The 71,932-nt window shown below is 42.0% G+C and overlaps 1 protein-coding gene and 2 long non-coding RNA genes across 3 annotated transcripts in view; 2 read left to right on the plus strand and 1 right to left on the minus strand.

Annotated features, from left to right (window-relative positions):
• Positions 1-661: 661 nt before the first annotated feature.
• LOC128148079 (uncharacterized) lies at positions 662-26,727 on the plus strand. Its single transcript, XR_008237180.1, has 3 exons — positions 662-1,234; positions 3,285-3,429; positions 26,584-26,727. It is a non-coding gene; the product is annotated as an uncharacterized LOC128148079 (long non-coding RNA).
• A 36,984-nt stretch (positions 26,728-63,711) lies between these two features.
• Positions 63,712-71,638, minus strand: PTGS2 (prostaglandin-endoperoxide synthase 2). Its single transcript, XM_052802160.1, has 10 exons — positions 71,399-71,638; positions 70,809-70,925; positions 70,554-70,697; positions 69,944-70,087; positions 69,382-69,563; positions 68,462-68,545; positions 68,035-68,281; positions 66,779-67,065; positions 66,480-66,627; positions 63,712-66,329 (listed from the first exon to the last, which is right to left on the minus strand). Exons 1-10 carry the CDS (start codon positions 71,448-71,450, stop codon positions 65,923-65,925), a joined length of 1,812 nt encoding a protein of 603 aa, XP_052658120.1. The 5' UTR covers positions 71,451-71,638; the 3' UTR covers positions 63,712-65,922.
• Positions 71,446-71,932, plus strand: part of LOC128148385 (uncharacterized) — an 11,878-nt gene continuing 11,391 nt past the window's right edge. The window contains exon 1 of the long non-coding RNA XR_008237278.1: positions 71,446-71,533. This is a non-coding gene — a long non-coding RNA (uncharacterized LOC128148385). The remainder of the gene's footprint in view (positions 71,534-71,932) is intronic.

Below are 71,932 nucleotides of genomic sequence, written 5' to 3' on the forward strand. Positions count from 1 at the left end.
CTATTTGAAACAATTCACACTAATTTAATAGAATACTTCCAAACAAATAATTAACTGCCAAGACTAACCTTTGATTACCCTTTACCAAAGGCTAAGGTAATATGTCTGAAACCAAACGAAACAGTAATTCTTCACTGCTGCTGGGGTTTCTGTACCTGATTTAGAAAACATTATGCAGGCATAGTTTTAACCCTATTCTAGATTCCATCTTTCAGTTGTGAGGCTGAAAGATCCCCAAATTACACGAACTGTCAATCCATCTTGGTATCAGTAGATGGGTGATGTGCAAATGTCCTGTGGGTGTACTGCTGCCTCCTCCTGCGTGCAGGGCAAGGGAATCTGATAACATGGTAGCATCTTCAGGGGTCTTCTATAGGTAGCTCTGCATCAGCTTTCTGGATCATATTGGCCCCCTGATGTTTTACTCAAGGTGAGTAAGCTGGCGGGGCAGTGTTTCTGATCTGAGCGGCCCATGCTTGGAAATCCCTGCACTGCAGTCCTGGTTGAATGGGTCCTACTCACATGGGAAACCTGGATTTAATCACTCTTTTTTCCACAATGTCTCAAATTCTAAGAATTTGAGACTACAGGTTGAATTTTCTAACATGTCAGTCAGAGGGTTGTTTGCTATTATGAAAACAAGATGAAGATAAATCTCTTTTTCCTAATAATTTCAGTCTGCATCAGATTTCATTTCTTGAAATTCTTCTAATCTCCACTCAGCTTCGCACAAGAGAACTAGTAAAATAGCCTTCTTGCTGGTTTTAAGGTTGGTTCTCAGTCTAAACTTCAGCCACTTTAACAAATTTAGTTTTAATTGTTCTTAAAATACTGATGCAACTTTGGTAACTGTGATGAGTGAGTTTTTTAGGTGTCTGTACAGATGTCTTGAACAACACCCATAAAAAGGAAAATTCCTGTTCTGACTAGCCTGTTGCAACTGAATAGTAACAAAGAGAAATAATGCAAGATTATAGGAATTTGCACTAATTGCTTGCATAAGTTTATGTGATTTTGAACAATCCTTCTCATTTTAATCCTTGTTTAAAGACAGAACATGCCCTGCCAAAGCACGTTTTGGTGGGTTTTTTTCTTTTCCTCATCCTGTGATCGAATTGTTCCATAATTGCAGCTATTTGTCTCTGAAACTCAAATTAGAAGACCTAGAAAGAGAAGAAATGTGGGAGAAGACATGAATAAAGCAGTGTGATGTATTCAGTGTTCAAGTCCCTGTGTAAGTTAGGATTTATACTCTAAACCCTTCCCTGAAATGTAGCAAATCCCATTTTAGTATGAGACCAAAGGACTCCAATTATATTTTTCAGTAAGGAAAGATTGCACAGTGCATTTATGCTACTCTGGCTGTAAATCTGTTTCCCCAAATATTTATTTTAATGTCTATCTTACTATAGATATTTAACATCGTAGTCACAAATCTTTTTTCAGGTGTTAGAGAGCTGCTGTCCGCAACTGATGTTACTCTGCTGCTGTTTGCAGTAGGTATTTTGTTTGTAGGTGTTTGGGACACCTGTACCTGTTGGGTTCCCTTTGTAGAGCCAGCAAATCTGCCATGTCCTTAAGATCTGGCGACCTGTAGATACCAGCTTACCTGAGCAGGAACCTCCTCTTGTCATAATCCATATATATTTAATCTTGTCTCAGTTTCCTGGCAATGTAACCTAAAATGAACCTCCCTACCCTGTATTTCATCAGCCGTTGCTCCATGACTCTTTTCCTTCTTTATGGCCTGTGTACATATATATATGGTAAAGATCTCACAGGCCTGAAGCAGCTGCTTAATGAGGCCAGCTTGAGCATCTTTTCTTTTTCTAGAAACACCACTGAGAAAACAACATTAAGAAGTATTCGTGTTTGTTTTGATAATTTCCTGATAAAATTTCAGAGGGAGATTATTAATGTCCTCCCTACAGACATGCAGAAATTGATTTTGAAGGAAGTCTAGAGAGAAATGAGGAGATGATTTTCTTCTCAAAATTCTGACCCAGGGCCATCCCCGGGCATCACCGAGAGCAGCAGTTTCACTACAGCTGCCTTTATTCCTCCTTTGGTTTCAGTGTGAATTCTTTAATGCCAAATATCATTCAGACTTGTAAAGCATAGAGAACTGGGATCAAATTTTGATTCACTTGCCACTAATCTATTTGTTGTTGTCTTAAATTAAAGAACATTTTTAACAGTAGATTTTTTTTTTACATATGTTTCTGCCATTGCTGTCTGATGTCTATATAGGGTATCAATAACATCTTGAACATATAGCAAGTAAAATTTTCCAATTTTCTTCTTTGGTAGAGCATTTCTTGTCTGCTTCATTGAAACTGATGGAAATCTGTTGGAAGTACTTACTTGAAGGCTGGATAGTTATTAGCAGCTTCACTATTAAGACAGATTGGAGTTCTTTAACAGAAGAAATTAAGAATCAACTTCCTTTACCAATAATCATTCTAAAATTGTCTAAAGGACTATTGTTATGATTCAATATGGCATTTCTTAACACAATCTGCTGAAACAAGTCTTTTGTTTCATTGTTTTACCTGGTAAGAGAAGAGAACAATGTTTTCTTTTTTAACTCTCCTAAGTTACAATCTTTTCTCTTGAATCAACCTTCTGGCAAGTTTTCCATGGTAGGGATCCCACTGGGCTGAATATGTGTGAATTCACATAGTGAGTATGCATTCACGCACATGAGCATGAATTATACTCAACAGTAAGCAGAAATGAACATAGTCTCTTGATTTTTATTTTGTATTTTGCCTTTGGTTGCTGAAGTACTTTGGATGGACTCACTCTGACCTTATTCATCAGAGGAGGTTAATCCTGACCAAGTGCTGCTGGAGCACTGTGCTGTGGTTATGCTGATTCTGCTCCATAGTTAAGGCAGTTCTTTGTGGGAAATAGAGATGAGATAACCTAATTTTCTTTAAGTGAGATAGTGTATTGTGATCAAAATTACAGCATTTCGTCTTTCAGAGTTTATTCAGTTTTCCACATGTTCATAGGAAAGCCCATTTTTCTTTGTTCAAACTTATTAAAAAGAAAGTGCTTTGTGAAATTCAGTTACTGGTATCAAGCCAATTTTTTCGGTGCAGTAATGAAGATACTGTTCAAATTTCCTGTCCAATTTATGGCAATCCTTTGCCTAACTTAAGTTTTAAAACATTATTAAAATTATGATTTTCTAGCCATAATTCTTCATAAACCAAAACCTCTTTTCTGTAATCTGTAAAATTCTCAGAGAGGTTTTCTTCCTCATGTCTTGTTCCCAGGAAGGGTGAAGTCTGTACACCAAAACAACCCAAAGCTGCATTGGAAGGATACTGTAAGAGGGGAAAATGTGGAAAAATACTTCGTATATGTCTATGAGATTTGGGACTGAGGTTTTGTGCCTCAAACACAGGCATGATTATAATTGTGAGTACATATATTCTTTTTTTATGCCTTACCATGTGTGAATTTTGTGTTAAAATGGACTTTAAATTTCTTTGTTTCTTTATAATAAAGAAATTTTATTTATTTATTTATTTTAGCTAGTTAGTTTATATTTCTTTATTTGATTTTGCTTACTTTTGGGGTAACATCTTTCACACAAAGTTATACCGTTGGAATATCCGCCTTAACTCCATTTCAACTTAATTTTTATCTGTTGTGAAAAGTTTTATATTTCATGACTTTCTCTTTTCATTTGTGCAGTTATATTTCTGTTATGCATTTCTAGCTAGTATTTACAGCTGCAAACAGTTCTGCTTTGTTAACAATCTATTGGTATATTGATTCCAAGTTGGTTGGAAATCTCTTAATAAAAAGGAAAAGAAAAATAAAGTCTTTATTGGAAAAGGCTGGGTTTTTTAGGAGAATTCCAAGAAAAGTATATATAAAAGTAGAAAAATAAAATAATAAACTGAATAAGCAATCATGTAATTGCCACACATAAAAGAAATGGATTAGGAAAAAAAAGAAACTCTTGAGAAGTATGAAAAAAAATTAGACTCTTTAAAACAAAATATTTGTGTGGGCGCCTTCATTCTCCACTAATAAAACAATTTTCATTAGCTTATAAATTTGGAAATGGTTGGAAGAGCTAAATGCATACAGAAAAATTAAAAGATATGGCGATAAAGCTTGAACAGTGGTGTCCTTGTGCTAACTGAATGTCTAAAAATGATGATATTAATAAATAGCTTGACTGCATAAATTCTAAGAATTTTAATTACAAATCTGTTTCTTATTGGCTCCTTGCCTATAAACAGAAGGGGGTTAGAGCAGAGGAATTTTGTGTGCTGAATAAAAATCTGAAGCTGTTTATACTTCAGAGGCAATACTTGCCCCAAAGGTTTTTAGTTTTGCTATTTTTAGCTGCTTGCAGTTCATTTCAGGAGACAGACATTGCATTACAAAAACAGTATTAATAGAAATATTCCTTCATTTCTTAATTAATGTGTGGTTTGAGCTAGCATCAATTATAACAATTTTATGAGTTTTTTCTCATGAAACAGAAGTAATTGTAATAGAGGAAGATTAAATCTTGGGCAGGTCATTTTGCAAAGGAGAAGTTACTTTGAGTAGTTTCCCCTGAAGAACTTCTAATTTCCATTGGGATGAACTTCTGCTTTGAAAATGCAAAACAGAAGTTGTTTGATAGTGATGAAATTAAGTCAATAAGTCAAAGGCAGAATGCTGCTTCCAGGTGGATATTTGGAGGATAAATATAATGTAAGACCTTTCAGAGGACAACTTTATTTGAATGGCAATAGGAGCTGGTACTCTTGAAGTGTCTCCAAGGAGAAAGAGCTAGAAATACTACAAAATTATGTCAGGATATGTCTGTATGTCAGCTTTGACGTTCTTTCCACGGTGTGGCCTCTGCTGCCCTCCAGGATAATGGATCGCTGTGACAAGAAGGCATCAAAGAGTCTGGTGCTCTCCCGTACACCTCAGGAGCAAGATACAAGTGTCATGTGTGGAAATGGGTATTCTAGAAAGAGATTAAGAAAATCTATAGAATCATAGAATCATAGAATGGTTTGATTTGGAGGGGACCTTTAAAGGTCATCTAGTCCAACCCCCCTGCAATGAACAGGAACATCTTCAACTAGATTGGGTTGCTCAGAGCCCTGTCCAATCTGACCTTGAATGTTTCCAGGGATGGGGTGTCTACCACCTCTATATGAAGCCTGGATCTAATTTGCTTTACCAAGTGTTCCTAACCAACTGCAACCAGGGCTTCCTTTTTTCTTCAAGTAGTTTAGTTTATCTGGTATAAGAGCTAGGCAATCTCTAGACTATCAGTTTATAAGGTACCTGATTTTATTATTAGAACTCCAATTCATACTGAAAATTAACATGGTCAACATCATCTCTGGGTAATGGACACCACAACTGAGGTACAATTGGTGTGCAGCCTGACTTTGATCTTTTTTCTGTACTTGTAAATAATAAATGCAGCTTTAATCCATAAAATACAATCTTAGTGGAACAGTTCTTTTTAAAACAGCCTGTCATAACTAGTCCATGACTATGTCAGTCTGTATGTCTCCCTTGCTCCCCTGAGACCAATTGTCCTGCTGTTTTCTTAGTGAAGTCCAGGGAAATGACCTGCTGGTTTTCTGTGGAGCTTAGTTTTGTTCACATCCACTGCTCCATCCTTGGGTGAACTGCTTGACATCTTTGAAAAATGTCTTAGGGGTAAAAGATATTTATTTCTCAGAAGTTTTCCGATGCTTAATACAAGTACATTGTGGTCACTGAACAGAATGGACTGCTGAAGTGCTTGGATCATTGAATCAGTATGGTGGCACTGGACTTCTACAATTTCTACCTAGTTGTCTTAACTCTTCTGTTTTGTCACTTTTGGACTTTGGGAAAATCTTAAAATACCTCTTATGCTTCTGTTCCCTGTTTTCCACCTTTATAAAATAGGAGTAAAATATTTTTTTTTACTTTTTACAAAGGCATGTAGTGATAGGATGTGGGGTAATGGCTTTAAAATGAAAGAGGGTAGATTCAGATTAGATATAAGGAAGAACTCCACTGTGAGGGTGGTGAGACACTGGAAGAGGTTGCCCAGAGAGGTTATGGATGCCCCATCCCTTGAAGTGTTCAAGGTCAGGTTGGATGGGGCTTTGAGCAACTTGGTCTAGTGGAAGGTGTTTCTTTTTCATAGATTCATTAAAATTTCTGTTTCATCTGAAAAAAAAATAAATATCCAAGCAAGCAAACATACTTGAAGCTAACTCAAGGTTCCATTTAACTTCTTATAAATACCTCAAATAAACGTTTTTCCTGATTTCACCAGGTGAAGAACCAGAAAGAAAGTCTACATTTTTCCCTAATTCCCTCCAGGAGCCACTTCTGCTCAGCACGGTAGCTGCCTTTTCCTTTCTGTACATTGATGAATGTTTCTTGTTCTACTCATCTACATTTGTGTTCCCTTTACATGTAAAATCTGGGCATGTATAATTTCAGACATATGTTTGCTTAGGAGCATCATCTTTGGCTGTAAATACCCAACCAAAAGCCATCCTTTCCTCTCTTTTCTCCCTCAAACCAAACCACAATTCTCATGATTTTGTTTGATGGTAAAAGTTTTGATCAATTTCAAGAATTACAGATAGTCGCTGAGATGATCATGTATTCCTTCACTATGAGTTCTTCCATTATTGGCATTTATGGCGGCTGTTAAATTTCACTTAAATAACACCTCTTACACCAATAGATGGGGCTGGAAGTTCATTGTGTTTCACCAAAAACAAACAGGTGTTTGCATGCCTATTAAATACAGCCCAATTTGTAATCAGTAGCATATGCTCTGTGCCAATGCATGACTAAAGGTAAAAGATATTTCATGGTAAAATAAGGACCATAAAGAAACTGTCAATTGTATGGGATAATGAATTACACAGGAAAGGCTGCAGAGTGGGAGAGAGTCCCTGGGTGCAAACATGGTGTTCATTAGCAAATTGAGCTATGACCTGAGGTGGAAACACTAAGTTTTTGTTCTCTCAGGCTTGTCATTTGTGTATGTTGTATTTCAGATGGAGGAGATAACTGAATCTATAGTTGTCTGTGTCTGGTCATAAAGATTCAGTGGAGAGGTATCCATTTTCCCATCTCTTGCAAATTTTTGCATTTGAAAAATTTCATCCTCCATCTAGGGATGCAACAAACATTTTTGGAGCTTTCCCATGTTATGTAGGCATGGACTTGAATGTCAAATCTCTGTACTCTAAACATGTGCTCTAGCTTTTGGGTCATTTCTACTTCTAATGTGGGTCTGTCTGTGGTGAAGTGGCTGGATTAAAGAAAAGCTGAGTGCACAGCCCATTGGTTACAGTCCTTACATGGAATACAGAAAGTATAAATTCTTGCTTCACAGAATGCTTAATTATTGAAACATCTTGGAACAGCTCCTACAGAAAGCTTGGGATAGACTGACAGGAGAATACCTAAGAGCTGGCTGCTGCTAGCTGGTGGGGAAGTTTTTTACCATAAATGCTAAGTTAGAACTGATTTTTTTTTTTCCCCAAGATTTGCACATTTTGGTGAAAAGACTGCTTTTGATAAGCTGCTTTTCTGTTGGAACTGCTGGGAAATTTTAAACATGTTCCAATTATTTGTATGTTCATATTAATGAATTTTTGTTGGACCTTCTGTCAAATTCATATGATGATTACAGTTGAAGATTAAGTTGTGTATGGCAGCAAGGGTGTAAGAGACTGTAAGCAGTCTTCTCTTCTTTACACTTTTGCACCAAATCTGGAAAATTTAAAAGTGTTGTGGTGCTATAGCACTGTCCATCCTCCCTGCCACACTTCCTGGCTTGAGGTCAATATATTGAAATAAAAAGTGAACTTGACGTGAACTTGAATTTTCAGACCGAGGAAAGGAACTTCAAAAGGCAGAAGAGAAACCAGAGAAGGGATGTATTTCTAAGACCTGCTAAAAAATTTCACAGGAAGTTTTCTCGTTGTTGCTGAGGAGCTGGTGACAGCCTGGTTCGTCATGCTGCTCTGTCATGGGTCCTGCGAAATGAAAGAGGGTTGTGACAAGTTGGGGTGCAAAATTATGGGTTTCTTCAGGTGGACAGTTGTCTACAAAAGGTACCATGTGTGAAGAACTGTTACTCCTGGCATCCATGAATTAGGCACGCCCTCATCCACATTTTCCCTTCCAAAGGTTTGGGAACCCGTTCCTAGTTGCTGAGAAAAAGCTCTGGTAATGCCTCCAAAATGAGAAAAAACCCCCAAAATCAAACACCAAAGAAAGCAGAAAGCAACCCCCCTCCCTCAGCCACTTTTCCCAGCATTATTGCCTAAATACGTGTGATAAATCAGCCAGCCGAGAGGCAGCAAGATAAGGTTGGGTTTCCTGTGTTACAACAGCTAATATCTACTTAATCTCAATTAATATCTTTTAATCTTTTGTGCTCCTTCTTCCTCCAAAAATTCCATTGACACAAGTTGCTTGCTGGAGGGAAACTGGTAAAAATTATTCCTCCAGCTGCATTTTGAATGTCTGGGGACTAAAGTAATTTTTTTTTCCTAAAAAGCTCCTTTCTTGCCTTTAAAGGAAACAGAAATGTTGGAAAATTCCAAGGCTTTTTATGTTGTGACTTTGGTGCATTGTCAAAAAGTGAGAGAAAGAGGCCGGTGAAGACTCCTGCCTCTGGTGTGAGGAAAGGTTTCCTCATCAAACTCCTAACACTTAATTACAGTGATTTTCTGCCAGGGGAACCAAAGAACCCACAAACCATTCAAGTATGGTCAGAAATGGGGAGTTGTGGCTGGGAGCCATTCTCTTCTCCTGACCTCGCTTTGTTGACGCGGAAGTCACGGACACTGCACACAATCAATATGATCAAGCAGATGCCACTTTATTGCCAAGATAGCTCGGTTTATATGTTCATTCTAGTTACTGTTCACGCATAAACAAATTAGAGATTGGTTAGCATGAGCTGTCCACGCGCCTAGTTACACCTAATGATTGGTTATATCAACACTGTACACGCACATAAACATAAGGCATAATTGGTTGTATTAACTAAAACATGCGAAACTTGTCTCAGTCTGATTGGTCAAGATAAGCTGCCGAATTGAGGTTCTTTGTGCCAAGTTCCCTTTATCGTGGAATGCGCACCTGTGTTCTTCTAATTGGTATCTTTCTTTTTTTTGTCTTCTTGTTTATTCTGTTCAAGGCCTTCTAAAGGCGTCTGGAATGCTCTTACGACCGTTAGCTAAATATGTGTCCACAAGCAAAGCGTCCTTGAAGCCTGCTGCCTACAAAACATCCTTGGCTCACAAATTGATCAATTCCATCGAGTCTGGATTGTTCACTGTGTGCCCATTACTTTCCAAGTATCCCACAAATCCTTCTTTTTGTTTTTGAACAATCCAGACTTTAGCCATTGCATTCTGTACCATCCTTCCTAAACAACTGAGTATACAAGGGATAATTAATAACAAGACTACCAATACTAACAAAACAATTCCCAACATTTTTAACAGATCTCTTATCCATCCCATAATTCCCCAATGGGTAAACATCCTGTCTAACCATCCTAAACCATCACTAACATGCAGTTTTTGAACTTGGTCCTTCATTATTTGTATAGCTTTATGGATCGATTCAGAGTGATCAGATAAATTCATACAACACATTCCATCTAAATCTTCACAACCATGACCATGTGCTAGCAATAGAAAATCAATAGCAGCTTGATTCTGCAACATTGCATGCCGTCTTGCACCGCAAACTCAGCCCAGCAATCGGTAGGTGCCAGCTTTACATGGGCATCCCCATGGAGGCAACGATGGCCTTGCCGTACACCAGCCCAATGCTCTTCGGAAAATCCCGGTATTTATACATTTGCAGAGGAACGGATTTCAGCACACATGGCCAGCGGGTGCCAAAATCTGCCTCGGTTGCAACATGGGGAGCCTATGACACATGCGCTCGCTGGCCAGGCGCGCTGCAGGAGTCATAGCCATCCTGTCTACTGGTTCATGGGTTTTGTGATGCGGTTGCAATGCACAAAGAATCTTGACCTGTCATGTTGATCAAGGTAACCTACAAGATCTATGAACACAATTAATTAAACACAGTAAAAGCAACATTATACCTAATAAAATATACAAGAATAAAAGAAACCCCGATTTTTAACAAAGATACAAACCAACTCCTAAGTCCCCATCCCGCAGCTAAATGCTCTAAGCCGAAATGACAGCTTTCTTAATTGCGTTAAAGCTCTTGCAGCTCCTTCTTGCCTCTGCAGTTCTGTTATCTTGTTTATTAATTGCTCCACTGTCCAAGTTCCTCATGTCCGTTGTTTTTCTGGTGGTTCAAAGTCCGTTTATACTGCAGCTGTCACGTACTCCGGCCCACTCATGCTAACTGCGGCCTACTTATGCTAACTCTAAATAATCAGGCTCAAAAAAATTCCCCCATTTTCCATGAAATCTCCCACAATTCCCCCTTTTTGTTTTTGTGTAAGACAAGTTACATGAAATGTTTTTGCAATCATACGTTCAACTATTTCTAGAATATATGGTACAATCATTGCAACTGCTAATATTACAATTAAAATAACTAAGCCATGTATAAGCAAATCTTTCAACCATCTCGTAATTCTTAAACTCGTTAGTCATCTACTTAACCCTGTGTTAGTTATCATGAGTCTTTTACTGGGAATCATATTGATATCGGGTGTTAGTAACGTAAGTTGTCCGAGGCTACATGGCCTCCCGTTGAGTTTCGATGGAATTCCCTCATGCTGTATCCCCACAAATTAAAAACATCTCCGTAGGTAAAGCAGCTGGAATAGAAAAAAAAGAGCATGATATTCTGGAATAGATATAGTTACACCAAGCTGTAGCATTTCTGTATACAGGCAAAATAGCATTTACATTCTGACCCTTTCGAGTGGTGTTATAGGTGTAATTAAACATCACACAGGCATTCATGATGACTGATCCTAACAACTCTAACTCTTGAGGTTCTTGCATTACTTGAGGCAGGTGTGCATACACACCGTCCCAATTATCGACACAGGATTGTGGGTTAGTACAAAGGGAAAATTTAGGCATTGGATCTGGCCAGGTGTCTAGAGGTAACCCCACCAAAGAGGTAGAAAAAGGGTTTTCAGGGGTAGCGACAGAAAGATATATAGTTTCTTGATGCGTTATGTTCATCAAAGTTACCCATACATTCTGTTTTGGTTGTTGGATCATCCATTCTTCACTTATGTGTGTCACCCATAACAGGTCAAATGTAACAAGGAGGAGGAAAGCGGGGGGGAGGGGAAGGGGGGTGCATCAAAGGATACGGTTGGCGGTTTTTCTCGCTTCACAGCAGCCTCCTGCTTCTGTAGGGTTTCCTTTAAGCATACGGTTAGGGAGGCTTGGGAACTGTCAGATGGCTGATTAATATCGGCAGTCCCAGGGAGTGGAGCAGAAGTCAAGGGCACAGGAGCAGGCGGACAAGCTCCAGGGAAGCCAAAAGTCTCTCTCGCTGCATTATGTTTTTCTCTCCGCATTTTTCCTTCGCTTGCGGTGGGAGAGAGAGCAGCAAAAGCAGACGCAGACACTTTACGATCTGCTTTCATTAATTTCCATAAAGTTGTAAGATCTTTAACTTCTTTAGACCCGTCACTAATTTCATCCCATAGGGAGGTTCTGATAGCTTCCCAGGTACTAAGCTCAAAAGCTGTACCCACACTAATTAAAAGGTTTCTGTTCAATGCTTTAAAAGCTAAATCTTGACTGAGTTGTAAAACTTCTATGGCAAATTGTGCCTGCCATCCTGATCTGGCATAAGGACCTGCCCCCAATAACATTTGAGCTTGCACTCCAAACAAAGGATCCCCTTTCTGTCGTGGGATAGTGGCTGCATTTTCACAGGTCGCTTGCCAGCTTTGATAAAATTGAATCTGCTGGGATGGAAGCAGTAACATTTGCACAATCATTTTAACATCGTATGGTGTCAATAAATGTGCAGAAAATACATGTTGAATAATAGATTGACTGTATGGTGATTTTAACCCATATTGAGTGACTGCTGCCTTAGCTTCTTTTAAAACTTTCCAGTCTAACGCTTCCCAAACAGAACCCCCATGCGCCCCTGCCACAACTGGAAATGCAGATGGAATAATTTCACCTTCAATCAAAGCATCTCTGATTACCCCCTTCCATCCTTTTACCGGATCTCCCACGCCACTCCCTGTTAATAAGGTCGCCGGAGGTGGCTGTGGCAAAGGAACCACGGCACCGATCTCACCCGATATGTCCTGGGAAACACAAGGATTCATTGGAGGTGGTCACGGGAACGATGAAAATCCTGTGTTGAAGGGTGGTGGAGGTGCAGGAAAAGTTGAAGATGCCGGCTCGGACTTCACCGACGGCTCCAGGCGGGCTTCGAGAGCCTCCAGCCTTTGTAACAGTTCCTTTAGTTGTGGATCCCCCGAACCTATTGCCCGTTCCTCCTTTCCCTCGAGCGGGGATGGGGGAGTGGATGGTGGCAGTGGTGGATACAGGGATGAGGCAACTGGTTTAGGTGATGAAGGACGAGAATTAGAGACTAAGTTGTTTGCCGTCTCTTCTGCTGGTAGTGGTGGAAATTCTGCCAGGCTGTCGGCTTTTTCCAAGGGCTGATCTCTGGGCTCTGGATCTGCTACCGCAGATTTCCTGACTGCACTAGCCCCTGCGCCGGATACACGGGCTGGAACAGCGGCTGGAATTTGTGGTGGCGCAAAGGTGAAGCTTGCTGGGGATGGCATCCCTTGTGGCCCTTCGGGCTGCAGTGCGGCAAAAGCAGAAGCTACTGCCGAACGTTCAGCTTTCATATCTTTTAAAGCTTCTATAATTAACTTCCACATGGTGGAATATCTGCTCGCCTCTTTTGAACCCGAACTTATGTTATGCCATAATTCTTGCCCTATCTTTTCCCAAGTAGGAATGGCAAAAGCATCTCCAAAAGTAGGGAGTAAGCTTTTTTCTCTCACCCATAGTAGCAGGGCTTTCAGGGTAGACGAGTCATAACTTAATCCTCTCGTAGAGAGCATATGTTGGAGGAGCTTAACCACTGCTGCCTCTTCCTTGGACATAGTGGACCCCGTCTCCTCCCCGGCCACTCGCCTGATCAGCACGAGATTCCCACCACAGTACCGTTGTTTTTTTTCCCGAGTGCCGGGGTAGCACTCGCCTACGGCCAGCTTCCGCACCCTCTCTCCGTCGGCTCCTGTCATAGAATTCAACACCGATCCGAGGGTCCCTGTTCGGGCGCCACTTGTTGACACGGAATTCACGGACACTGCACACAATCAATATGATCAAGCAGATGCCACTTTATTGCCAAGTCGCTTCTCAAAGTAAAAGGGCCTGATTGATGCCAGGGACTGAAAAAAACCTGTCATTTAGTTGAAAAGGGACTCTCTAAGCAAGATGAAATGGGAAATGACCATTCTTCCTGGGGGCTGGTCACACGGCCCAGCGTGGGGGGCGTAGGTGGGCAAAGGTCTGCAGGAGATGGGGAATATTTTGGAAACTTCAGTGTAGGCAGCCCATGCCATTTCTGTCCCCCGAAGAGCTGGGGAACATGAGGCTGAGCTCCATCATGATCCCAACAAGACCCAGATGTTGTAGGAATTGTGGTGGGGTCTTACCACCATTTCTGTTATCTAGTCCAAGGCCAGTTTTTATTCAATTTATGGACAATAAAACATGGTCTGAGATAGATCTTAACTTTCATGCATTTTAATGGCTTGGACCAAGGGTTTTAATGGCTTGGACCAAGGCTTTTAATGGAGAAGTGCTTTCTGGGCTAGCCGGACGGGGTGACTCCATATCTTAACTTGCTACAGGCGAAAAGTGAAGATGATGATGATGAACATTTTGCACAGTGATGAAAGCCTTGTGGAGAAGTATATCCAAATATTTTTTTTTTAGTCACATTGAAAGGCAAATTGCATTTTCCAAATTGAAATTTTGAACTGTTTTAGCAAATTACTGTTGCCATTTTCACTGTTTAAATTCAAGGCTTTAAATTTTTTAATATTAAACATCAAATTTTTTCAGCTAGCTTGTGAGGCCATACACATAGCCTGCAGTCTTTGTGTTTCTTGCTGTAGTTGTATAGGTATTAAAATACCAGGGAAGTCTGTTTTCAAGTGGTTCTAGAAAATTTGCTCTTCATGTTGCTTTTTAAAGTCAGTACATCACAAGTGCTTCATTTGACTTTGTTATGAGTTACAGGCTTCAGTAGGGTGGTTGGGTTGTAGAGGACATCACGGGAGATCTAGAGGACTTCTCCTATGATTGCTTAATATGAGAAGGAGGAAATCCGTAGCTTTAAGGAAGATTATGTGAGTTGCAGAAATATGGTTCTTCTGCATAGAACTAAGTTCCCATTTTATTGAGTTTTCTGACATCCCATGTGGATACACAGTCCCACGCTGTGTAGTACTGTGTAGTACTTGGTGATCATTTTTGTGGGAAACTATAAACACTAGCTTTGGCATAATAGATGGGTGGGCTGTATTTCAAGGGTGGCATGCCAGACTGTATTTTTCCTTTCCCAAATTAGACACTAAGCGTGCTGCTGGAAATTCAGCAGAGACAGGGAGATGCTCCATCCCAAACAGGTAAGATGCTTCCAGGCACTTCACGGGTAGCACCTTGCTTCGGAGCAGGACGGTATCTCTCCAGCCCTGCTTCTCACAGACCCTGTATAAAGAGGAAAACCACACTACTCCTGACTTTAACCCAGCTCTGCCATGTGGTACTCAAAATGTGCTTGCAGTCTATTTTTGGCAGTCTGTACTGGGGGTGCTGGCTCTGCTCTGGTAGTCGGTGAGCGGTGCCTGCTGGCACGTGCATGCTTGTGAGAAACCTGGTGCATGGATGTGGACTGAATGGCTTTGAAAAGAGACTTTCACTCTTCACACTCGATGCAGTGATGCTATCTTTGTAAGTGGATTTGCTCGAATGGTTTGCTGAGATGTGTGCAAGCAATGTACTGCACTTAGGAAAAAAAAGTGGAGTTATTCAATTTTCCAGGAGGAGAGAAGAAAAGGGCATTAAAATGGTGACACAATTAAATTAATGTTGACATGGCTGTATGCAAATGAGTGCTGTGCATGCATGAAGTGCCTCCATTCGTGATGTGAACCAGCCACAGCTATTCCTTAGAGCTGCTTTGCAAGTCAGAGCAGTCTGTGTCGATGATCAGCTGCACACAGCCCTTGTGTGGCTGGAGAGAGCAAATGTTCAACAGGAAATAAGATCATTCTGCATTTGCCATTTTAGCTTCAGCTCTTAAGATTTCTTTAAAAAGTTAGGCAAGATGAATTGCATAACAAGGAAGTTTACTTTCTACTCACGCTAGCTTTCCCTCTGGACTTTCTTACTTTATGTAAGAGATTGTTTATTTTGCCTCAACTCCAGCGTGATTCAAGAGTAGCATTCTCGTGTTTAACAGTTAAAATGTTGGAAGGCTTTAAGAAAAAGGCTTCCTGCCTTCCTAGTAAGTGGATGACAGATTCTGCAACCGTAATACTCAAATATATGTGATTTAACAGGTTCTTGCTCATATCAAGGGCAGAAATACTCTATTCTTAGTTGTTCAGGAACAGTGAAATCAGGGAGCTCTTCACCCCCTTCATTGTACAGAGCAACATAAAGCATAAAGAAATAGGGAAGAGAGGTGGGCAAGAAGCCAAGAGCCTTTTTTGAGCAAGAAGGGAAAGCAGAGAAACAACTCGCCTAACTTATGGTGTCTCCAAATAGACAGCATTCATATATGCTTTCCTGTTTATTTGGGAACAGGAACAGTGGTGTAGGGAGGAGTGAGCTGGAGTCTGAGACACATATAAGTTCTACGTATGCCTATGAGACACAGGGGTCTTCTTTCATCCACTTTCTTTGCCCAGGTGGACCTCCAGCTTCTATATGGAGCTGGTCTCGAAAATCTGTTCATACCATGTTCCATAGGCATAGGAGGAGCAAATGCAGAATTAGGTCATGATAGCAACAAGTTCACTCTTTTGCTACAGATTCTTGACTAATCATCTAGAAACAGGGATTTCTGAAACTTCCTATTCTGCTCCAGGGCTAGTTTTCTTGATTTAATGGATGCATATAAAGGCTACACTCGGGGAAGGTATCAAGAGATGAGACAGTTCAAGAGCTGGTGTGTCCCAAGTGAGAGAAAGACAGAGGATGAGGTGGAGATGACGGTTGCTGAAGTATGGGAGAGAAGGGAGAAGAGAGGGCAGGTGGAACATCACAGCCAGAATTGCTGGTGTCTGCGGAAAAATACACCTTCCTGAGGAGTGCTGTACTACCTCTGTAGCACAGTCTATCCAAAATCTTGTGAGGCTTGCATAGTCTGAGGCATTTCTTTCCCTAAAACATTGTCCAGACAACTTCTCTTCTGTGGCCACTATATAAAAAGGGAGATACTCGTTCACCTGATTTCTAGGAAACTGGCTTTTTGGCATCCTGAAGTTTCTGTCTTCTCTGGTCAGTTTGTGCTACTTGGTAGAATGTGAATGGTCCTCCAGAGAAGTTAACAAAAAAAATGAAGTAGAAAACTTCTCATGTCATCATCAGCTTTTTCAGGTCTCTAGACTGGTTAGTGCGTGGCAGCTCCTAGTTCGTATGCTTGCCTCGGTTCTCCGGGATGCCTGTGTCCTGCAGGCAACCTGCCCAGCAAAAACAAGATGGGTGGGATGAGATAAGCTGTCATGGGAGTTATTCAGTCTGAGCCTCAATTGCTAGGGGCAGTAGGCTGTTTTGAAAATACAGTCTTCCTGCTAAGAATGATAAAATGTTATTGATGATTTTTTTTCATCATCTGCTTTGAATTCTGTAATGTGGGCTATTCCCAGCCTGGGGCAGAGCTGGAGATGACAAAACATTTTCACAATCGTCCCCTTGGACTCCAGCCTGTGGTTTGAGGGAAATGCCATTGCCCCATGCAGAGAATCCCATGTGTATCCGGCCCAGAGACACCACGGCGCGCCTGGCCGTCACACCGATGCCCGCCTTTCCAAATAGCGTGGTGTGGCCACAGGGATACAGGGAAAAGTACCTTAATGGTGGGATGATGATGTGCTGACTGCATGGTGTGTGTACAAGTGGTTGCAGACCGCATGGTGTGGAGAGGCACAGCATTTGCAGTGGAGTCTTTATTTCTTGTGTTGAGTTGTCCAGTTACCTCTACCCTCTGAGGCCACCAGGTACTTAGGCTGGTATTTAGACCATCTCAATCTAGAATATAACTACTGAGATGGATTTTTTTTCTTGCGGATATCTTCTCTCACTCTCCTGCCTCTGTTTCACTTACGTTACTAAAAAGCACCTCCTTTACATGTGATTTTTATCTCCCTTACAAATGATTGCACATTATAATTTCCAAATTTTAGTGGAGTAGCACATAAAAGAGGAAGAAATCGGATAGCTTTAAACTGCAAACTTCACCCAAAACATGATCTGAAAAGAAATTATCTTTCCTGATGGCCTTATTTGCATTTTCACAGGCTTCTCCTTGTTGCTGGGCCTGTGAAGGGGGATGGCGTGAGAAGCACCGGGGCGAGATGATGTTTGTTCAGCGTAATGTGGGAAATGCTGAGACCTTTCAGGGGATGGGTATTTTTCAACAAGATTTCCTGGTTGATTCAGGTTGACCAGGAAGAACTGTGTAGGCTTGGAGAAGCACTAGAAATGGGTCAAAATACAGCAATGCATAAAATTTCTTTGATATGTGGAAGAAAGTGAAGAAACTGATACATGTGCTGGTTTTCACAAACCTGTTTCACTCCTCTGCCACCTCTCTCCAGTAAAAGAGCCATTTATGAACGAAACGTGATGACAGACACCTTTTTTCTCCTCCTAGTATTTCAGGCGAGCATCAGAAACGCCAAAGCCCAGCTCTGATGTTTATTTATACCCCCTGAAGTCTGGCATTTTCCTTGTGCTGTGCATACAAAGAGCTACATCCACCTGCTCGTCTGGTCCAAGACATGTAAAAATACCAGAGTGCTACAAGGAACCTAAATGTAAATGCAGGAAACATAATTACAAGTGAGTGGCCTCTCACATCTCTGCAAACTGTTTTGAGGCATGTCCCAGGCTAAATTGGATTGTCCAACCTCCCTTGCTCCGTGCTTGCAAACCATGCCCCTTGTTCCCTGACAGACTCACACTCTCCATTTGCAAAAAAAAAAAAAAAAAAAAAAAGAATTAAAATAATAAATAAATAAAATAAATCCCCCGCAGCGTTGCACTGACTTCACAGTCTCGGCAGCCCATAATGACAGTAGTTTGCTGAAGGGCCACATACGTCATTGGGGCTCTCTGCAGTGCAACCTCATCCCGCTCTGAGGTGCCATCGGAAATATCTGTCTCCAGCTGCTCTGCGCTGGAGGACCCGCAGCAGCGTTCTTGTCAGACATGCTTGGAGCGTGGTGTCACGGAGCTCTGAAGTTTAATTATAGCCTCTGATGCTAACCCTGCCCTCCTGCAGCTTTCTGGCAGGGCTTGCATCCCAGGCAGGGACGTGGTCACTGGAGGGAGGGAGGCCATGGAGTGGGGCGGGTGCACGAGAAGGAAGATGTCTGGTATCGGGGTGGTCTGGAGCTTGACTCTTCCCTGCGCTCTGCTAGCACCATCCTGCTGGCGAGGCCAAAAAGCCAGGGCTGGTGTGTGTCGGCTGTGGCGCAGGGCATTATGGGGAAGGGCGCGGGGCAGCCATGGCAAAGCGTCAGGGTGCACCTGCCAGCAGGGCAATGCTCGGGCTGCTAACAATCCCACTTCGAAACCCAGCCGAGAAGTTACTACTGAAATAATTGGTTTGTTAAATGCTGTCTTGATTAATTTTTCCTTTTTTATTTTTCACGTGAAATTGCAAATTTTTTGCATTTTTCCTCTGGGGAAAATATTTGCAAACGGAAAAAAAAGTTTTAGATAACTCTCATGTAAGACTGAAAAGGTGGAGTTCACTTTAGTCATTCTTCATGTTCGTATTTTTTATTTTCTGTATGATGTGTCAGTGGCAGCAATGAAATTTTATTTTTCTCATTATTATGATCATGTGTTTTAATACCCTCCTTTTTCACCTAGTTAGGTTTTACAAAGGCAGGCAGCCAATAGTACAGACTGGAGCATCTTTGCTATCTGAAGAGTTTCTTTGTGTCTTCGGCTGATCTGGTACATCACACACTACTCAGCACGCATCATTAAGATAAAAATAATAAAATACTAAAACACAGAACACAACAAACCACATAATGCCTGTATTTAATGGGTCTCTTTGTTATTCTGAATTGGAAAGGGCAAAATAATGTCTTTTCTCTGAAACAGAAATTCTTAGGACCTCTGTTGATTGCAGATGAAGCCTGACAGGAACAGCCCCAGCCCCTTTCCCCTTTGGACTTCAAATACAGCATCAGGTAATGAGTCAGTGAGGGAATTTTTAATTGGCAGTTTCCTGCAAGGGCCTTTCTGCTCTTATGAGCTCTCGTAGCTCAGTTAAATGTGCGGTCATCTCCGCTCATAACAGGCTTTGTGCTAAGCACCGACTGACCTCTCAGCCTCATCCAGGTCCACTGTGGCCTGCCTGGAGCTTGATTTCAGCCTGTTAAAAAAGCCAGTTTCCATGGACCAGGTGAATACTTTTTGCATTGTTGTAGCTTTTGTCCAGCTTTGCAATGCAGTGTGGTGTCACGTGGCCGTATTTCTTAGCGGGCAGCTAGTAACAGCAAGGGGTTATTTGGTTATTCAGTGAGCCAGGCAGAGGAGAGCCGTCGCAGGATGGGAGATGCCATAAGTGTTAGCATTGTTGTAACAGGACGAACAGTAACTCTGCAATTAGACTTGGAGAATTTTTATTAGGCTAATGAAAGATCCCTTTTATATAAGGTGTGTTCCTCTGGGCAGCATGAATGGTGCAAGTTGTAGTGCTGCAGAGTGATGGAGAGTTTGGGCAATCATAACTTGGAGGTGACGACTGGGAACACAAAAAATTCACCTCACCCCAGTGCTGGTCCCAGTATCTCTGCTAAGGATGAGGGATACAGGAGGGTTGCAGCACTTGTATTCCTTGCGCTATATAAATTAAACACCAGCCTTTGGCCTCCAGACCGTTGCTTTAACAATTCTCACATCAAGAGGGTGTCTCAGTGCAAACCCCTGTTTTCACCATGACATGGTAACGTCACCAGCAAGGTCAGGTAGAGCTATGGTTAAAACCAGACTTAAATAAGTCTCTTAACTAGCCAGAAGGCTGAAAGTACAACTGAAAGTTCTACTTTCAGTTATAACCTCCAGAGTCTTATACCAAGTGGAATGGATTTAATCAGAGCAATATCCGGTGCTGTTCCCTCTGGGAGAAGGGGCCAGCCAAGCAGAATAAAGTTGTTGCAGATCATCTGTGCTTCAGATGGAAGATTTTGAGGAAAAAAACACAAAACCAAATTAAACTCTTCCAAAACAGCTCTGAGTGTGGAGTCCGTGTTGGGTTCCCCTTCATTTAACCTGTCTGCCCCTGCCATTTTGAACAGTCCACAACACAAGACGAACGACTCCAAATGAGTTTTTGTGTGGAAAACTGATTTTTTGAGTTTTATCTCCCCCCTAATATCTTCTGAATGGTGTAATGTCATCATGGCCTACAGAAATTGCAAAAGCTGTTTCCATCCATCTATCCATACATCTTCGCGTGGTGGCACTGGAGTACCACTGGTACATAGGTCCCCATGGGTTCATGAGGAAGCCCAGTGTTGCTCCATGTTACAACTTGGAAGACGAGAAATGAAGGTGAAGTGATTTGGGGGGGTTTACACTGCAGAGCAGTGCTAAGGCCAGGAAAGCAATCCTGGCTTTTGGGGTCTTAGGGAGGTTTTGTAGCACAGAACCTTCATGTACCCCTGAACTCTACCCTAGCTTCTCCAGAATGCAGTACTGCTCTGGAAATCTTTCTGAGAAAGGTTTTCTTCATAACCACTTCTCAGAACTTAGGTATAGGAAGCTTTTTCATTGTTCAAGAAATTCACCTTTTTCACAATAATCACTGTGCTCAACTCGAGCAAGCTGGAGAATTTCCTCTTTCTCTCTCTTTCGCCTGAATATTTGTCCACATATTGGCAAGCAGCTGTTTGTGGAGCACAGCTAAGCAGGCAGCACATTGCTTCTGGAGAAAAAAAAATGTGGGATTCTTTTTCTATGACACGTAATGACATGTTCGTAAACGTGTCCTTTGCAACCTCCTCAGAATTGCCTCAAAAGCGGGACGAACCCCATGGTCATGGATGCAGGTGAGATCCAGCCCTTCTCCCTAGATGTGCGCGGGGGCTGGATGGGGTTTTCAGGACCATGCAGTGTCTTTCTCCGTGAGCAGCCAGGGCAGGAATGGGGAAGCCTTCCTCTGAAAGGAAATGCATGCATGGGCAGGGAGGAGCCAGTGTGGCTCCCGATGGACCCTGCGGGCTGGAGGATGTGGCAAGTTCATGTAGGAATAGGAAAAAAAAAGATATATTTTTCAATAAAATGCAATTGCCGGCAACTGGAAGCTGCATTTGATTCCCTTGGCACATAGAAGAGACAGAGGTTCATATCCCCACTCCCAATCAAAAGGAAGAACGACCTCCCAACAACCCAGTGGAGAACCTCAACTGGGAGGTGCCCACAGCAGTGGGTTCATTGCATTTTCGGGGAGGGGCAGCTACCCTGGCACACATGCAAATAGAGCTGGACCCGCACATGTACACGTGCAGGCACGCTCATGAAGAATGTCAAAACCTTGTATTATTGTCACAAGACAAAATCCCTGTTCTTTGGCCAGCTTTACTTCTAATCTAGCAGCTATTTCACTGGGGGCAATCCAGACTCTGTGCCTGGTCTCTGAGCTTGCTCTCTTTTGCATGCCTTTCAGCATACAGTATTGGTTTAGATTTATGACTGACATCAACTAATTTACATGTAGATTTAATTGTAGGTAATATTTTCCCTTTCCTTTCTGAAGCCTACCTAGTCCAAATGTTGGATCATGCTTTCATCTCAGGACCTTTTATTTTTGGCCGATACCTTGGCCCCCAGGCCTTCTGTACATAGCTAGCTACTTGTATTTTGCTAGCATCCTGTTTATTTTCCTGACTGATTTCCAGGGTCATCATGATATTTGTCTTGAATAGGTGAATCTAACACTAAGCTAAAGTAAAATATTTAGTAAATTGCTAAAGAATCATTTGATATTCCAGCTTGCTCCCACTGCTTCTCCTTATGCAGCATAATTCTAATCCATTTTTTAAGTAATTCAAGTGTTTATCTAAATAAGTCTTTAAATATTTAAAGATGATTATTCTGCCCAGCCCTGCCTTGCAGCTTTAATGATCAATTTTTTTTCCTTAGCTGTTTCATCAAGCTAAACAAAACCTGAGTTTGAAGGGGTTTATTGCGTTTGATTTTAAAAATGAGAGGGGAAAAATAGCTGCTGAAACAGTGAAGGAATGAATGAAAGATTTATTTCTTTGTTTTATGTGCTCAAAAGAGATTTTATTTTCCTGCTGATGTCTTTTTTTGCTTGAAATGGATCTTTAAAGAAGACAAACATAGCCATTCAGTGGATTCAAGCCCAAACACTGTTGGGCAGGTACCGCACTGAGCAGCCAGTGGACAGCGTATTTTTTAGCAGGGTCTTTCGAAGCATCAGTTTATTTTGTGCCTGTTTGAGCTTTGTTAGTAAAACCTGAGAAACTGCCCACAAGTTACATTTCCATATGCACGCATGAACTCCAGTTGAATCATCAGTTTCCAGAAAATCCCTCTCACACCTGTGGCACTGTTTAGCTTGTGTAAGACTACCTCAATAAATGCAGTATTAAACAAATGATTCAGAGTCAGACACACACATTCAGCCTCATATACACAGCTCTGAATAAAACATACACATTGGATGGGCAACATCGAGTTACAAATAATTGCAAGAGGATTGAGCTGTAGCAAGGGTGCCCCAATACTCATGGGAAGTATTAGCTGATCCACTGCTTGTTTCCAGTTACAGGATGCAGCCACCTTTTCTGCTAAAGAGTTTCATTTCATATTTCAGTAAAACTTCTTTTAAAGCAGGCTTTAAACATTCCTTTACACCACCAGGTGATTTGTAACAAAAATACAGGTTTTAAGACTGTATCTAGACTCTGTACCAATACTATTCTTGTTACTGGTGTCCGGTTGGATGTAGGTAACTGGTCTGGACTCTCCTTTACTGCAAATTCAGTCTACCCAGACCTGTTCACTCTGCAGGGTACATAAAATAAGATACATTAAAAACTTATTGTCAGCAGTATAAGCCAAAAGCTGAATTCAGATGGGAGACCCTTGAGTAAGTCTGGAGCCTTCCTTATGTGGTTGTGTCTTACAGCGATGCCACACCTGTGGACCTGCAATTTTCAGCAAGCTTCTTGATGCTTCAGAGGGATTCCCTCAGTGAAGGCCAGAGATAGCTCCAGAAAGGCAAAAAAAAGGTGCAAAGGGCAGAGGAGGACATGGCCAGAGTAAGCCATGTGGCAGAGTGTGACTGGAGACACCAAATTCGTAGATGGTGCAGAAGAGTAGGAAAATGCCCTGGCTGTCTGGGAGAGAAAGATGACACACAGAGAAAATAACTTGGAAAATATTCCTTCTTTGTCTTTGTGTGGCAATAGCTGCCAGTGTCTCTTCCAGCACTGCTCAGCACACTCCTCTTGTCCCATTCATTTCACTCCCAGATCTTTGCTGTGGCTGGAACCCTCATCCATCGGGGAGCAGAAGGCATCTCAGATTGGGATGCCAGCCTCTCGCAGGGTGTGCAGAGGGACATGTCAAAGAGAAACTCCTTGCTGTCCTCAGGTCTGTGCAGCATGGTGGCAAAAGACAATGGGCACACACTGCAACAGGGGAAAGCTGGGCATAAGGGGAAAGTTTTTCATAGCGAAAATAGTTTAGCACTGGAGACCATGCAATTTCCATCTGTGGAGATCTTAAAAGCTGGACTGGGAAGGCTCACAGCAACCTGACCTTGCTTTGAGGCTGTGTTCAGGAATGTCCTTCTGGGGTCCACCAAGATCTCCTCATTAAGGGTGTCCCCCAGACCACCAGCCTCAACATTTCCATTGGTGTCACCACGCACCTAAATAGTTGTGGAGAATGGCCTTAATCACTGCTTTGGAGTATCTCCTCCAAGGAAAGCCACTGTATGCATGTGATTTATTGTGGCTCTCACTAGAACTGCAGACCTCCATTTATCAAAAGGAGTTTTTTAAGTACCCATTCAAACAGGATGGGTGCTGCCAGCCTGGGACACAAGCAGGTGAAGGATGAGGAAGAAGATGTGCTCCTACAGTGCTTCAAAGGCAGTTTGATTTTTATGGAATATGAACCTGCTGGCTTCAAGTTTTATGAGCCCATTAGAAGGGTGAGTTCAGACTAGCTCAGACTTTGAAGACAAGTCAGCCAGTAAAACCGCCTGTGAGACTAAAGCACAGTAAATAATAATACAGCAAAGCATATTATTAAGCTTGCTGTTCCCAGTGCTCTTTTTTTAAACATTTCTTAAATGGAAACACTTTGTTTCCTGAAAGCTTCATTTCAGCTTAAGTGCAGCTCTTCATCTGTGACTGTTATTTTATGATTTAAGCATTAACATTGATGAATTTTAATAGACAGGCCAAATAAAATTAAAAGTATGTTTGTGGGTGCAGCAAATGCTTTCAGGAACAGAAAGATTTTATAGGGTGCTATAATAAGTAACACAGGTGGGATATTTAAATTAATAAACCCCAGATACTGAGAAGGATGGAAATACCTGTAAAAGCTGAATTTAACAGCTAATAAATATGTTCACAGGTAATGTGTGTCGGGGCACTGGGTGGCCTCAGCTGGGTCCTCCCGCACTCCTGCCCATGGCCCCAGGGCTCCATTTAAGCTCAGCCCTGGAGCTTCAGTTCTGATTCGAGTTTGATCCTAGGTGTGCCAATTAGTTGAGATCTGAAAAATCATGTGTTTCTGGGGTAAAGACTGGAGAAGAAAAAAGGATTATGAAGCCCTATTGTGGAGGGGTACATCCTTTGCTCTGGTGGCACTGTCGGACCCCTTCCCTGGCACTGCTGGCTGATTTCCTGAGTTGTCTCCCAAAGGGGCTTCTTGGCTGACTCCTGGTGCTGTGTTAGGTGTTGACTGGTGGATAGGGCCTTTTGTGTTTGGGGTGCTCAGGGTGTTTTGGCTGAGTGATCCTAAGAAGGTCTGGCTCAGTTAAAGCGGAGAGGATGTTCGCAAGAATGAGCAATGTCTGGAGAACTTTGATCACCAAAGAAAAATGGAAACATGGATTAGTCTACATCCTGCTTTTAAATTTTTTTAAACCAAGAATTTTTTCAATGGATATGGAGGATCATGAGTCCTGTAACTATAGTCCTGCTTTTCCAAGTTCTATTCTATGGACTTTGTTCTGTAGACTTAGTTTTAAGTTGTGTTTTATGGAGGACAGGCTTCTGGAATCTGGAAGAAAGAAGGACATCCTCTAGTCTGAAAAAATCTCTTGCAGGCATTAAGGGAATGAGCTGTTTCTTCCTGGCCACAGGCAATAGAGCAAGAAGTTGTGGGTTTAATTTCCAATAGGAAACTCCACAGCCTTTCTCTGATGAAAGCAAAGCATGGGTCTGAGGGTGTGGTATCTCCACTGCTGATGTGTTTAAGAATAGGTTGGACCAGCATCTGTCAAATTATTTGGGTCAAATTGATCATGGCTTGGGGCAGCGGGAGGGACCATGTCTAGCTTTCTTGGAGCTGAGTGTCACTTAGGAAATAAGCACCATTCCTTTCCCTTATGCATCTGGTTCCTCACTTCCAGTGAGGGTAGCTCTTGCCAACTCCTTGCTCTCCTCCATGCATGAAATTTTGGCAGAGTCCATCTGTTTTGGGTTTTGTGCTGGTTTTTGTATTTCATCTGTGCTTGCCCCTCATCAGAAACTGGTTTATTAGCAACCACAGGACCTATGGTAGGAAATTTCCCTATGATTATGGTTGCAATAGAATAAAAACCTTGGCTTCTAAATGCTGTTCCCATTTTTTTAGTTCAAAGTGTACAATGACTTTTTAAAACACTTGAACCAAATCTTGGGAGTTCTTCATGTCTGCGGTTGTGTCCAGAAGGAGGGGACACATTTCTTTGCCAGGAGCATTCATAGTTGGTAGGTTTGAAGCCTATAAGAAGCTGTAGTGTGAAGTTATCGCTAGTTGGTGTACCGTAATCAACTGCAGGCATTAATACTGTTACAGCAATTGAGTGATTTGTAGAGTTGGGACTGATGATGCTGGCAATTTTGGTAGCTTGGGGGATACATCCAGAAGTAGAGAAGAGCTTGCCATTCACCAGTTCTTTCTAAATATCTCACAGGAGATGGGATGAGATCCACCAGACTCATCGTATGTCCGAAGAGGTGTTTTTCAGCCTCCACTTGATCAGGCAAGTTCTGCTGTGCCTGCTCATTTGGGGCCTCACAACTAAGCATATATTGATGCATTGTGTGTTTTTTGTTTACAGTGAAATGAGCTGCTGCTTCTGCTGGATGTATTTCTATGTTAACTGCTGAAAGATGGGTGCTTGCTTTTACATTCACTGCAAGAGAACAGGATGAGTGCTCTTACTGTGCGTGGCGGTCACCCACAAGTATGGGAACCTACTCAGTTCACCACTTTTCTAAAGAGCCTGTCCTTGCCACAAAACATGTGATATAAGTAAATTCATGCTAAGGTAATAAATAAAAAAAAAAAACCTAACAAAAAACCAGTTGTGTTTTGACATGAAGAAGAACCTCCCTTCCTTGCCCCTTAGGTCTGCTGTAAGGACTTTACGTGAGAACAGAAGAGGCAGTGAACTTCAGAGCCCCCAGCCTGGGCTCAGCATATCTGTTGGGGGAACAAGCAAATATTTGGCTGCTCATGTGAGCTTTATAAATCTGAGTACCTTTAGCTTAGCAGAAAACTGTTTCCTTAAGGGGACATTTACCTAAGAGAAAGTTGTCATCCCTTTGCCCTTTTTTCCTCGTCTTTTCTCAGTGTGGTCACCTGATTGTGAAGTTTTATTACTTAAACTGCAAGATGCCCAGAGACCCCTGGGAAGCTCCGGCATAGCATATGAATTTAGGGAAGGGGGCTACGTTTATTTGATCCTAGTGATGGGGGGGAATGTGTGCTATGGAAAACCCACTTCTTAGTGCACAGCAACATGTGCTGCAGGGGAAACTTGGGGTTTCCTTAATTCATTGCTCGTATGGGCAACGCGAGAGCCTCCACGCCCAGGGAGGGGGTATGATGTGGTTGTGGGAAGGCAGAGCAGGCAGGCATATCGTACGTGCACTGCTGTCTGTGCAGAAACCTTATGACTCCAACAGCACTGGTCTCATGGGGGAAGCAAACTGGGTCTGACCAGTTTTAACCTACAGCTCACCGATGCGTGTGTGTGTTTGTTTGTTTGTTTTAACAAGGGAGATGATAAAATAGGAGTTCTCCCCTTGATTCCTCTGGCAGCGGGTGTTTCGGTCATCGAGTTACTCGCGGACCAGCTGATGGGAAAATGAGTAGGAGAAAATTCCTCTTAAGCTGGCAGCATCCAGCCCCTGGCAGAGACTAAACTCTGTAAAACTCATCCAAGAAGGTCTGTTTCTCAGCCCGCACACATTCTTTTAAGGGGAAAAAAATTAAACAGGAAAGGAGGTGGTGGAATGCCAGGATAAACAGCATGTTGCTTGGAGCTTGAGGCCATGAAAAAATGGAGGGAAAGGGAGAAGGAAAAAAAATACTTTGAAGAGGTACAGATGAATGCATCGACACGAGTGTGCTTTGGCTTTGACAGGGTTGTAATTTGAGCAAACAAACAACAGAGCTGGGAAAGTCAGAGTAACCCTCAAGTTCAGCAGCGCAGCACCTTCCTGTTACTGCCTATTCTTATTGTCAAAGCTGACTCAAGATAACTTTTCCTCAGATGACTTCCCTCCAAAACAGTTCCAGAACTGAATTTTTCTGACACTAGATAGTTTCTTTTTTTGGCCATTTGTATCATACTTAATTTTCCTTTTTTTTCCCCAGAGAGGGAAGCAATGAAAGGATGAGAAATACAATATATCTCATAGCTGTATTGATATTCCCAACATGGATTTTAATGATTCAAGCACTAGTAATTAATTTTATACAACTAACCCATTTCCTTAATTGCTCTGAGCAAAATTACAGTAAGATTTTGCTGTCTGTTCAGTGAAACAATTTCCCAGTTACCAGCCAGATTCTTCTACGTGCTCAGATGAGAAATTGCAGTCATCACCACCAGCCAGATTCTGTCTGAGCACCTGAGTCAGCAGACCTTTCAAAGGCTGATATGCTAAATAGAGGTGATAACTTACTGAAATGGATTTGATCTTTGTGTGATATTGTGCATTTGCCCCGACCACACCCCGGGGATGGGTGGGAGCAGCCATGCACTTTCTCTTCGGTGCTCAGCGTGATCCATCACGGATTCAATACGCAGCTCTGGTTCTCAGCATTCTTGGTGTCATGACTCTACCCAACTTTTAACTGGGGGGGGTTGGAAAAAGCTGCTTCCTAGTGGCACAGTGTCCACAAATCCAAAAATACTGCTGGATAGCTTGGGGCAAGAAAGGGTAGGTGTAAGCCACGTCAGGAAGAGTTTTAATTCTGGTTTTCTGCATGTGGCACTGCAGTACATAGCCCCACTGCCGAGAACGGGCTTTTGATGGGGAAAACCACCCTCCTTTTGTGTCAGTGTGCACGGAGCCTCTGTTCAACAGCCCCTGCCCTTCTCAGTGGCATTTCTTACCCTAATCGTGCAACTTGGCAGAGGCCTCTGAAGGAACAGAAAGAAAGAAATCATCTGTCACTTATTCTCACTGAAGACTTGCTTTCTTCTCCTGGGAGGCCTTCTATAAAGTATTCAGTGGTTAAAAGAAATAATAAGCTCTGGTGTTTCTCAGTGCTATATTAAATCAATTGCACTAAAGAAACTCAATTTTATAATGAAACAAAGGTGAAACCTCACATCCCCTAAAGCAACTCACTGCAAGAGGAGTACCTGGGCTAGGTTGGAGCACCTCAGGCACTCACACGTCAAAGTGCCCATGAGATTGGATTAAAACTCAGCCATTCTCTTCCATGGAAACCCTGAGCTCTTTGAAAAAGACATTATTATTAATCAAATACAGACTAGAAAACAATGAAAGTTCCTCCTTCCCCCCAAGTTGTTCCTCTTCTTTTTCATTTTGAAGATGGTGAGCTGTGTGCTCAGTCATGGGGCTTCAAAGCTGTGAGGCTCCCTGGGCTGGGTTTGCTTTGAGGGCAGTTCACTGAAATGAACCGTTTTCATGAAAGGGTTGGGTTCAATAAAAGGATGTATTGTTTGCTGAGGTAGTGAGGAGAATGCTGAACCCTTATCACTGTTGACTGGGCCAGGAGTCTAGATGAAAATATTCACCCAGCCTTAGTCCTGAAAATGGCCTGCTCCTCCAGCAGTTTTTTATCAGAGGAAAGTGATGGTGAGTCTTGGGTGATCCAGCTGGTGGTTATTACATTTTTTAGCATGTATGATAATTCCAGAATTGAACAAATTATATGCTTGCTAAAGATCTTAATCTAGAGTCATTAAGATAGTCAATATTCCTGGAAATCAAGTTCAGTTTGGTGCATGCTGGTGTAGAAAAGGGGAATTTGGTGTTTGCCTCAGAAATCTTCAGGATGACTAACTCACCAATGGTAAATGGCATGTGGCATGAATGGAATTAAGACTGGATTTTGAGCAGATTATTCAGTGATGATGAAATGCTAACATCTGAATATGAGCAAATCTTCTGCAGTCTTAATGTAAGAAGGGCAAGACTTCACAGGTTTGGGGTGAGATAATGGTTGGATAGAATTGATTTAGTCTAAATTTAGCCATCTGAAAGAAAGTCTTGTCTAAACGAGGCTTGTACCACACATCTTGAATATCTGTCTCTGAGAGGGATGACTCATCCTCTGAACACATCCTTCTCTTATCTATTGACCATAGATGGAGCCTCGATGACCAAATTGTTTAACTTTTGCACTGATAAAGTTAGGTGAGCTGAATCTCACCCAACATGTTCACTAACAGTGCACTTCTTCTACATGTTTGGGTATCTTCTAGTGTGCACTGAGCACTGGAGCCACTTCTGCTTGCCAGAGAGCTGCTTTGAGTTCTTTGCAAAGAGACCCTCTTAAAACTGTCATTACAGAGCTGCACTTTCCTTACAATTTAAGGCAGCCTATATTAACTAAACTTGGCTCATTGAAACAAAAACATCTGTTTTGCCCCAGGGCTTGAACTTCACATCTTTCTCCATGCAGAAATCCATCTCGCTGTCTGTGGGGCTCCTTCTGGCAAGAAGCTCAATGCTTTTAATTCAAGACTGGTGGAAAGCCTGTGCTTTTTGCCTTTCTGGCCAGAGGACATTTAGGAAAGCAGATGGTTTGAGGTGTTTCTGTTTGAAACTGGGGGAAGGAAGGAGAGAGGGACAGTAGGAAAAGTGCATGCTGAATATCTGTCATCTAGGGAAACACTGGGCATGCATCTGGGAAACAGAGATACAAACTTTTCTCATTTTACATGTGGGCTGAAACACTGGAGTCAGGCATGGTAAAGCTTAACATCTCGCTGTTTGAGCTCTTCCTCTTTTGTGGGTTGAAGGCTGACTTTGTAATGGGTTAAATTAGCTGTCTCCATTCCCTACCATTTAAATTGCTTTTTAATTAACTTTCTCTCTCTCAGAAGAAAATACTGTTCGAGGCACAGAGTAAACCAAAGTTGCTATGTGTATAATAGTTTCTAATGCAGATAAAATATCAGAGATGCTGCTAACCTTTAAAAAGCTTGCTTTCATATCATGCACATTAAACAGGATATACCATGCACACCTGAATATAATGACACAGTAAATATGGCTTAACTAATTGTTAATAGAACTAAGACAAAGGGTCCTTGATCAGCCACCTTCCTCCCACTGCCTGGCCCCACACCATTTGCCAAAAGCCACAGCCCTTCCCTTCATACTTGCCCCTAGGGCCAAGAGGCTGACATGGGAGGCATCAACTCAGCAAACTGTCAGACCTTCAACATTCAGTGAAGCTTGTGTCTAATTAATTCCCACTGCTCTGATGGCATCTTTTCTCCTCCCTGCCAGTGGCTGGTGGAGAGTGGCCCTCCACCAGGTTGGGATGATGCTCCTGTGGGATGCCGTAGGGAGCTTAGGAAGTCCCAGATGCAGCTTATGCCACCAGCTCTGTCCCATCCTATGGCCCTGCCTTCCCTTAACACCTCTGGCACCTCCTCAGATGTGTGTGCCTCCCACTGATTTGCACTGAGGGTAGAGACTGCAGCCATGAGCTGAGAATAAAAATGGAATGAGTCTTTATGGGGAAAAAAATGAAGCCTCAGCTACATTATTTTTGGTGGGGCTGTGAGAGTGAAGGAAGGTCCTTCTCTGACCCCACAGGCTAACAATGATGCATGGATTGTCTCATGTGAATCTGCAAATCATATGTTTCCCTGGTAGTTGAGAAATAAAGTGATCTAATTAGCCCTCTTTGGTAAATCTGAACTTTGTAAGGTTGTTACAGCTTGTATTTATATAACGATTGTATTTTTTGTCGGGTTTGGACAGGCTCTCCTGTATAGATCCTACAAGCTGATCTGTGTTCTTAGACTCCCAATGCTTCTGGACCCGTCCAAGCAAAACAGCTTGTTTCTACAGCCCTGATCTAGATCACATTGAGGCAGCTTGTTGAAGCTCTGCTATTTGTGCTTTTTTAAAGTAGGGTTGGGTGGGTTGTACTTCTGTGTCCTAGCAGCTACACAAAACAAAATTAAAATCTATTTCTGGATCTACCAAAATCAGTTTGATTTGTAGCAAGTTGTTTTGGTCCATAATTATATTTAAATACTTGCTTTAAAATTAACCCAAACCCACAAATAAAGCAAACTCCATAACTTCTACCTTCAGTTTGGGGGGCGTGGAATCCGCCAAACCCAGTGACTCTGAAACAGAAGCTTGAAGTATATCAGTTTGAAATACTAAAGTGCAATTTCAGCTCCCAAATTTCCTCTTCTGTGTATGTTATTAAGACTAATACTTAATATGATGAACATTGAAAAATAGTTTCCTCCTTCTGGATGCTCTATATTTTGATTAATTTTCTTTTTTTTTCCCTGAACTCTTACGCGTAAAGGTTAAGGTTGTCAGGATACCGTAAAATGGCAAATGATAGCTTGACCTCAGATTTTTCTAGGAGAGGAAGACGATTTCTTTATTTGAAGTTATTATCAAACTAGCTGGACTTATTTAAGGTGGAATTGTGGCAGGGGATGATTTTTAAAAAATACTTATCCAAGTATGTAAAATAATTGGAAATTTCAAGTGTTCCTTATGCCTGTTTCAGTGTCTGTCTTCCTCATCTTTCCTCCATCATTTTAGCCTTTAGTTTAATTGGCAAAAATCACTTTCAGGAAACAGAAAACGCCAGCGATACAGTAGAATAAGGTGGCTTCATTAAAAAACCCTGACAACTTCCTTTTTGTAAAAGGCTGATCCTAAAACCATTAAGTGTAATGGAAACTTTCTAGAAGGATTTGACCTTTTGTCCATCTTCCTGATCATAGTCAGTCATGCTATTCCTAGATCACCTGAAAGCAGAACTAGTATAGCATGTAATTCTCCTCCCTCCTGCATTTTTATTAGCACTCTGAAGTTGAATGAGACACCTGAAATAATTTGTACTTGATTTTATAATTATTTGTTTCCAGAGCACTCTAAAAATCCCAGGAAGAGGAGAATAAGGTCTTCTCCAACCAGATACAGCACTGACCAGGCTGCAGATTTTGGTTTTGATGTTGGCTTTTGGTCATGATGCATGGTTTCACTCTACTGGGTTGAAGTTATGCTTGTAGGTGTGTTGTGGTTTAACCAGGACAAGGTGTAAAATGTAAAATCATCCATCATTAAAAAATATTTTTTGACCTAGGTTACATTAGATTATTGGTAATTTTTACATTCATACTGCATGTTAAATATATACAGAAGAGAAGATTAACCCTGCTCTGAATTGAATAAGGAAAGGTAACAGGTAGTAAATGAGATTATGGTTCACATTGGTTTGTTCCTTTCCCATGACAAATTTGAGGTAATGCTAGTCAAAGAGCATTTTAGCATCTGCAGGGTTATTTCACTGTGGTTGTTACTAAAATAAGTGATGGACACTGAAGCAGACTTCTCTATTTCATTTTTCTGAGGGCAGGCATATCTTAATCCTCTGATACAGTTAAGTGCCTCTGAGTCAGACATAGTCAGAGACAGATATGGTGGGGGTGTTGCACACAACTTGCTAATCAAATGTCTTATTAAGAAAAAAGTTAATTCCTTCATTTGTTTCCTTGGGGGTTCCCTTAGATTTCTTGGGGCTTTTGGATATTTTCCTTAGTCTAAGAGTTCTGGGTTATGTTTTACAAAGTTTGTATCTTCTGAGAGGATGTGAAGAGAAACCACATCCTGCCCAGGTTTATCTTCTTTCTTATTGGCCAGAAATACAAGCTGGGCTGTTACAAGCTTCTTTTTGGACTCTGCAAAGCTATTCAACACAGATTGCCTATTGCAGGTCATGCAGCTTCCTCCTCTCTGATTTTGGTTCTCATTCAGCACAAGGCAGTTGTAGAAACAATCCTTTTTATATGGCATATAAATATGGAATATAGGAGTATCTTCAGAAATGGTATGTCCACTTTCAAGGGAAGAATCTGGGGGGTGAAAGCTAGAAAAATTTTGAAGACTCCTGTCAAAGAAAGAAGGCAGGCATCCATGATGAATCTCAACTGAAGAAATCCATAATGGAGAAGGGAGGCATCATGTTAAGCTCCTGACACGCAAAATAATTCAGGAAAAGATGTAATTTCTGAGGGACTCATGGCCAAAGCAGCCAGAGTTTTGGTATAAACCTGCCTGGTTGCCTGCCCTTGGGAGAGGGAGCCACCGGGAATCCCAGTGACCAGAGCCTGTGGTTTTGGGAAAGCTGTCATGGCAATGACTGGGACGCTGGAACCATTCTGCTTTCCAGTCTGACCAGTTAGGGTGTCCAGTTCTCAGAAGAAAGCTAGTATTGGTGGTTGAAAATGATTAGGTGGTCTTGTTCCTGTCCATGGCTTTCCAAGACCAGGGAGTTTAGACCCCCTGAAAAGTTTGGTGCAGGAAACTTTGGATCAATTTGGACAACAAAGGCTTGTGACAACTCCGTATCTGTGTAGGTGTGACTGGTGTTTCATTTCCCACAAGCCTTTTCCATGCTCTACCCACCCAAACTACCTTGCTGTTTTGAGGCTTTGCCAGGTTGAGCCACCCTACCCACAGCCAGATAAGAGCACTCGGGTGTAGGATCATTTGACATCTTCCCATTTGCATTTTCAGTACCTAAGAAGTCACTGTCTACATTTTGAGTCACTGTTTAAATCTAGCACAAGTTGAGCAATTTAGGACCACGGAAGTGCAGTTGGTACAGCCTGACAATCCTGTTTGGGTTAACAGGTAGATGATGGATGAATGTCTCAGAAGCACGGAAGTTTTTTCTTCAGCACACACTGCACATGTAGTATATGAATCAAATCACATAATTAGAGAGGTCTTCAGGTTTTCATTGTTCTGGCCACTTGTCTATGCCAGCTGTTAGGAAATTGGGTCATGCTACCTGATGTTTATTGTATTCTATTTCAGCATGGCTGGAAGATGTTGATAACTGCAAGAAGGCCAGCTAACTGGAGGATGGAGGTTGCAGGATAAATCACAAGGTTGGTGGGTGTGTAACCACTATGCCTGAGCATTTTACACCAAAGCCAACACTCTGTGAAAGGGAGTTCAGGACTTCAGATGTTCAGTCTTGTTCTGAAAAATTATGACCATAAATCCCACCCTGAGCAGTTTGGGTCTGCAAATAACTTTACTATATATCTTGGGGTTTTTTCCCTATGGCTTTAGAGTCATCATATAGCTCCATGTCTCCAAGTTTGAGCTTTAGAATGAAGGACTGAATTTAAAAGATTTTAAAAAAACCCCATCATTAAATAGTCAACTAGGCCTGTAGGGATAACAGTCTTAGCTCCACAAATGCTTGCAGTGAGGGATAACTTCATTTGCAGCTGGTGCATGTAGGAGCACCGATGGAAGGAAGCTTTTTCTCTTCTCTGAGAGGGTGAAAATGAGTAGAAATCGGTTTGACCTGTGAAAGCATCTGCCTGAGGAGCTGAGGCTGTTTCAGACATACAATGTTAGACAAAAACAACCCAGATTGCTGGTGGTATTGGAAAGTAAAAGGCACTAGAAGGTGACTTTCTTCCTCACCTGATTCCAGGCGAGGAGGATAATAGGAATGTAAATGGAATTATTTTGACTGCCAGACTTTTTTTTCTGGTCGAGTCCAGGAGGGGTGAAAATCTGTGCAGCACTTATCATGGGTGATTGGCAATGCAATGGTCCTATTCAACAGTTGGTATTACATAGTAACAAATTTCTTTTCGCATAGTGCCCCATAAATATGCAAATCCTTTTTTGATTTGATTGGTTCACATTCTTTAACTTTGAAACAGTTTGAATAAGGAGCTTGAAGGCAAACTGATGCAGAAGCCCAAAGATCTTTCTTTAGTTTAATAACTTCCTCCCCCAACCGTTGTAGGTAACAACAATGGGGAGCTGTTGTTGGTTGAAATCCACATTTGGCTGTAAACTTTAGAGTTAAATGCTTCCCTGATGTGCTTAATGTGTTGTCACTTGTTGATACACATGCATGTGTATTTGTGTGTGGTCTAAGCTCAGATGGGAGGTAAAAAGCCTACACATTAGAAATCACAGCAAGCAAACCTCTACAATAAAAACATGCATTGATTCAAAATATCTTTACTTTAGTTACCATTGAAAAGTTCTCAATCTAGCTTTTAGTCTGAATTTTACCAGAGAGGCAGCAGCCCAGTTAAATGGTCGTCTTTGTGGGGGTTTTTTATGTTTATTAATCATTACCTTTACACACCCTATTTTCACTTTCACTGCATGTTCACAGCAGGATAACTCACATTTTGCTTGAGAAAAACAACTTTTATCTCAGTGAAGAGAGCTCCTGGAAAGACAGGATGACAGGGGTGGACCCAGATGTAGAGAAACTGTGGGGTGCCCTGCCTCAGTGAATGTTTTAAAAGACCTTTCTTATAAAGGGATCTTCTTCCTATTGGAAAAAATTTGCATGAACTGTGGCAGTTCCCAACAATTATCCTCCACTTGCTAATAGTGGTTTTCCCCTTCATCTTGGCAACGTCAGCTAAGGTGTATCCACTTCCCCACCACTGTATTTACAGTAAACTTCCAGGAATTTTGGGTTAAACTTAAGGATTACAACATCAATATCTTATACGAAGTTTTCTGGTGACAGTCACGCATGAGAATTTTTCTCCTATGAAAAATGTTTGCAAATTGGGGAAAAAAGAGTGAAACTTCATGTCCCCAGCGCAGACTGTTCCCGTGGTGCCCGTACAAGGCGATGAGCAGATGCCATTTGGAGTCTCCCATTCCCAGTGGGGGAGAAAGGGGCTCGGCACACCTCTTCCTGAAGACAATGCAAAAGGCTTCATGTTGACTGACTCACAAAGAACACCACTTCAGCTGCATCAGCCTTCGGGAGACAATTCTCCAAAGCATGGAAAATTTCCACAGAGTGTATCCGGGGTCTCAGCACAACCGCTTCCTCTGACTGCTGCTGGTCCGTATGGTGACTGGCTTGGTGACAAACTCAGTAGTGCTAGAGGTATCCAACTTGCTGACAAGCACCTTCCCCTTCTCCTTCAGACATGCTTTATCTTGGTGATCTTGCAAACACAAGGTAAAAGAGCTTTGGGGGAAAGGATCGTGCACCAAATAACCTTTGTAATGTGGCCTGTGTTCACTTTTCAAGGAAACATGTCATGATTTCAACTGTGAGGGTCCTGTAGGAGGCTGATCTGAGGATCTGTGTCAAAAACAGTCTCTCCAGGTGGGTCTCCCAATGCACGATGCTAGTCTGCGGCTTTCACAGCCAGGATCAGTCCACAAGATGTCCTCTTAGAGGCCTTGGTAGCCTAAGTGGTTGGTGTCAATGTGTGTGCTGCTCCCAATGTCCTGCCTTTGCCCACCATCCCACGACAGTGCTTTCTGCCCAGCAAACCCTGACAGCCACTGCTTGCTTCCCCCTGTCCCTGCCCTGTATGACCCCACCCAGCAGGTGAAAGGGTGAATAGAAGCAGCTGTTTCCTCTCCTTGCCGGGAGTAAGGAAGGCTTGCAAAACCCAGACGGCCCTGGCAAATGCCCCTGTGAGTGTGCAGGCATGTAGCAGTGCTTTGCATAGCAGACTAATAGTGCACTGGCAGCGCGCGCATGATTCAGGCACCTTGCATCAGCCCTTCAGCTGGCTAAAAAAACCCCTCTCTGTCTGTAGCTCAAAGAAATTTAGGGGTTCCCCTTTTTCTAGTCACTGCTTATATGTGGTCAGTGTGTCCAGGAACTGTTTATATTTCCCCGAAATAATAAAAAAGTTACCTTTAACTCCTGCTTGATGACAGCAGAGATGATGAATAGAGATTCAGCTTTCCTTCTAAAATCCTGCTAAAATCTGCATTAGCCAGTTGATTTCGGGAAGCTTTCACCTGCCTGTTGATCACTGTCCCAGATACTGAAAATGGTCAGGTATTTACTATTACTTCCCATAACCTGCTGAATGAAGAGAATAAGTTTACTCTGCATAATGGCAAACTATAGTATATAACACATGGAGAGGGCTGTGGGGTCTTTAAATGCTGTCAGTTATTCAGTGATTTCCATTCAGAGTACTGGTTGGCTCTTTTGTATTCAGATTCACAGTGGAGTATATTTAAAAGCTGATCCTAACTCGCATTAAGAAACAGTGAAGATTTTCATAATAAAACCAGCCTATTGTGATTCTTTTTATATAATGTATTAGGAAAATTGAAGTGACACAGCCTTGGTCAAACATTAACATAGTTGATTGTCAAGCATCAGCAAACACACAGGTACAAAAATTGCTGAAAAGGTCCAAATAACTTGCATTGCTCTATACTGTCTGCTCTGGTTAAGAACAGAGATAGGGGAAATGGTTTATTGTACTTTTACTTATGTGCAGAACTTGCTGTGCAAGTTTGACATTTAGTGATATGAATAAGTTCATTGAAATACAGATATTAGGGAAGGATAGCCTTTAATGTCTCATGCCTTGCCTCTAGGAGCAAGCTTATCCACTAACTGAATAATACAAAGGACCTATTGAAAGATTTGTGTTTTATGAAACACTTCTATGTGTCTTATCAACAACTCTGAAATGCAAAATAAGTGCAATTGCAGGGTTCAGAACAGCGTGTTCATCAACAAGAAAATACTTCTAGCATTTTATTAGAAAGGATCTGAGAGGAAGGGCAGAGTGACTGATATGATGCAAACCAGCATAATTAAATAGCTTGTTCTCTTGAGTAACTTGGGCTTGATAACAACCCCATGTGGGCTTGATACGACTGCTCATGAGCCTCAGTGGGGCTGGAATCAAGTTTCATCAAGTTCTGCTGATCTGGTCTGTCTGTTTTAAGCCTATGATCTCAATCAAGGGAGCTTTTCATAGCAAAGAAAAAGGGTGCAAGAATTTCTGGGCCTCAGTGATACTTTTGGGTGTAGTGTGGGCACCCCCTTAGAAAATGTGTTGGCAGCAGGTGATGCAGCTCAGTGAGAGCAAACACCTATTTCAGCTTATGGTCCTCTCAGAAGAGCTGTGCATCATCTTACCAAAGCTTGCTTGTTGGTGCTATTTTCCTCTTTGTTCCCCAAACCACAGCACACTTGACCAGCCCTGCACTAGCTGCCATCTTCCCATCTGAAATTTTAAGCAGTCCTCTTTGTCCTAGTGCATGAGGTACACAAGGAAGCTAAATATAACTCTGTGTGGCACCATGGCAAACTTTCCCCTCTGTTCTTGTATCCAAACCATGTCTTAGTGGCCTTGTATTTCCTCTGAGCAAAGATGAGGGCTGACCATCACCACCACACGTGGAAGGAAAAATGCAGCTGAGATGAAGCAGAGAGCATGGCTTCTTTCCCACTGCCTGTCAGAGCCAACCTTATGTCTCAGACGTCCACAAATGTCACTCCTTGGGATAGATTTCTGCAGGTTTTTGCTTGCGTTAGCCAAAAATGCCTCTGCTGCTGGCTGCCTAGATGGATCACATGAATACACACACACTTTCTACATGGACATTAGCTGCAGGAACCCAGAGACTGCAATTCCTTCCCTCTCTGGCTGTTGCAATGCTGCTGTTGGAGACCTACATGCACATGCCAGCATACAGCATGGTATGCAACAAATCTTGATTTCTCAAGCATTGAACCAATATATTTTTTTTCTATCCACAGATTTAGCTATTGTAAAGCCAATGTCTATTACTAAATCATGAGGGCTAAGGGAGCAGAGCATCCTTGAAATTATAACAGGACTTAGTGAGAACAGGAAACTCGTAAGCTGTAAAATGCAGCAGATCACAAAATCGAAACAATTAAGCGTAGCCACCCTCAGCCAAAGCAAATGTGTCTGTTGTAATACTGGCATATCTAATCTTTTTGTGGGGTGTGTGTGTATAAACTCAAGCAGCGCACGTGCCAGCAGCTCTCCCCTGTTTTGGTGACCATTCTGTGTAAGACATGTCATGATTGTCTTGCCTCTGCTCACTTCTAACAGGGAGAATGAGTTTGCTGTTTGCAATGAAATAGTGAGCTCACAATGAAGAGGAATTTAATAACTTTGCAAAAATACCCACAGACTCTAATGATAATATTGAATATTGAGCATTTCTGCATGGGTTTAGGGCTGAGCGCTAACCCCAAGGTGGGTGAAGGATCTTGCACAGGTTTCATCACAGGGCTGGTCATGCGTGGTGTTGCCGCTGTCAAGACAGATGGACATTTTGCGATGGTCACCATGGGGCTGCTCTTTCTGCTCTCAGAGATCAGAGGAATTCTTTAGTTTGCAATTTCAGTATTTCTTTTTCTCCATGATCTTTAAAGGCTTCCCCATATCACATTCCTATACAAAGCTAGTTATAACAATGGAAATAAGTATTACTGTTTGGATCAGAGCTGTCACCTGCTGCAAAAAAGGATCTGACCTTTACAGACCTATTTGTTTTTCTCAATTGCAATGAAAATGGATGCACAATTAACACCGTGCTAATAACTGCATGACCAACAGTAATGGACTTAGTACTGCAGCATAGGTTAACACATCTAAACAGTGACTACATTTTGTCATGGGAAAAATACAATAAATCCAAGAATAGTGGTATTTTATTTATGAAGATGAAAGAATTTATAGTGCGTAATTCTTTGCTAAGTCACCGGTTGCGTAAGTGTGAGGAAACTGTTCATGTGGTCAGCTTGATGATCCTACTAGATCTCATGGATCATATCTCCTGCAGTGAAATATCTTTGCATAAGTGCAGGAAGTCTTAAAAATTGTGTCAAAGACCAGTGACATACTATATTTGCTGACTGATGTATGCATAAAGTACCATTTCTATGGCATAGGGTCACAGGATAACGCACGCTGGAAGTGACCTCAGAAGGTCCCTGTCCAACCTCCTGCTCAAAGCAGGTCAGCTCTGGGCTCAGACCAGTTTGCTCAGGGCTTGATCCAGTTGGGTCTTGAAAACCTCCAAGGACAGAGATGGCACAACCTCCCTGGGCAATATGAGCATGCGTGACATGTTGCACCTTCCTCCTGCCCAGAATGAGTGGTGAGGGTCGGTCACTCCTGTCCAAATCACCATTGTAACATACGTTTCTAAAATCAATTCCTTTGCTGATAATCCTTGCTCAGATTGGGGATATGAGATGTTTTGGCCCCAAATTCATTGTCATTGCTCTGCTGGTCTCTTTAGCAGATTAAATAGATTCTTAGGAAACTAAAATTATGTACTAAAATATTCTGTGATGTGTTTTGTACAGTAATATAAAGAACCCCCTTGCAAGATAATCCCAGAGCCAGGTCCCAGTGAATGCACTGATGGTTGGTAGGAGAAGTGGGAAGCATGTCAGGATCTGCTTTGTGGACATGGGTTTTCCTCTTTGTGCCAGGCAATAGGACCTACAGGCTGAACTCTTCCTTCTTGAGACAATACTCTTTTTTTTTCTCTGAGCTTCTTTTCAAGGTCAAGTTCTTCTCTGTACAGATCTAGTTTATTTTAAGGAGGCTGCAGATTCAGAGGCCATAACTGCATTACATTATTACTATTGTCCTTGCTAAAGTCTTCAAGGAAAATCACTTGAATTAAATCTTCCCCCCCCCCCCCCCCCCCCCCGCTCTAGGCAGGATGTAAAAGAAAAAAGATTCCCTAGCACCATGGAGATGATCAAAGTATTTTTATTTACTTTTTTATGGTCAGTTTTGTTGTTGACAGTAACTGTTCAAGGAATAAATTGAAATCCACCTGTTCTCAATGCCATTTGTAGAATTGTTATGTATCAAAAATGTTGGTTATGCATAGTATAAACAAAATTGAGGTGATTTACAGTAGCTACTGTAAAAGGAAGTGTTACAGAGTGAAATGCATTGCAACATACTGCTCAAGGCGATGAAATTAAAATAAAATTCATTGTTCTGATTGCAACTTTTTTTAATGCTGACATATTGCTTAAGCAAATTGTGAAAGAGTTGGTGAAGTTTCTGGTCTGTTTGAATCCTTTTTTAACATCAACTGAGTCACCTGAACTATATATTTAAAACTGCACAGCCAAGAATAAGACTGTATTTTCTTTAAATTTCTTAGTCTGTTTGAATTGGAGTAACATTTAAGAAAGGACTGCTGGGCAGCTTTGCTAATGTGGGTGTTTCAGAGTCCTCAGGATGTTGCCACTGGGAACGTGTTTATCAGCATAGCGGTGAGATGTGTGGATTTTTTAAAAGTTGGAAAAAGTTTCAGATCAATCTGAAAAGCATTTTTTAGGTTTAACGTCAGCATGACTGAGTTTGATTGAAATGCTTTGGACCTGGAATCTTTAGTTTCAATCTTAGGACTTTTTGTTCTTTAAAATAAAAAGGAGTAACTTTCACAATGCCACACTTCACAATAAAATCCCGCATGTGTTGTGTGGTGAATGTAGGGACAAGTGGTTACTGTTCCTGAAGTATTTTGGCTGAAGCCATTTGACACAAATTCTGGAATAAGACTGCAACAATTTAAACATCAGTAATTTTTAATTCACCTTTGAATTACAATCTGAGCCTACATTGGAATCACGAGCAGCTAGGTTATTCATGGATGGATCCTTGACCTGTGCAAATCAGTCAACCTGTTCTGCAGCAGAGAGCTGGGGGTCAAGGATTCATTGTTCTGGTCTCTCTTTCTGCCTCCTGCTGCCACCTGAGGACAGGTATTCCCAGGATCAACCTGGGCAGGTTCAGTTTTCAGGGCCTTGAATGAAATGTTTCCCCCATTCAAGGGTAAGGTTGCCCATGCTGGGGCCAGCTCTGTTACGGTGCAGCATTATGGACCAGACCACAGCGACAGCAGCTGTGAGAGAAAGCTGAGAGAAGTGGGAGGTTTCTCCACCTCTGCTAGGGAGCTTGACTTCAGCTCCCCACCCTTGGTCCTACAAGGATGGCCCTGACCACCACCATGGGCTTGTCCCAGCCTTCCCCATCTCTACGGGTTCATCTGGTGGGTCTCCAGGCTGTGCATGACCCTGGCCACTGAACCTGCTCTGCTCAACCTGCTCAGGTGTGGTGGGATAGCACCCTGGTCAGTGGGAATGCTCTGCTGCCCTTACTGCCACCCTTGAATGGGTTTTTTTGCTTGTCCAGACTCTCTGTGTCTGCCCCTAAATCTAGCTAGACTTTATATTTCGGGTTATTTTAGATATATGAGGTAGTCAGGCCTACTCTTGGGCTGTAAACTTTTTAAAATAAATGCAAGTAAGGAAGATGTCTTAGCTGGTACCATTTATTCTCCACCCAAAATAATTAATTTCATTCCCAGCTGTAACTCAGCTAAAATAGCACACTTTTACAGAAGTGCCATAATGTACAAATAACTCTCAAGCTGGCATGTTATTAGCCATGTTGTCAATGACACTTCAGTGCCACTTAATGCTTCTTCAATGGCCCTCCAGCAAATTGCTCTTCTGCAAAGATTTCTGTTAGAACGATGGAAATACTGGAAATTATTTAGATCTGGGTATTCTGCTGCTCAAAGGGCTGGAGAGGCAGATCCATGGAAGTGAAATATTCTTTTCAGTGTACTAAACTGTTCACACTGTTTCTTCAGCTTTGTACTGTCAGAGCTTTGGCCAGGGCTATTTGTTCAGTGGTTGCTGTGCACTGCAAAATGCTTTGCATTTTTTCTTTTCCTGCTTTTATTCCTCTTCCTTTTTTTGTGTCAGCTATTATTGGCAGAACGGCCAACCTTTCTGCACTATTTTGAAATCAAGATTTCCCTGCTAAAACTGATTAAATTACTGATTACAGCCCAACAAGATACTTCCTTTTTTACTAACTTTCAAAGCCTAGGGATGCTTCTCTTCTATCTGAATGCATTCTTACTTTAATTAAAAAAAAAAAAAAAATCCAAGTAAGAGTGAGTTTTGCTTCTGCAGTTGGAACTTTGTGAAAAACCAACAACATCCTTACAAAGTATATTTAACTAATACTGGCTGAAACCTGAAGTAAAATTGACTTTCAAAGAGTTGAGTAGTCTCTTCATGAAAATGAAGTCTAGGATTTCTTCTTTGGTATTCACAGTAGTTTTCCTACCACAGTAGAAACCTTCATAGTTTAAGCACTGGAAACTCTTGCAGGTAAAATCCATCACTTTTGCTTGTTTTGGTCATAAATAATGTTGAATACTCAGTAATTCATAGAACCACTGCAGGTGTCGGGGACTCGGGAGGTCTCTCTTGCTCACAGCAAGGGTCAACACTAAATTCAAAGCAGGTTACACAGGGTGTTATCCACTTGGGTCTTGAAAACATTCAAGGATGGAAGCAGCACAGCCACTCTGGTCAACTTGCTTCCATGCTTGACTGTTTGCATGGTCAAAAAATTTCTCCTTAAATCTAGCCTGAACATCTCTTGTCCTGATTTATGCTGGTTGTCCTTCTTCCTCCTGCCATGTGCCACTGTGAAGGGCTTGGCTCCATCTTCTCATACACAGACTCTGTGAGCTGAGTGCTCTGTTGCATCTCAGGTCACTGAAACAGATATTAAAAAGGACAGGTCCTAGGACAGACCCCTGTGGTACCCCACCGCAGCAGCCTTTAAGACAGAAGAACATTCACAGCCCTCCCTGCATTCACAGATGTACGCATTTCACCATAGGAGGCAACCAGGTTGGTCAGGCATAACTCACCATTGGTCAGGCCATGCTGTTCCCAGTCACCTTGCTCTCCCCCACACATTCAGAAATGTACTCCAGCAGGCTCCCTCCATGGTTTTCCAGGGACTGAAGAGAGGATGACTAACCTTTACTTTCCCCATCCTCCTTTCCCTTTTTGCAGATGGGTATAACATACACTGGGAGCAACATTTGCCTTCTCAGTCATCTGGGTCCTTCCCTGATCTCCATGATCTTTCAGTGATTGTAGACTGGTCTTGCAAGGACAGCAGCCAGCATTCTCAGCACCAGTGGATGCCACCCATCAGGTCCCGTGGCCTTGTATGGGCTAAGATTTCTCAAGAGACCCCGACTTGATTCTCTTCCACTACTGGTAGATCCTCTCCTCCTTGAACCCTGTCTCTAAGATCAGGAGCCTGGGAGACCTTCCTGGTGAACAGCAAGACAAAGGAGGCATTGACTACCTCATCCCCATCTGCATCAAGTGTCACTAAATCATCTACCCCACTCAGCATCAGGCCCACATTTTCCTTGTTCAGCCTTTTACTGCCCCTGTAGGTGTAGAAACTCTTCTCACTGCTCTTGACATCCCTTGCAAGTCTCAGCTTGAGGTGAGCTGTGGCCTTCCTGATGCCATCCCTGCATGCCTGGACCATGTTTCCAAGTCCCTCCCTTGCAGCCTGTCCCTGCTCCCAGCTCTATATGCTGCCTTCTCAGTCTGGAGCTCAGTCTAGACAAGGCTGCCATCGATTACTGCATCCCCAAACCACACTTGCTATTTTTGTTAGAATTTGCTTTCAGTTTTGAAGAAAGAAAAAGTGTAAAGGCAGAGATTTCCTTCTGTGTTTAGATCTAAGGGCACGTTGTGACTCTTGAATTTCTGGTTTCTCGTTGTACTGGGAAAGCACAGTGTCTTCAGCTTCTTACGTGTCTATTAACCCTGTCAAATATTCAAGATGGTATTTGGATGAGTGTTCACTTGTAAGTAGTGCTACTGAATCATGAGTTGCCAGGAGAGAGTACTTATAGCTGATGTTAATGTTTATAGAAGTGAAGAAACATGGGAAACTTTGCTTACACATGAAAAAAAAAAGGTTTAAAAAGTGTTTATTCTAGAATGTAGAGTTTAACTCTGATATGATTACATGATGCTGTTGATATTCTGCAGACCTGGGTAGATCCCTGGACATTTTTTCTAGGGCCATGGTGACCTTTACATGCTGTGTTTAATGGCAAATTAGAGAAAAAGAGACTTTATTTGCATACACTGGTATAATGGATTAATCCATGTTTACATACATAATCTGTGAGTCACTAGATAAGTGCCAAAAATCTGAGGAGAACAGATAATAATTCATGGCTTTGCAAAGTTCCTTTTCAAGGTAAACTGTCCTGTGCTGCTACTTGTTGTGTGATATTTTTATTTCCATTGTGTTGAAAGAAGGTATATTCAAGAAGGATATGCTCAAGCATTGAACAGATTAAAGGATTAAAGGATTTTCTGTGCTCTGTTGCCTTCCATCTTTTGGGGGAGTGAGTTCCTATAAACATTTTATTTCAGTTCCTAGAGTTTTTGAGTATGTGGTGCTTGGACAGATAATTCATGTATTTTCATATACTCCTAGACACTTATTTCTGTTAACTACTCAGATACAGAGAATTGAATTAATTTCCATATGCACAGTTAACCATGTAAATACTGGAAATTGGACATTTTTGTTTACCCATCGATATCTATTAGGGCAGGGGGCTATTAGAAGATGACTCAGTATCGTTGAAAACTTGAAATATATTCTAATCAGGAGACCTGTGAGATACTGTGAAATCTACTGTGTAATGTTAAGTTGTATGTAAAAAATATAGTTTCTTGATCAGTGTTAGAACAGCTTCCTAAATCTTGCTTTGTCCTTCTGAGTTGTAGGTGGACACAGGAATGTGAATAGGAATTTAAATTAAGTAATTTTTTTTGTAGCAAGTCTTACTATGAGAGAGCGTAGAGTTGCATCATTACTGTGTAACCATAGCAACAAGATGATGAAATACCTCTTTGAACAGCTACTAATCCCAGCCACTATTATTTCTTATATTATTCCTGATGTTGGTATTTCTGAAAGCACTTTTTACAGAATTTCTACTCTATGGGAAATCTTGAAAGCCTATTTTTCTTTGAATTGCAACAAAACCAAGTTGAATGCAAGTTGAAAATGTTGAAATTCTCTGCAAATTGGAAATGCTGTGCTTTGATGTGCCATATGTGGCAGTCTTTTCTCTCAGCCATACAACAAGACTGAGTCAATAGTGTGGTTCTGTGACAACGACAGAAAAACAATAGTAAGTGATGGGAAAGATCTTATTTGGCTATTGGTGTGCGTGTGTGGCGGGGTGTTGGTCGTTCTTTCCATCCCAGAAACCAGTAATTCATTTCAAAGGCTTTCTCCATTTCATGACCTCGATGGAGATGACTCAGATGAGAATATTTCTGAAATTTCCCTTGGCAGGTTATTGCACAGTTTTATAGCCTGTCACCATAAACAATACTTTTGTGAACATGTTAAGCCCTTAAAAATACGTATTTGTTAAATTTTGTGTGCAATAATGTGTGAGCTAATGTGAGTTCTGTAATAACTTGGTGGCATAAAATGGACTTTCCCTAGGGTATGGCACTAGGGGGTGTTCTCATCCAGGGAGGGGCTGTTTGCAAACAAGTAGACAAGCACAATGAAACCCCTGCACACCACAGGTGCGGTGATGGTGTTAGCTCTTGCTTCTCTGCCTTGAAAACAGCTTTTAGGAGATCAGAATAGCTGATGTTGCAGATGCTTAAATTTTTGGGTTCTTTATGCTACAATTCTTATTAGCAGGATTTTTCCTTTGTTCACATCCCATGGTTGATGTTTTGCTGTCACTTGCATGGCTGGTTTTGCTGGCACATTGAGGGATACACTAGCAGAGCGCCATAGTATAAGTGTGACCATATTGACTTGTATCTATTTATGGTTACTAATCAATGAATGACCCTTCTTCCATTAATCTGACTAATTATTAAATCTTTTTATACTTTAGGCTTTGCCAGTATACCATGGCAAAATGTTGTGTAGTTTATAAGTTGTGTGGAAAAAGTAATCCTTTTGTTTTAAAATTGCATCAGGTAATTTGAACAGCTCTCAAGCTGGGTAGTGAGAAAGAGTGAATACTCCAGTGCTAGTCACCTTTCAAATGCCATCCGGTCATATCTGCGTCATGGATCAAGCCCTGGGCAACCTGGTCTGACCCCAGAGCTGACCTGCTTTGAGTAGGAGGTTGGACCAGAGGCCTCCTGAAGTCCCTTCCAGCTTGAATTTTCCTATGACCCTGTTTCTCCCACCAGTCTGCTCTCTTTCAAACTGTTATGTTATGTTATGTTATGTTATGTTATGTTATGTAATATTATATCTCTCCTTCTGTAGCAGCTGGTCTGTATTTTTTGTCATCCTTGTCCTTCTGCCTTTCCTTTTATTTTTTTCAATCCTTTTTATGATGGGAGGGGAACTGGTAAAAAATCCAAGGGTCTCAGTTACTTGTATTACTTTTTCCATGGCACGTGTCTTCCACACAGATCTTTTGTCTACTCCTGCAGACTGGCTAGCAGCCAACATTGAGTTCAGGTCTCTTCAGGCAATGTCCTGAGTTTTGTTGTCATATTTGTGTCAGGAGTGCAAGGCAAAACTGTGCTTATGAAAAGAAATTCAGTTGCCAAAACTTTGCTCTGAATGATTGTCCTGTCCTAATAGCACTTGTTCACGTAGACAGTGCTCATGTAGACAACTAACCTGGAGAATTGCACAGAGACAGACCGTATAATGGTGCCTGGAGGTAAATTACTTCAGGTCTCTAATGGCTTCTCCTGCATTTAAACTGATGATCTACCAAAGGAATTTTTTTTTTAATCTATCACCAGTTTCAAAAGTTATCCAGTCCTTGGTATTTCGTTTAGGGATTTAAGGTTATGAAGAAGGAGTTATAGATTATTCCATTTCAGCATGTGGGATGACTGCACAGATGCCGCATAAATACCAGTGAAATATAGTTTCCCATCAGGAATGAGAGTAGGAATATTTGAATGGGTTTCAGACTTTAGATTCAGACTTGCCTCGTTCTGCTAAATTTTCTTACACACACACCTAAGCTGTCTGTTGGACAGACCTGATGTCCTTTTCTGGTAAAAGACAGAGATTCAGGATTAATGATTCACAGAAGACAGATGAATCAGTTGTGAAAGTTAAAGTTTCTTTTAATTTAGACTATTAATGTATGCAATGCATAGAAATGAAATGGGTCAGGAACAGTGGGCTACATTTACATATGTAATTACATTACATTACATATGCAATCCACTATGCTACAGTCTTCAAAAACATTTCAGGTGTCATTGTTAGAAGTCCTTTGGTGCTTGTTTGGATTTTAGTTTTGTTTATAATGTGTACATAATCTTTATGATATATACTGTAACACAGTACTTCTCATTTAGGAAAGACGGTATTTCCAATAGGGATAGTAATGGGAAAAAGTATGGCAGACAAATTACATGAAGCCAGACAGCTACAATTAGTTCAGGTTACTAAAGGCTTTCTTTTTCATGGACTTGAAGGAAAAATACTGGTTTGTCCTATGGTAGGGCTTCAGTCTCAGCCAAGTCTGGGTGCTGCTAAGTTAGCACTGCCTCTCAATGAGCAGAGAAACAAATGGAAAAACAATTAGTCTGTATAGCTGCATTTTTCTGGAAGTCATACTTTTTTACCAACAATTGCCAGACGATGTCAGAGTCCAGGAATTAAAAAAAGAATTCATTGTTGCTGTTCCAAAATGCTGGAACAAGTGTGGTGTTACACCACTACTAAGGAGCTAGACAAAGGAAGACATGGTTATGAAAAGCTTTTCAAGCATCATAATACAACTCCTAACTGTCTAAGCCTGCATACCTTTCACAGAGTCTTCCTAGCCTCCACTTTGCAGGTTCTGGCTGCAAACCAGAGTGATTTCACTTTATTAGAGGTCTCACAGTTCTTCTGGCTTGCGATGATGTGATTACACTCTTCTTAATACAAAATGCTTTAGTCTGGGTAGTTTCTTCCTGCCTGAGTGACAGCATTAATGCCTGAGAAGACAGAAACTTTTATCCTTTTTGGTTATTCTACACATTCAAATCCCTCTGAAAGCCGGGAAAGTTGCTATTCCACATTATGTATGGAGGAATCATGAAATTTCATCTTATTCTGTCACTACCAAGCGACCTAGTCCGTATTTCTCCTTCCTATGCTTTAGTGTAAGTCAGTCACAGAAAATTTAGGCAGCCTTAGGAAGCTTTACGATTTCAGACAATTTAGGAAGATTTTCCAAAAATCAAAGGGCTTTAGACATCCGAGATGCTCTGAATCATCCTTTGTAGGTGCACAGCTCCGTCCACTCACTACATTTGGGAGAAAAGGTTCTTTTTTGGCTTTTCTGAGTCACAGCTCAGTCGGATTCCCAAAGCAGCAGCAGGAGGAGGATCAGATGGGAGGTGGACTGTGGGTTTGCCTCCTTCCTTGGGGAGGAAAAATTCCTGGGGTTTGTCAAAAGGAACCCCACTGGCCCTGACTTCTTGTGGGAACTCAGCAGCCAGCAGCGCAAAGCAGCCCCAAACAGGGCACAAAACCTTTCTCTTATTGGAGGTGGTCTCTAACAATCAGTAGAGACTCTCACAACCCATTGGTATAACTCAAGGATGGACACACTGTTTCCGGTCAAGGGTCCTTCCAGCCCCATACCCATCTCCTGCAGTGGTGCCTGAGGAAGAACAGCACAAGCCATTTCCCCCCAGCCTGATGTGGTTTCCCACCAGTAACCTGTAATTATTTTTTCCACGTACTTAGACAGCTCCCCATGTAACACTTCCAGCTTTATTCTAGAGCTCAGAAGGTAACAAACATCTCCTACCAACCTTTCCACAAACCTCTTTCTAATCCTCAGTGTCCCCTTATGCCCTATCTTGGAGCACGGTGTCTCCAAAACTGTGGGTTTTCTTACAGCACTCTTCTAGCATGTCTCACTCAGCTGGTTTGCCAGTGAGCTGCAAAGAGCTCCTGCTGATGGAGATGGGGAGCTCCTGGACCTCAGTGGGATGAAGGGTTCTTCCAGATGTTCTCTGCAGCTGGAAAATCTGTTGTGCTCATAGGAGAGTGACTGCAACACTTGGGGTCCCTCACGTGGTTTTTATCTGAAAGAGGTTTGGTTAATCTGTGACAGAAACGCATCTGTTAAAAAGATAAGTTGGCCTTTGCCTTTGAAAAATTTGGCAATCATCTTGGTTGTGAGCTTGGAGCAGAGTGAGTCCCATACGCTCAGCACTCAAGCATGAAACTGCTTTGTGGGGCATTGCAGACACCTTCAGGATTCAAACACCACTTAAAACACATAATCTGGGGTGTTTTTTCCCCACTGTTGGGAGAGGCATTTCTGAATTGTTTCCTTATGGCCTTCATGGTCCAACTTTCCTGGCCAGATCTGAGCTGTCATCTTCTGGGGAGAAACCTCTTTGGTACAGCAATCAAAACAAAGGGCTCTTCAGTAAAAGGGAAAGAAAAACAAAATAAAAAGCAGGGGAAAGAGCTGGAAAGCAGAGGTGGTGGAGGGAGGGCGGGAAGTGTGGCCCCACCGCGGCCTCGCAGACGTGCTGGGCGAGCACGCCTGCCCCCAGGGGCTGTCCTCAGATGCAGCCAGAGGTCCACGTCATATCTACCGCTCCTTCCTGCCCCCGGATGAGCATAACGTCAGGCTCCTTGCACAGCTGGGAGTCTGGACAGCAAGTGCTGTCCACTGATGGCTGCTCATGCTAGGTGCCTGTTTGCCCAATCTCATGCTACGCCTCCTCTGTTTCTTCCGGAACCCTTCCATTGCCATCATTCCTTTGCTCTCACCATCTCCTTTTTTCTCCTCTTCCTATGTCATCTCTTCATCACTTCCTTTCTCCACTTCCTTCCATTACCCCATCACCTCCCTTTTTGCTCCATCTTTGACTCTGCCTCCTTGTGATATTTTTTTTTTCCTACACAAGGAAAGTAATGGACCACAGTGCTGATGCTTTGCTTCTCTGCTGTGTTGTGTCTTCCTGAAAAGGAAGCCCTTGACATGAGGGTCTGTGTTGTTTCTTTTGTTTCTGGACCACAAAAGCTGCTCCCTGTGGAGGGCTCTGGGCACCATGACAATATAAATAGTGATAATTAATGGAGCACTGCATGTACGGAAGAAGTGGGAGAACTGACGACATGGGGCTGACATTTGGGAACGTATGCTGCCATTAACGAAAGGCTGCTGAGATGTTCCTCCAGCAATTGCGGAAGTACTTACCGCTTCAGACTGGTGTAAACTCCCAGGAGTTACCCATTAACACAGAAGCAAGGCACAGAACTACGGGTATTTAAATATAGATGAAATCTGTGCATAAGCAAGTTTAATGAATGATAGCCACAGATGGAAGTAAACACATTAGGCCAGGTCCTTGCAAGGTCTGCCCAATTGCCATTGGCCAAAGTAAACACCAGCCAAGGCCTTAAGGACTCTAAATTGCTTTTCCGTATAGCAATGTCTATCAACATATGTCTGTTGGCAGTATGTGACGAACAAGTTCACAATGCAATACCCTGTCCCATATCTTTCTTTCAAAACATCCCTACCTGAAAAGAGGTATTTCTGGGCTTTTTCCGGCATACTGTGGTGACATGCATTGACACACCACCAAGTGTGCTTGTGGCACTCTTCAAATGACACTGAGCCAAGCAGTGAAAGCTGGCCATTAAGACGTGTGTCTGCTCTGCACAGCCTTTACAGGAAACTTCTTGAGGTCACTGTGCCTGCAGAGAGCTCTGCTAGAGGAGAGGGGAGTGAGGAGATGCAGGGGAATAGCAGGAGGGAGCAGGGAACTCTTCCACCCACATCCGGGATCTGCCTCCCTTCTCCAGGCTCCTGGAGTAGCAGTCAAAACACAATGCATTTAATTTAAATGTACACAGCACAGTTAGGCTGTCAGTGGACTGTCCTGCTGCAATGACACCCGAGATCAGCCCCGCTGCTATTAGGCAGCAGCAGGTCTTTTATTTCTGGTTCTCCCCATCTTCCCTGGTGCCCATGTGTCCATTGCCTAACCCCTGGGTGATACACTTAACTTGGTGTCCTGTATGGATGTCCTTTGAGAGGTGCATAGAAGGTGTCAGGGATTTCCTTACACTTTGGACATGCTGGGGTGACCCTCTCACGTGTGTTGTAACACCATGCTGTTCCTACCACTGACACCGCAGCATCGCTGTCGCTCTGTGGTGGTAGCCCCGAGGACCATGGCATCACATAAAGAGTTTTTTTGGGTTTATATTCCCAAGTTTCTTGTAACTCTGAGATAATTTCCAACTGTGTAGGCAGCCTGAGTCTCCATTTTCTGTCAAACAAAAGGCTATCTGGTTTCCTGCATGGGGGCAGCTCTGCGTCTGAGCTTTGCTCTGTGACTGCACGGTTTGGGTCCGTGATCAGCCTGATCCCCTGGCACTTCAGCGCTCTGTTTTCCACCAGCCTCTGGGAACGAGGGGGAGGAGGGAGACGTGATGGCTTGCCAAAGCTTGCACTCCTCGCAACCTGCTCCTGTGCACCCTGAAGTGTGTCAGATACACCACATATGGCTAAAATGGGTTTGGTATGAACAGTTGTCTGGTTGGTTACTATATCTTCAAAAGCCTATGTAAGAAAGGCTAGCATAATAGCCTAGAACAAACAAATAGGTTTTTTTTCCCCTAGCCAATTTAAATACATTTGTTTTGCTTCCCAGATGTACTGTTGCTGTGCTGCCAGCATGACTTTTTCTGCTTGACAATGACTCTGCATATAGGGTGAATTTTAAAAACTTTCTCCTTGTCCCAGTTCACTTGAGGGCAGTATCTCTAGCCTTTCCTTAGGCTTCCATCCCCCCAAAAACTTATACTTAGCTTTTTAAGCATCTTTTTTTTCTGTGACAATTTAAGAAACATCATTCAAGTGGTGCAATCATATTTTGGCCAGGGTGCTTCTTTTTAGAGTGTAATGAGCCTGGGAGTACGCTGTCCTGTCCAGATGATGCTATCTCAGCCAACTGGCCCCAATTACAGACTCTCCTTGTATGACACTCATAGCCTCTGTTTGTTGACAAAAAATTTCCCTGACCTCTGGCAAACTGGTGGGAGCACTGCTTTGCTCCGGACTCCGCTCTTTGGTCCTTCTGTTCAAAAGGCAGGTTTCCCCACGGGAGGTGGGCGAGGCAGGTTTGGCAACCTGCCGAATTCCCCTGCTCCCTCCCACCCTCCAGCAGATCATGAAGGGCAGAAAAGGGAGGGGAAAGCCAGGATATAGCAGGTGGGTCTTGAAGACCTACAAGATGGGGTAGTTCCTTCTAGGAAGGAAAGGCTCCAGGTATAAATACTGGCATGAGAAAGGCAAGTCTGGTCACCAGAAGAATAAAGGCAATATTTGGCCACTTGCCTCCTGTCTTCTGGACCTGACTGGCAACTAACCACATTATAATTTGGGGGATGGAGAGATTGTGAGAGGTTCACCGACAACCAGTGACTCTCCGGAGCATTTCAGCAAGGGACAATCAGTCGATCCTTGCATCTTTTCTATAATTGTAATGTCTCATTAGCTTTCTGATCCAAAATCGGTGTTTGTGCTGAACTCTATATTTTGCTTTTCCAGGAAAGCCGCTTTTGCAGACAAATTCCTTTCTGTGAAGTACAAGGCCAATTATGAAGTGAGAAAACATTTGCATGGACTAGCAATAGGCAGGAAAAGATTTGTCATCCTACAAAAATTCTCCTATTTTATGGTGGAAGAGAAATGGAAACTTAAAGTTGTATTTTTTTAAAATGAAAAACCAAGTAAGGAATAGGTGGGGAAAGAGTGATCCTGCAACAGTGAACTTACTGGTAGTTAACGTACTTACCTGGAGGATTAAGGCATTGCAAAAGCTTATCCTGAGCACTTGTCCGAGAGTCTCTGCGAGAGGGTAAACCTCTGCACTATCTATCAGTGGAGGAGGGGGAAGGTCTCAGCTGTGTTTTGACCAAGAAATTCCTTGCTAGACCTGAGAAATGTTTCCCAAGGACGGTTTAGTTGAACTTGGCCTGTTTCCATAAAAATATTACTTTCCAACAAAAGACAGATTTGTTCAAAAATTTCCACCGGGCTCAAACGGAGACGTTTCCTTGCTTCCCAGAATACGAAAGAAGTGAAAACAACCTCATCTTTTTGGGGGGGGGAGTGTCTTCCAGTTCTAAATGAATGTGGCTCCACATGTCCACTCCTTACTCATCATGAGTCCACTCAATATGCTTAAAATTATTAAGCAAAACAAACTCTCTGTTAAAGATGCTTTTGTTTGAGATCAGGAAAAGTCCAGGACCCAGCCTCAAAAAGGTTACGAGCGACTTTCTGCAGTGCTGGCGGTGGCCCATGATGTCTGAAAAGAGCTACTTTATTATTGTGTCTGCAAACAGTGCTTTTTTGTTTAAGGACTATGTTGATGGAAGGGTTAAAAATCGGCTAGCGATGTAGGGACTTTATAAGTAGATTTGGAATACGTTTAAAAAAATAAGAAATTGAGAGTAAAATACCACGTTGCTTATAGAGATGTTAAACTCAACCAAAGCAACGTTAGCACTGCCCTTTCATGGATTTTTTCCTATTGTGGCCCCCTGTTATTATTAATATATTTATTTTAAAACTGGTTTCATTTCACCTGTTTTGACTTCTGTGAAGTAGGGCTGAAGCTGTTTATTGCCTAATATGCATTTCTTGCTTTATTTTAATAGGTTTATATTTCTTTTAAACATTAACTTACTTTTATTCATTGCAATGTTCCTATGTTATACTCTATTCTAAATTAAAATTGATCTTTTTCTTATATCCTTGTGTAAGTACTAAACAAGAAGCTTAAAAGAAATCTTATTATATGCTGCTCTGAAGTATTTTAAATTATGAAGATTAAAAATTGGAAGATGTTTATTATAACTTTTACAACTAGATTCAGAGGTGCACTCCAGTTTTTACCTAAAAAGCAATAAACATAGTTAAACTGGTTTTGCAACTGATTTTTGTTTTGCCAGGGCAGTAAATAGCCCTAAATATAGCATATAAATTAAACTGATTTCTTCTGCTGCTTGTCCTTGGTGCGTTGCTGCATTCCCTGAATGTGAATGCACGCTCCTGCCTGTGGGATAGCATGTCTTTAGGATGCAGGCATGTACACACACGCATGCATATGTGTACACACATTATCTTTGATATCTGCTGAGGAGCTCTGGATGAATGGGCAGCTTTTACAGAGGTAATTTTTGTAGTTCTGGTTTAAACCTGGAAGTTTCTCATCTGTGGTTGATTTGTCTTTACCCTATCCATTAGGAACGGTCATCATATTCCTTCTTGGAAATAGGTCTGAAGACAGGAACTACCTTTAGGGCAGGGTAGTAGTTTTATAGTAGAAATGAAGGTACCCATAATGCTGAGACACACCTTAGTCAAACCCGTCATGGACTGAAGATCTGGTGTCTGACCCCAGAGCTGCCCCTGTTTTGCACTAGAGAATGGACCAGAGAGCTCCAGAGTTCCCTTCCAGCCCAAGTTATCCTGTGATTCTACCATTGCTAGTTGTGTTCATTGCTTATTGTATCACAAATCACACATAAAGCTTTTGCACAAATCACAGTTAGCTGCAATACCTACATACCACAAAAATAATCTGATAACATTTGCTGGTATATGAAATCTAAGCAGTTATTCTGGTAAGTGAACATTAGCATGAGATTTTTCTTTCAGTCAGGCACATGCAAAATGCATACCTTCTAAATAACAAGAATATGCCATGTACAAAGGAGGTGCTGCATGGCTATTAGCACTTCAAATAGAAGTTGAGTTGCTAGACAGCTTTCCATTATTCAGGAAGGATGTCTTCCCACTTTGCAGTAAAGAGAAGAAAAATCTTCATTTTTCTACTTCACTACTATTGTAGGAAATCCATCCTGGTCCCTTTGCCCGACTGATACCAAGGTCTTCTGCACTGTGCTGTGAACTTTGCAGATTGAGGTAGCAAGCCCAAAGTCTGAATCCCTGCAGAAGACTCCAGCTGAACACCTTCACATACTGATAATAAATGTGACTCGGCTATTGTTAGAACAATCTAGATCATACCAGCTTTGTCTGGAAAAAAAGTGGGCTGCAAATCCAAATTGTCACATTGCTTACATCAAGCAGTAAGCTTGTATCAGTGGGACAGTGCTGAATAAAAAACTATGTTCAACCTTGGCTTCAGTCCCTGCCTGGCTGTCAAATTTCTATAGATTGTCTCCTCCCTGTAGAGGAGAACAAAAACTGGAACAGTTACAGACTGCAGCTAAAAGCAGAAAATGCAAGCTTTTAGCTAGATTTAGATTGGTAAAAACCAGCTAAATAAAATAAGCTAAAAAGCAAAATATTCAGAAAAATTGACTTTTATGCAACTCATTTTTCAAGTAAATGCCCTTTACTTCTCATCATCTTAGAGTCTGTGCCCTAAGGATTATGAGAAACAGGGAGTGCAGTAGGGAAACAAGGAGGGGATTTTGTTAAGGAACTGAAAGCGTGCAATCATTAAATTCTTTTTTGATTAAATGTCAATAGTGGAGTAAGGAGAACTTGACCCGATTTGAGGAGGATTGAACATGGCTGTGAACTGGAAGGTGGGGCTGGCTTTGTGCAAGTCACACCAATCTAGACTAGCCTAAAATCCGATGACGGATTGCTCTGTCAAAGCTTTATTCAAGTGGGTGCATTTATGGCCATTTAATAATAAGGAATCTTATTCATAATCTCCCATGTTACCTACCCAGTCATGTGCTGAATCATAAGTAATGTAACTTATTTTTTAAAGGAAGGACCTTCCTGTGAAAATGGAGCTAGAGGCAAATAAATAAACATTTTATTAGTCACTCAAGAAAATTTACATCTTTTTCTGACTTCCAGTTCCTCCAGTAAATTTTATAGTTATTGAGAATGAGTGAGCAGATTTAATGTGATGTGGAGTAGTAGATCCTTCTTTCAAACTAATTTTTTTCTCAGACCAACCATTATGAAAGTGCTGAAGCAAATAGTTCCTCAGTCTATCTTCTGGTTCCTGGTATGTAAGTGAAGAAGAAAAAAAATTTCTGTATTAGAGCTGGTCTTGTAGTATCTCACTATGACTGAAAGCAGAAGTGACAGAAATCTCATGGGAACCTTTTCTAGTGAGCTTCCCTGTCCATTTTTGCAAAGTCAGGAGGTGCAGATAAGCTCTTCAGTTTTTCAGAACTCAGTTTTAAATCTGATACGCAGTTACAGAAGAGTTTTTTCAAATTGCTTCATAGTACTAAGCGTCCCAAGGTGCTGTTTTATGTTGAGTGACGCCTGCAGATTTTTCAGTTCCCTAACAAATTACATAGGAAAATGGCTTTGTACCTGTCTCTCCCTTGCATCCCACTGAAGATGGAGACTGGAAAGTACCATTAAAGTAGCTGCCCCTTGTTCCTGAGAAAGTACATAAACTTTGCAAATGATGTTTGCAGCAGAACAATGTTACTCAAATCCTGTGTGCAGCTTCACCAATGCCAAATTTGATGTGATAGCTGAAGTCATTGTAGACCTGACTATCGAATAAGCAAATATTTAAGACGGTGGTAAATGTTCACTTGTTTGCATAGAAGGTTTAAAGGGAGTTGTGAGAAATATTTGCAGCCAAGGGTGGCTGAGGAAGTGACTTTAAAGAGGAAATCAACTTCCTAAAAAATGAGGAACCTTGGGGATTTTAAGTCTCTATTCACAAAGCCTTCATATAAGAAATGGTTTATTTTTGCTGTTGCTTTTAAAAATTAGTCTATGAAACACTATTGATCTTGGCTTACTGGTAAACCATTGCCTGCTCTTGTTTTTTCTATATCTTATTTAAAGTGATATTTTAACTGAAAAGCCTTACAGATTTGGCACCTACTTACTAAAAATGATGCAGAGCACTTGCTGGCACTCTGGGGGAGCCCTGGACTTCAATATCAAACAGAAGATCTTTCTGAGATGCTTTCAGAAGTGCCAAAGAGTTGCAGAAACCAAAACCCTGGGCTCTGCTAAAGCAGAGTTGCTTTTCAAAGTCTCATCTCTCGTTAAATGTTCTGATGTTTGTTTTGTAGTTATGGGAGACACTAACTTGGTCTTCACGCAGGGTATTCATATGCTCCTTAAATTTTCCTCAAAATGAGGCAAGTATCCTTTTTCTTTCTTCAGACTGAGGAAGAACATGTGGAAACTTCAGTACAGTGTTTTATCCATCTCTGTCTCCTGAGTAGGAGAGCTTTTATAACTGAATGAAAAATGTATCTGATATAGAGTGAAGACTATTGAGAGCATCCAAGCTTACTTACTATACAGTAATGTCAGCTTGCTTTTGGGATGATTTTATATATTTTGCTTGATCTGTAAAAGGACTTCAATTTCATGGTCAAGTTGGGAAATCTTTTGTTTACCATTAAGACTGGGTCAGTTATGATGACAAACATGGAAACATTTCACCTAGCAAACAGTGAAAAGAAGCTGGTTTTATTGTTCCAGGGCCAGAAATAAATCCTGACTTTGTCTGAAATTCCACCAATTTATTGGACGCTGAGAAAATTCAGTCTATTTCTAATTTTCTGCTTTCACTGAAATTCTCTGTGCTATAAAAATCTCAGCCCTGATTTACTTGGAATAGTCTCTACTTCCCTGCCTCATTCAACATAATACCTTTTTAACAGCTTCTCTAAGATGTGATTGGATCATCTCATGTTACATCACAGCCTTATGTAAGAACTAGTATTTCACAGCTGAGCAAGTTCAACGCAGTTTTGTTTTAATTATTACCTATAACTGCTAGTTAGCAACTCTGCCATTATTTGTTAGGCAGGATTAATTAATATTGTCTAGGCAACAGGCTCAAAAGCCACAACTGAAAGGCTATCAGGTTGTGTCAGTTCTCAGGGTAAGGTTTTGAAGGTGCTGGAGAACATATCTGGAGTCAGTGTCGCAGCCTTTAGCTGTGTTTTGTTGCTCTGTCATGGTTCATGGAAGCTTTTCGGGGCTTAAAATCATACTGAACAATTGACGCTTTTGCAGTCTTGCACAGCTGGATTTTTACGCCAAAGCTGTGTTGCTTCTCGGGGTCTTGGTCTCACCTCCCATCTCTGAAGACCTGCCAGCACAAATTCAGAAATATCCTTATTAGCATCCATACGTTATGGCGTTACACTAAAGCCAGTATGACTTGCACAATGTTTCCTTGATGAATGCTTATGAAAATATTTTCTTTGGGTAGATCTTCATGGTATGGGGGAAAGCAAGATGAGATGACATGCTGTTTGGGGAACATGCCTTCTCTAACTGCCACCTGGCTGCTCCATGGTGCTCAGTGTGATGGGCATTGCTTTCACTTTTTTGCCCATTTCGGGATGTGTGTGTTTAAAAAGTTTCATGTGCTCTCATAGAAAAGTCTACCACAAATGCAGTCCTTTTGTGGAAAATGAATGGGTGTTAAAATTACCTGTCAGCAGGGCAGGTTTGAACAAGGATGCTTGCACACACCTATATCCACTACTGTGTAAGCTTGAAGTAATGAGCTACACCTGGTTACCGTGAAAAAATAAAGTGCAGAGCAAGAATGCATTTCCCGCAGGATCCTCCTTTACTTTTCGTGAGTATTTTTGGTTTTATCCTGAGACAGAAGCATGAACTACTACTTTGCTACTGTATTAAGTAAAGATCTGAGACACTTGCAAGCAGGATGCTCCTAGTTACGTGAGACTGCATTTTCCCAGGGCCCTTCTGGTAACAGCTCCTAATTAACAGGAAAAAAGAATATTAGGATTACAGTTGATTAGAAGATGCAGTGTATTTTCAACTTTCTGTAGACGTACCCTGCAATGGCCTAGATCCTCAGCTGGTATGCAGTTGGCTGGTTTGGAAGTAGATGCTTTGAACATTATTTGCCTTCTTCCCCCAGATCTGGGAGTTCTGTGCTTTGCTTTCTATCTGATGGCTAATACCCGCTGGATAAAATGTCTTGGCTTGCCCAGAACTGAGGACAAGCAACCAGCATGAGTCAAACCTTGAGTGCTTTGTACCCTGCCCTCTCCTGATGGTAAACTAGTGAGATCTCACAAGCTTTAATATCCTCTCTCTTGGAGCTTGGGTTCTCAGCTCCCAACTTGACCAGGCCACCTCTGACAGTCTGGTTTCTCAAGCTTTAGCGTGGCTGTAAGTGAATGCTGAGATTTTCAGTGCGGTCTCGGGATTTTCAGCCAAGAAAATCCCAGAAAACAAAATTTGTGAATTTCCTGTGCTACCTTTTTTCCTTCTCACTTTCTTGACATCTACTTTCTTGTTTGTCTCGCTCCTGAATGGCAGAGGAGGAACGTAGTGGTTGGGGGTTTTTTTTTTGGTTTCGGTCAGTTTCTTGGCAATATTAATGAAAATGTCTGGATTTACAGAGTAAGTAAGCACAGGACTCACAGACTTTATACTAATTTTAAAAAATAAGTATCAGAGGAAAAAAAGTACATTTGAAACCAATCATGTTGCCTCTCAGTATAATGTTACTTCCAAACTGAAACTCCATATTAAAGGAAGAGGAGCACTCAGCACTTTCCAAGGAGAGTTTGTTCTGTATGTTGTTTCTTTGTGATGGTGCTGCATTTCTGCTTTGCGTGGCTCTTTTCATGCCTTTTAGCAAAAAGGTTAGGATCTCTCCCTTCACCTCCTTTTCCATATTTAGAGTATATAGCTACAGCCTGCTCCTTTCTAGCCTATATATATATTCTTACAACTTGCAGGTTTTTCCTTTCTGGTCTTCTAAAGGAAACAGCAGGTCTTTGCAATAAGGTTTTCCAGAGCTGTTCACCTATTTCAGTGGCTGTGAACAGGCCAGGAACAAGTGATGTGTCCATTCCCCTCTACCCAGGTTCCCTCTCTCCTTCCTCCCCTTCCTGCAGCTTGGTCAAACTACCTGTTGACTTTTCTGGGTTGATGCCAATAGCCAAAGGAGTATTTTCTTGCAAAGCAGAAGCCATTTGTGATAGAAATGTCTCCTGAAATCTGGGTAAAGCAGCTGCCTTGGGAGCATTAGTGCTGCAGTGTAAAGGTCAGCGCATCTCCAGCGAGTGTATCAGAAGTAATAAACCTGGTCAGATGCCCACAGGGCTCCGACTCAGCGCCTGTAAAGACCTCTTATGCAGTGAGCAAGTGAGCAAATGACGTACAGCAAAAGCCCTCGGTAAAGGTGATGGTGTACGGTGACCTGCTCCCAAAGCACAGACCGCTTGTGCTCCTTGATGGACTTCCCTCCAAGGGTATGACTTAAACGCTGAGCCCCGCTCCTTTACCGCATTGCCTTGGGTGAAACAGTTACCTCAACCCAGGCTGGAGAGCAAGTATTTCGCAGGGCACGTTTCCTCTGAAGAACATTCTTGCCTTTTGTATCATCAGGACATGCCCCTGCTCAGAGGGAAGGAGGAGCTCTGCCACAATCAAGCTATCTATCTCATCCATCCTGTGCCAAATCCATCCAGACTGGCCCTTCCCTAATTAGGGCAGCAGTCACTCGAAACACCTTCACCACGGATGACCTCACTGCTGCCTTCTCACTGCTGGGCCTCCCTGCACAGTGCCTCGCCATCCTGGCGGCAGTGGCCAAGCCTGTCCTCCTCCCGCTGAAGCGACCAGTCTTGTCTTCACTTGGTCCCTCGCTTAACTTTCCCTCAAAACAGAAATGTCAGAAATGAATTAAATTGTAGAGTGAATGAGTTGACTGATTATTAAAGAAAAAAACCCCCTCACATTGCTCATAGACGGTCTGCACGTGCCTCCATTCACCCACAGCCTCTGCATGTGCCCAGGAGAGGAACTGGAGTGATGCTCTTGGAAGAGTCCTCAGGACGTGGCATTTTGGGGGCTGAAGATGGCCACTGAAGTGACAAGGACTGAGTTTTAAGTTGAGGAGAGCTGCAGGAGATGTTTAGGTGCCTGGGTACAATAGGAATGTAAGGGAACTGCACACTGGTGGAGATGGAGAGGAGCTACACAGCAGAGGCAGGAGGACTGTCATATTCTCAGGGCTGGAGGGCCGTTGGGAATATAGAGCTGTGGGGCACCAGGATGAGCCTTGGACCAAAGAGGATTTTGGGTGGTTGGAAGGAAGGTAACTCTGGGTAAAGGACTGTATTGGAGACAGAAGAGTGCTTGAGGTGACATTTGGTCAGTGGCTGGGTGGAGGTGGTAGGAGTCAACTGAGGCAGTACAGGGTGCATAATCCCCTTGGTTGTCTCCTTTACAGCTTCCCCTTGTTTCTTATCAGAGATGAGAACATAGGGAAGAGGCTGGGTGGCCTCAGAGGTACTCCTTGTAGGAGAGGAACACATTTCTGCCTGTTTTTACTAGGCTTTTGTCCTAGCCCCACTGCCCATCTTTCCAGCTTGCATCACTCTTTGCAAAGTTAGTCAGTAACTGTGATGAAGATAAGAAATCAGGACCCTTGTGTGAAGGGAAGGCGGTTAATGAAGAAGGGGCTGTCACAGCTTCAGAGTTTGCTGTCTGACAACAGGGACAAGCTACCACTGCCGAAAACATGCTCAAGTGCAAAAGCCTCAGCCAGTAGTTGCTTGTATCCCAAAGCAGTTTCCCCTTCTGGAGTACGCTAAGCTTGAAGAGAAACACCTATGGACTGTTCTTGCTTGGGAAAGTCCGAGCACTCAAGAGTCATGAAGGGAGGTTGGTTACACCAACGTGGTGGTGTGCAACTCCAGTGTTGTACTTCCCCTCTAAAGCACCTGGGTACTCAGGGGATAGCACTGCTGACATCTTTACTATGATGAATAGCAGCTGGCTTCTCTAGGGGTGTCATAGCAAGATCCGTTTTCACCGGTGACCAAAGGGGAAAAAATGACCATATTTGGATGATTGAAGTTACAGGCATCTTGGGTCTGATATGTGAGAGAATTTAACACTGTTAGTAATTACCTGGAATTCTCTAATCTTAAGCTGTCAATCAGATGAAAGAATTGTTTCATACTAGAAATTGCTTAAGGAAATCACAAACAAATGAGCCCACACAGGTAATGTTTTCAATTTATTTATATAAACAACTGCATTTTAAAAACATTCTTGTCCTACAAAAATAAAGTGAAAAACAATTCACAGAATTTTAAATAAATAATCTCAAACATACACATTTATCACGAGCAACTTGAACCCAGCCAAACCCAGCAGGTTGGGTCACAGGTAAGTGACTGTTGAAATGTGGCTGCAGAGTACAAAATGCAGAGTGAACAGGATTCCTTTCTGAAGTGGCTTATAACTCAACTCAAATGACATGGTCTGAGGAATTCCTCTTTACCTACCCCAAAATAACTAGATCTGTCCAGACTTGTCTCCCTTTGACTCTAAGCCAAACACTTTTCCTTGTTAATGGCAGAAGGGCACTCTGAAGAAGTGTGTTCCAAAGATGGATCTGAATGACAATTACATATTTAACAAGTGTCCAAACACTTCTCACTTATTATCATATACAATACAAGGTTATTGAAGTTTCTCCGTTCTTCATGCTTCAAATAGAAAAAGGAAAACAAATGCCCTTCTTTAGCCCAAAGCATTCATACCAAAGACCACCTCAAATCAATCACTGGCATTGATCACTACAGGAGATCTTGATTCAGCTATTCACGCTAACAATTACAAACTTACACAGCATAAGGTAATTGACGTCTCTAAACAAATCAAGAGAAAAAGAAGTCACAGTCAAACTATACTACTGCCAGAGCTGTTACAATGCACGAGCCTCTACAAATGTTTGAGAGATTCAGATGAAATAGAAAACTCAAGTCCTTTTCCACAAGTAGTCAAGGAATTTTGGGCAGGGACACAGAATATCAGGTTGCTGCTCTATTCCAGTCTGAAGTGACTTTTTCTTTTTACCTATAGTTCCCCAGCTGTTTTTATGGGAAGATCATCTTCTACATTTCCTCTCTAGAAATTAAAAAAAGATACCCTTGTATGCAAAGTTTGAAGTACTGTTACAAGATCCTGTGTAACTTATGTGCCCAGATGAGACTAGATATTTTAGTGCTGGATCAGGACAAATATGTCTAGGAGATTTTGTGCTAGCTAGCCAGTTTTAATTAAGCTTAAGCCACTTACTCAAAATGCCTCTGTTTATAAGTTATAAACAAAACATTATCCCTCCTCCCCGCAATAAACAGAACTAAGTCACAAGTATGGCTTGCATACATAGACATAAGCTACCTTCAAGTCTTGGTGCCTTGAAGTTTTGCTAGATCCATTCTGTATTTGTTTCTCTGCTGTATATTTTTTACACAGCTTCTCAGTTTTCACTATCCCCCAATAACATCTGTTTTAGGTACACAAAGCTATACTATAGTCACATCCTTAACTAAAGCTATACCGCCTATTTGTCCTTAAAATGACAGAGATTAAAGTTATATAATCAATTAGACCAGAGAACTACAGCTGTGAAAAGAATACCAATACTTTGGACCAAGTTAAAGACCTCCCCAAACTTGCACAATAAAACATCTGTATCAAAATACAAGCAGCCTTGTATTGCAGCCTGAGAGTCAGTTATTTCTAAGCTCAGTACCTTATCATCCTCTTACACAAATAATACTTCTGCGACATATGCTTCAAAAACAAGTAGGAACCAAGAGACATTCTATTTTCTTTAAAATAATTAAATTAAAAAAAGTGTAATGCCACATGAAAGTAGATTTACACATAAAAACAAACATAAGTTACTATACAAAGTGCCTTATTTGTAATAAGGGAGAGGTAGTATCAACAATAAATGCAATGCATTTTCTGACTTAACATAAATAAGTGAGTCTCAAGTATATGTATTTTCTGTTAATCTTGGAGTGGTCATACTGAATTCATAATCTTTTCTGGCAGTTTTCATTAAGTCAAATTTTTCTTGTACTTTTAGTTCAATGGTCTGCTTTCAAGTTTAAGAAGTTGCTAAGGCAATAACTGATTTTGTAGTGTTATATGACCTATCAAGTGAAAAGACAAAAACCCACCAACACCCTTTGTCAAGTATTAAAACAACATTAAAAAAAGTTGGAACCTTTGTCCACTTTGGAATACATAGTTCTGTTACAGAAGACTTTAAACAAGGGATTCACCACTGTAGAGCTCCAACACAGAAAATCCCTTTTGTAAATGGAAGCCTTACCTGAGTAAGGAATCTAGGGCAACCCCCACAAAGAAGATGCTCAAGTTTTTTTTGTTTTTAAACACTTTAAGCCATAAATAGAATAAATTATATAGTTAAATAAATAGATGGATTTTTACAACTCAGCAGATCGCTCTTTCAGTAGTAGTGTGGGGTTGATATCTTCCATTGCTGTTTTTGAGGTACTAACATTAATAGTTGCCTCTGTGGGTTCAGGATTTAAGATGTGGAAAGCAGTGAAAGGACAGCCTTTCACGTTGTTGCAGATGAGCTTCTGTAAGGAGGCAGTATTGATTATTTCAAAGCCCACTTTTCCACCAAAGGTGCTAGGCTTCCAGTACTCAGGGGAGCAGATAGCATTTCCCATCAGTCCTTTCAGAGAGAATGGTGCTCCAATCTCCACCATTGTTTCACCAAAGATGGCACCTGGTCGTGGCTTTTCTACGAGGAGGCCTGGGTACAGCTCCATAGCATCAATGTCGCCATAAAGCTCTTCCAGTTCAGCTGCCATTTCTTTTTCTCCTGTAATTATTGATGAGAAAAACCATAAGTAGAAAAATCCTATTTTCATTGCAAGACTCTCTTGTTCAAGTTCAGTAATAGCACTGCAGGACTCTGTCAGCCATTTTAATAAAGAGGCCCTCGTTTGTCAGAAAGGATGAAAACTGTTACCTGTAAGTTCTTCAAATGATTTGAATGGTTTCAACATGAAGCGTTTCCTGTATTCATTCAAGGACTGGTATCTCATTTGTCTGCTTTGGTCAATTGAAGCCTTTGCTACTTTCTGTACTGCAGCAGGAACGTTTTTCCCACCAGCAACCTATTTAATAGAGATGAAAAGTAGTAAGATCTCCCAGTAAGAGTCACGAGGAAGTTGTAACTTTATAGTATATGATTAGTTTTTGGATAGCTTTATTCTACCCACAGTTTATGTCTCTGTTGGTTCACTAGCAACTTGAGAAAGTACCTACCCTGCCAGCGCTTTGCTTGGAGAAAGACTTCACCATATGGGAAAGGCCATGTTCCAGCATTATAGAGTTGTTGTAGAGGAACTGCTGGAAAGTGTACTCCTGGTCATGTATCTGGAAAGTGTCAGGCAGAAGTGGGTGCCAATGGTAAAGAGTATTGAATTCAGCTGCAATTCTGTTCTGGTATTGAAATCGCTGGCTGAACAGCAGCTCAGGATCGAACTTGAGTTTGAAGTGGTAGCCACTCAAGTGCTGCACATAGTCCTCAATAACTATCTTGATTGTCTCTCCTATTGGTCAAAGAAACAGAAGACAATATTGGTACTGGTTCACTGAGAAGTTTTAGGTGGTTACCCTGCTGAGAGAAAACACCATTTCTGAACTGTTCTAAAAAAATACTGTAGTGATCAGGATAACACACACTTCAACATTCTGTAATCTTTTGTAGAAAATAATTGATGTATTTGATGTGACTAAGGGGTGGAACAGTACTTAAGATCCCAAGAGTTTTTGGCTGTGGTAAAGTAGCCTGCTTCCCCCCCGCCCCAAGATAAGCTTCCTTGTATATACCACAGAACAGCACACATGAGTATCTACATTGTGTGCAGCTATACCATACTCTTTAGGATAAAGGGAGGGGACAATGAAGAAAGTTGGTATCTGAAAGTAACTCTCAGCTTCTGAGCTGCTTAATACAATTGTCTTGGTTTACTGTTTCAGTCAGTTTGGGCAAGGTCTTTTCAAGCTTAGCGTACATCACCATTTACATAAGACAAAGTGAACAGACAATTAGACAGAAGTATTTAGAATTACATTTTATATAACTTCCTGAACTTTAGACTTAATCACAGCCTTTCTTTTAAAGCATACCTGAACTGACCCAACCCCAGGAGAAAAAACCCACAAAAAACCCCACAAGATCCGAGAGTCTGAAGTCATCTTGCCTCACATGCTTTCTCTCTGAGAAATGAACCTTGGCTTCCTGCCTTTTCATTGCTTTCAGTTCTGTTTCCCTTAGATAAGGGAATTAAGTATCACTTAGCTCAGTTTTCTTCAGTTCTGCCTTTAACATAGCTGGGAGGAAGCTGTATCTCAATACAATCCCAGTGACAGGTCATGAAGGGTCAGATAGGTGCCCTCACACACCAACTTAAGTAACAGCTTTCCCTCTTACTACACCTACTGCAGCTGCAGTAGATAATGGGTAGAAGTGTCAAGCTTGCGAGGTTAGAGTTGCACATAGTAGGAGTGACACTCACCTATCAATATGAGCCTACTAGTTTGGAACAGCTGCTCATCATCCCACTCTGGATGCTCCTGTTTCAGGATGTCACAGACCCGGTTGTGTTCCCTCAGCCATATTGTAGCATACATCATCAAGCCTGGGACCAAACCGAACACCTCCTGCCCAACAGAAAACTGCAGGTGTTCAGGTACATGAGGAGGGTAGATCATATCTGCCTGAGTGTCCCTCACTGTTGGTGGATACATTTCTCCGTCAATCATCTGCAAGGGGGAGGGAGAAAGAACAAAGAGTTGTAAGCTATGATGCTTATGAGATAAGCTATATTGACTGTGTCTGACTTTAGGCTTACACTTTAGATCAACTACACCATGCACAGAGCACTAGTTTTAGGAAGTATATGTCATCCAATAAGAAGGCAGGAGTTTTGAGATAAGACATACCTGGTATTTTAGCTTTCCATCCTTCAGAAGTCTCAGTTTAAGTTGTCTCTCCAAAGTCTCTCCGTAAATATGGTTCAAGTCAACCTACAAAATAAAAGCATTTGGAACATGAAGCCAACCCGCATTTTTTGCTATTTTAGGATATGTCCCACTTCTATGGATGGCAACAGGAGTTCATCCCTTAGATGTTTACTTTTTAATTATATTATTATTACCTTGTAAGTATCACACACTGATATTTAAGATGAAGCCAAATTATTTCCTGGCAACTGGAACCATCTCTGCATGAGAGCAAGTTGTTAAATTGACTGGCAATTTAAAAGGACTCTGTTTAAAGTGTCAGCAGCTTTCTATTACGCAGACAGCTCTTTGTATATATACGCATATTTTATAGCTTTGTTTTAGACATACACATTACACTTATATTGAAGAACTTTGTTCAAAGGCTGCCTGTTTTGTAGATAAAGATCCTAAATCCAAGCCTGCTTTTGAAGTTCTTTTTAAACTAAGTCTCTTCAACTAGCAGCACACGAGATACTTTATAGTGCTGGATACAGCTCTTTGCAACTGACAGAAAGAGTCCAGAGAAGTTCTGGATACTCGCTAGATCTAACATGCTTTAAATGAAAGCAGATTCTTGGTAATAATAAAAAGAAGTCAGAGATCACTGTGCAGGTATTTTAAATAGAACCACACGCCTTGCACAAGCAGTTCTGACCCAGGCAGAGATGCTATCAAGTGCTAGAATTTTGCCTAAGGAGAAGATACAGAAGGGGTAAGCCCATCAGTTCGTGGCAAACAGCCTTGTACAGTATGTGCACCAGCGTTTGCATACCCTGACAACCTGTAAGATACCATTCTAGCTGCTCAGTAGCTCCTAAGAACTAAGTGCTGTGTTCAAGTTAGACTTATGATCGTACCCCATGGCCGAGAGCTTTGGTGAAGCCAGGTCCTTTCTTGTGGTCCGTCTTAAAGAACTGATGAGTGAAGTGTTGGGCAAAGAATGTGAACATCACATTTGTGCCTTGTGGGTCCGGAATAAATTTTTTCCTTAGCAAAAACTTCTCCACAATCAGCTTGGAATCTGGGAGCTCCTTCTTACCTGTGAGAGAAAGAAACAGTGAGATATTCAAGACAACTATGTTTATGCAATACTTAATTTTGTTCCTAACAACACAAAGGCTTAAGACTTTCAATGTATTACTGAAGGATAGCAGCATACAAATAAAGGGAATTATCTGCTTTTCTATGGTCACTTTCTTGATTTTATTGGAAACTTCCAAATTCCCTTTTTAGCATGTAACTCAATAACAAGAGCCAGAATACTTGTCTTCTCGGTCTTTACACAGTGTATCCAAAACATGGCTATTCAAGTTAACTACACCGAAAACAGGTTATAGACAAGCAGGTCTCATGGTATTTTCTAAGAAGACAAGTAGAAATTCTTAGAAGTGAGCATTATGCATCTGGTTTATTCCTTACCTTTAACACCCATCGGTGTTGGACAGTCAAGTCCTACTGGTGGAAGGCTTCTTGTGTAATAGGAAAGATTGGAATAAGCTTCCCAGCTTTTGTAACTATAATCACTATTGTAAGTTGGTGGGCTGTCAATCAAGTGTGATCTTGCTGAAAAAGAAAGAAGTATTTGATTTTTTTTTTAACTGTACATTTTAGTCTCAAAAAAAAAGAAGTCACAAGGCCAGATCTTTTCCATATATTTTGGCAGCAGTTGCATTGACAAATTCCAAATATATCAGCTACTGATGTTATTCAGTAACTGTAATCCCATTTAACAGGATTGGGTCCTGGATTATCAGCTGGATCAACTATTAACATGAGCAATTTGGTGCAAAGGTTATGCTAGCAAAATCATGGATTCTACTAGAGATCAAAGCAAAATGCATTTCCATTTCAAAGCGTGTTTCATACAAGTCCGCATCATGAGGAAATCTTAAATTTTGGCTAGAGTGTTTTTACCTTAGTGCATTTTAGATTGCTAACTTTATATACAGACCAATCAAGTGCAATATTCTAGAGTCCTACAAGCACCTTCTGCCAGTCAAGAGGACTAGGTGAGAGAAGTCCTACTTACACGTTAATACATATCTCATAATAGCATCTCGTAAGAAGGGAACGTTGTTGATGATACTCCAGGCTGCTTCAAAGTGGGTGAGGATGTAGTGGACAGTATTCGGCGAAGGTTTCAATGTTAGCCTCAGCCATGTGAAGAACTCCGCTGTGAACATCAATGGAAAGATTATTGTAATTTAGCTATTGAGAATAATCTACAATCCTGGAATTGAATTCTCAAATTTCATTTCCATGAAAAGAGATTTAAGATACTTACGTGTTGTACAGTTTTCTCCATAATATCCTGTCCGTGTACAGTCGCATTCGTACTGATCAAATCCTGTTGTCATGCATACTCCTCTGTTCTGACAGGGGTTTGAACAGCAAGGGTTGGCTAGAATGAAACCAAATGCTCCGATTAGCATCTTATATGGCTACACTGGTATTCTCATCTTGCTAAGCTAACTTTTCAAACTTCGGTAAGCAATGCCCTGAAGTCTAATGCTTATCAGGAAGACAACAGAGAGTGAGCATCTATTCATGCTAGCCTTTGGGCTACAACAGGTAATAGTTATTAACAAAAGCATAGGACTTTGTCTGCGTTTCCTGACAGCAACAGACCTCTCCTCAGGAGGGCTGGATTATCTCACACAGGCCAACGGAGGCCTGACATCCTTTCTACCACACATCAAGTATTCCAGAAATCACAGGAGAACATACAGAACATTAAAAAAAATAATAATAATAAAATTAATCCATTCCGCAGCTCAAAAGAACAGAAAAGAAATCCCCATCCACGGTCTGAAGCACCATCCACCCGCGGCCGGACCCGCTCCTGCCCCCGGGAGGGTAGGGGACGGGACTCACCTGCGTGGCCAGCAGCCAGGAGAGCGGCCACCAGAGCGCAGGGCAGGAGCATGTCCCGGCGGGGCTGTGGCTGAGCTTTCGCTGCGGCTCAGGCTCTGCGGGTGCTCGGCGCCGAGAACCCAGTGCCGCTCCCAGGTAGGCGCCCGCCTATTTATCCCTGGCGCCGCGAATGAGTCACCCCCTCTCCGCCCGCCCGCCGGAAACTATCACGAAATGGGGGATTTCGCTCCGCTGCGCGCCGTCCCGCCCCGCCGCCGCTGCCCGCTCCCAGCTGCCGCGGGCCGGGGCCCTCCGCCCGCCCCCGGGTGCCGTCACGCTGCGGCGGGGGGCGCTGAGGTGGCGGCGGACGTGAGGCGGCCGCCATGCCGCCGTCATACCTCAGCCGAGCCTCCGCCGCGGCGGGCCGCGGTTCTTCCAGCCGGGAGCGCTGGGGGGCGGGCGCTGAGGGGAGCACCCGCCTGGGGGTGGCTGGGGGTGGCCTGCTGAGGCCCCCCGTCCCTTTGAGTCCCCGGCTGCCTCGGCGAATGGGAGTAG

Source organism: Harpia harpyja, chromosome 11 (assembly GCF_026419915.1).
Source record: "Harpia harpyja isolate bHarHar1 chromosome 11, bHarHar1 primary haplotype, whole genome shotgun sequence".
Taxonomy (NCBI): domain Eukaryota; kingdom Metazoa; phylum Chordata; class Aves; order Accipitriformes; family Accipitridae; genus Harpia; species Harpia harpyja.

Coding starts and splice junctions, on each gene's coding strand:
- PTGS2 (XM_052802160.1), bottom strand. CDS start 71,450: ATGCTCCTGCCCTGCGCTCTGGTGGCCGCTCTCCTGGCTGCTGGCCAC. Junction 67,066..68,034: donor TAGTAGGCTCATATTGATAG/GTGAGTGTCACT, acceptor TTTGACCAATAG/GAGAGACAATCAAGATAGTT. Junction 66,628..66,778: donor CCAAGCAAAGCGCTGGCAGG/GTAGGTACTTTC, acceptor TCTATTAAATAG/GTTGCTGGTGGGAAAAACGT.